The sequence below is a fragment of the Acipenser ruthenus genome, chromosome 25, assembly GCF_902713425.1.
Source record: "Acipenser ruthenus chromosome 25, fAciRut3.2 maternal haplotype, whole genome shotgun sequence".
Taxonomy (NCBI): Eukaryota; Metazoa; Chordata; class Actinopteri; order Acipenseriformes; family Acipenseridae; genus Acipenser; species Acipenser ruthenus.
Window position 1 is genome coordinate 24,008,819 of NC_081213.1, and position 58,544 is coordinate 24,067,362.

Below are 58,544 nucleotides of genomic sequence, written 5' to 3' on the forward strand. Positions count from 1 at the left end.
CTATGTATGTTAATCTAAAATGTACTTTAAATAAAATGTTTTTTTTAAAAAAAAGAATGTAGCGTACTCCTTTAACGTAAGTAAAGTTAAAGAACCCAGGGCGGCCCATAGTCTCCAATCACAAACAGACACAGGTGAGTCTGCTGTTGCTAGGTAAACTAGGAAGTAGACACGTTAACATGGCGGTGTTTTTGCGTCTTTTCTTGACCTGCTGTCAGTTTTTTGTTTATTAACATTATTCATCAGCGCCGGAGGTAATATACAAATAAACAATGTGCATAAGACTGAACACTCAGGAGAAGAGGTTTTTGCGTAGTGTGGGAGACGTGATTTCCGACGAAGAAAAACCCTCGAAAGCTGATGCACAGGTGAATGCCACCTGATCACATACCGGATATAGCACACAGTAATACAGGTGCACCACTTATAACTGACTCAAAGGGACAATGGAAATCCGTACTTTATAAACGAAGTGAACACAATTCGAAATGCTGTAAGTTATGTAGCTGCGAACATAAGTACTAAATATAAGCAATACAAGAAAGCTCAACTGCCAAAGAACGGGAGTTTGTTATTTGTACTAAACACGCTGCTGTGTCCCGTATATAATAAGTAGTACCATTTTACGAACTTATATTTTCGCTAAATTGTAATTAAAATTGTACAACGCATGTACAACATAGAATAATGGTGAACCGCACCTGTTTGTCCTGTCTGACGTCACATGCCACCGTGACTCATTTACTGCCCCACTTATTTGCGCAACATATCTACCTGTGGAACAGGAAAGCTGTACGTTATAAACGACTCCGTTTTAACCAGAGTAATTCCCCGTTAAAGCCCCATGTTGTTTGGCAGGGGCCATGCCTCAATACTGTACGTTGTAAATGGAACTCCGTTCTAACGGGATCCGTCATAAGTGGAGTGCATCTGTACATGTGTTGTATTGGACTAACTCTGCAAAACCTGATTAATTAATTCCGGTTTTAGAAAGTTAGCATAAAGTGCTGTGAGCAGCCTTACAGTATGTACAGTAGACAGTGTAGAATGCAGCATGCCATATAGTTAAGATTTTAAGATATGTTGATAATATCAGCTATCCGCATGTGACCATGTGAGAAGGTTGCATAACCCAAGATACACATTTACAGTTACCATACAAAACCAACAACCATTGTTACTTAAGGTTCATGACAATATTCATTTTTCCAGTATAGCTTAGTCAAAATAAATAAAATGTGACTTGGAGAAGCTAAGCTTTTATAGTTAATTAACTGTTCACAATTAGTTTACTAACAGTATGACCTCATGTTGTTCAGAACCAAGGCACATGTTGGTCACCATGACCCTTATTTTGATAACCTTGAGAACTGACCTTACCAAGTTTCCTCATAGCTACATGTACCAATCTAAAAATAAAAAGCTACAATTGTAAGAGAAACAAAAGCAGACACCTGAATTATATCCCTGTAGCTAGAGATACGAATCCTCTAGGAGGAAAATGTCTTTTTGAGAGAGGTCTCACAGGCACTATTCAGCATCCACTTGGAAAATACTTAGAGCCTGCTTTTGTGACCTCAGGTAAAGCTGCACAGGTGTGGTATCCATTGCCTGGTCAAATATATTACAGCAGTATTTAACAGATCTACAGTATCTTGTTATGTAATGGTCTGATAAAGTAATCCCAATGTAAATACATTGTACAGTTCATTCCACACCTGTCAACACATCCTGAACATCAGATGAGCTTTTACTGATGGCTACTTGGTTTCAAAATTCCATCAAGTTCAAGTTTATTATCACTGTATTTCTTTCAGGGCCGGCTGCACCCGGGACTCATTGTTGCTGTGGTGATTGTTGCCTTCATTGCAGTCTTAGCCGCTGCTTTTATTATTAGAAAATATTGCTTTCCTCAGAGGTAAGAAATCCAAATGCTTCCCAGCTGTGTCCTTTATGTCCATCTGGTAAAGTATATTAATTTATTTTGTTTTTTTAGAATTAGATGTTTTTTGGCGGGTTTCACAGACCTCAATTAGCATTAATCTTTCAAAACTGTGCCTTAGGTAAGTTAGACCAGGATTAGTGCTAATCAGGGTCTGTGAAATCAACCAATAATGTTGCATTTTTCAAGTTTTGTTACTTTGATTTGCTCTTGGAAACTTTACAGGTCTGTACTGTTTTTGTGTCCCTTTAAAAGGATTATGCAGGGGCGGGGGTGATGAGTCACTTCTGCTTATCACCAGTGGGATTTACATCATTAATCTTGTATCTGGAGTTTAGGCTCATTTGTTTTCACCTGCAGAGGTTAAATCCAATTTGAGCTGTCTGATTTGACCAGCAAATGCTGCGCTTTGTTCTGTGTCTTTAGCAATGTAACATACAGATACTTGGTCCTCAGGAGAAATGAGGAGTGGAGTATTGCAGATGAATTAGACAACAACACTGCAAGCAGGAGGCTTTATAATGATGACTCTGATGAGGTGAGACATGATCTGCTTCACTCATTAATTCATTTAGCCAAAGTCACTTAAAATGGAAATTTCTCAAGTGCATCACAATTAGTCATTTGCTGCCATATTGAGTTTCCGGCATAGCACAGAATTAGAAAGGTCTCTGTTTGGCAATTAAATTGTAAATTTAGAACAGCTGCTGCAAGATCTGAGTATTTTATACCAAACAGATGCAAAACAAATGTTTTACTCCATTGCTTCAGCTCCCGTTACATGGGCATTTCTTATTGTATAAGGTAATCTTCGGCAGTTTGGTTGAGATAACTGCAAAGTGAAGCTTATAGGCCCTGCGGCTCAAACTCTGTGAAATAACGTATCGTATACAACAAGCATGTGAGCAGCATTCTTCCCCAGCATAGCTGTACAGAATTAGAGCTTATCAGCAACATGAAAAAGTAGATCATCATGGCCTACATCCACTGAATACACAAGCGTTTGACATGCACGTATATGGACAGATGCCTCCATATACCCCTGTATTCTTATATTATCAGTAACATGTACTATATCATTTCCTTACCGAGTTTCATGACAATTGTATTAGCAGTTCATTACAGCAGATGGTCGGACAGACCGATAGACTTCACAGAATGGGATACCCTCAATATAAGAAGGTCTGTCCCATGTGTAATCACAATTGGACAAGCCATTCTCTAGATCTATCCAAAACTCTGAAGCGTAACAGACGTAGAGAAATTGTCTATGGGGATGCGCATCTTAGATTGAAACCTTTCAGTGCATTAACTAACCTATTCAACTCTGAAGACAATAAACAATTGAATTCATGTTCAAATAAACCACACTTTCTCATTCGTAACGTAGCACAGAACTGAGGATTATTTCACTCATTCAACACCTAACATTTGACTTCTTGATCGTTTTCTTTCAGGGTATGTTGGAATGAAATGTCTCATTCTCTAAACACCACAGCAACACCAAAGAGAAACACCCCATTTCTTGTACAATTCTATTGTCAGTGAGCAAGGCTGTTATTTATTATTCTCTCCTGTTACCTGCTCTTTATAAACTTTATCTCCAATTATATTTGTTTATGTACAAAGGGGATTATGCTGGATAAATCTGCAAGTGCACATACGGCACAAGGATGAAGGTTAGCTACTGCAAAAGCTGATGCCCTGATAACTGCTGTTCTGCTATGAAAATTAGTTTTTTCTGCTTAATATTCAGCGCTGTGAGCATTCTGCATGTACAGTAAACAATCTAAATACAGCATTGTATTCATCTCAGCAAAACATTTAAAGATGCCCGATGCTTACAAAATCAGCCTATTAAATTCATTATGTAAAATGTGCTAGTTAAATGAGATACCACATGGACTAACTGGTGTCTGTTTACTGCATTCTTCCATTTAGACAGGGCAGGCAGGTTTGGAAACATTAAGCAGAAAAAACTCAGCAGCACACAGAAGTAATATGCTGTATGCTCATTTGAATACTCAAGTATACTCAACATTTGAGTAAAAAAAATGTTGAGTAAAAAAAAATGGATTTGATTATTATTATGAATATTTATTTGATTATCTTATAAATACACAAATTAGGTCTACAATGTGTAGTACCATACTAAATGTCTTTGTACATGCACTTATCCAAAATGCAGAAGTCGTGTGTGTGTGTGTGTGTGTGTGTGTGTATATCTAATAATGTGTGTGTGTGTGTATATCTAATAATGTGTGTGTGTGTGTGTATCTATCTGTATCTAATATTGTTCTTAGTTCAGTTGTTTTTTGTATGTGTTGCATACATGGTATGTATTTTTTTCTCAGTAATACAATAAAGTGTTTGTTTTTACCTCTGTCCTCTTATTTATGAAACACAATCCTATTACTTTGTTTTGAATTGGTATGATCCAAGCTGGCATTTTAAATAAATTCCTTTGAAATACCATTCTGAGCTGTGAGCATTATTTCTTGCTTTTACTTTGTGCCATGTTTATATAGGCTACAGCCAGCTGCATCGAATACCCTGCTGGGTGTGATCAATGGGCCACCTTGCTGCGGCATTGACATTCATGTATTGTAATCAGAAGAATCAATACAATCTTATTATTCCCATTTTTGTTTCCTGACTGAAAAGGTAATACAATATTTGTGAACTTTTTTTGTTACGTTAAATTGGTTTACAGACAATGCCCACATAGCCCATTACCTTGTAAGACGTAAATGTTTTTTTGTTTTTAAATAATAAATCACCGTATGGTGCACAACATACTAGTCAATTGATGATTTCCATTACATGAGAGTAGATGTTAAAACTTCATGCTGATTTTAGACTCGGCTCTCGCCAAGATAACCACCAACTAAGACGTAGCTTTACAGTAAACTAATGTGATCCATCAGCGTTTCCATCCATTTACGTTTCCTTCCATATGATGATGTAGATATCCTTCTGTCTGGTGTTTATGGCTAAAGTGTAATGCTGGCTCCAGGAATCAGCTTATTTTGCCTCCCCAGCGCATCAGCACACACAACGGCTGCGATGCTGGTTCCAGGGATCAGCCACAGTGTGGTCTCCCCAGCGCCTCAGCATGACAACCGTCTGGATTGAGCCGAGTAGGGTACATCTCTGGGGTCTTCAAGTGGGCAGGTATACAACCACACAAGTAGAGTAGTTGTTACTGAAATGTACTATTGCAAAGCTATCTCAAATTCATTATTCTAGTACTGTACCAATTTCCAAAACAGCTGTGTCATGCTTCAAAAGAAAGGGTTGCATCTGTTTTCATAGCAGTGGCTTTTAAATGACAGGTTTTATATGTCAATGCAATTAACACATCATCTCATGTTATATAATTAAACTAGAACAAATATTTGGTGAACAGTAAACACAATGATGCAAACGGATTCTGACATATAAAAACACTTGTTGGCGTTTACTCACCAAATGTTTAATCAGTTACTCATCCCTTAAAAAGTTCCATGCTAAAGCACAACCACGTAAGGTTTATGCAGATTTCTGACATGCTGTAAGATTGAAAACTGCAAGAATACAGTGCACATTTAAAACAGATGTGTTACTACGATGCAAGACGTTTGTGGTTCCAGCATAATACAGCGAGATTGTTCTACATATTGAAAATAGGGTGTCTGTAAAAGGTTTTGATGCAAGACTTATCAGCTTCACAATTTAGCCCAAATGTTTGTCTCAATGAGAAATAAGCAGAAGTTTTGCTTTGTTCCATATTATGTATAATATGCATTATACTTGGTAGAGCGAAAGGCTTACACTACATTTTGCAGATGATTTGTAACCTCTGAAATGTACAGTACCTAATTGTACAGTTACTGATAAATACTACAGAAAGAGTCAACACTGCAGGTCATGTTAAATGTTCAGGTTGACATTCGCGGCTGTCTATAATAGGGCCTGCTGAACATTTTAAATACATTTTGCGTCATTTAATTGTCAACAGTTTCACTAGCTTCTGCTCCAGGAGTATATTGCACCACAAAACTTACAGGACACACCTTAAGGAAGGCCATACATTTTGCTCTGAGAATTTCAGCAGTTTCATATCAAATTATGAAGTGCCAGTTTTATATTGACTAACAGGGTGTAACCTAATCCTCTTGCATTCCGGACCATTTACACCGCCTTGTCAAACAGGTAATTCCGGCTGGTTAGTACATCAACAGTACCATTTATCTTCACCTGCAAAAACGACACCCATCTCTCTGCTTGTCAGGTAAATCGAATGAAATACTTTAAAATGAACTTTACAGTGGCTATTTGTATTAAGAACATTAAATTAACTATCACTTTAATATTCAGTCATTATATTTGTAGGATTTCAGCTTAACGTAAAGATTAGTAATATTACAGTATGTGATTTCCTTATGGGGGATATGTACAGTGCCTTGCGAAAGTATTCGGCCCCCTTGAACTTTGCGACCTTTTGCCACATTTCAGGCTTCAAACATAAAGATATGAAACTGTAATTTTTTGTGAAGAATCAACAACAAGTGGGACACAATCATGAAGTGGAACGAAATTTATTGGATAATAAACTCTGTCCATAGGACAACAATCAGTCGTATACTGCACAAATCTGGCCTTTATGGAAGAGTGGCAAGAAGAAAGCCATTTCTTAAAGATATCCATAAAAAGTGTCATTTACAGTTTGCCACAAGCCACCTGGGAGACACACCAAACATGTGGAAGAAGGTGCTCTGGTCAGATGAAACCAAAATCAAACTTTTTGGCAACAATGCAAAACGTTATGTTTGGCGTAAAAGCAACACAGCTCATCACCCTGAACACACCATCCCCACTGTCAAACATGGTGGTGGCAGCATCATGGTTTGGGCCTGCTTTTCTTCAGCAGGGACAGGTAAGATGGTTAAAATTGATGGGAAGATGGATGGAGCCAAATACAGGACCATTCTGGAAGAAAACCTGATGGAGTCTGCAAAAGACCTGAGACTGGGACGGAGATTTGTCTTCCAACAAGACAATGATCCAAAACATAAAGCAAAATCTACAATGGAATGGTTCACAAATAAACATATCCAGGTGTTAGAATGGCCAAGTCAAAGTCCAGACCTGAATCCAATCGAGAATCTGTGGAAAGAACTGAAAACTGCTGTTCACAAATGCTCTCCATCCAACCTCACTGAGCTCGAGCTGTTTTGCAAGGAGGAATGGGCAAAAATTTCAGTCTCTCGATGTGCAAAACTGATAGAGACATACCCCAAGCGACTTACAGCTGTAATCGCAGCAAAAGGTGGCGCTACAAAGTATTAACTTAAGGGGGCTGAATAATTTTGCACGCCCAATTTTTCAGTTTTTTATTTGTTAAAAAAGTTTGAAATATCCAATAAATTTCGTTCCACTTCATGATTGTGTCCCACTTGTTGTTGATTCTTCACAAAACATTACAGTTTCATATCTTTATGTTTGAAGCCTGAAATGTGGCAAAAGGTCGCAAAGTTCAAGGGGGCCGAATACTTTCGCAAGGCACTGTATGTATGTCACAAGGCTGGCTGAGTGGTGACACGTCAGACCCGGAAGAAACACAGACAGACATTAGTTATGAGTGAAACTGAGACGCAACTGGTACCGTTCAGAAGGTGTATTGCAAAATAAAAAGGTTTTAAACACAAAACAGGACACGGCACTTGAGCCAAAATAAACAGACAAACAAAACGGCGGTGGACTAACAGACAAACGAACAAACACGGTGAGTGAAAACATATATTTACTTTTTCCTTGGTTTACTTTCTATTTTCTCCTTCTCCACACCTGTTCTCCACTCCCTGAACACACAACCCCCTGTGAGTGAAAACATGCTGCTTTTATGCAGTTGTACCGAGACTCAATTGCTAGTCAATCATTCAATTGGAATCTCGGTACAACTGCACGTGAATTAATTAAAGTGCACTTTCCCGTGTTCACATACTAATACTTTAAATGCACGTGATGTGATGTGCCATCCTCGTGCCTAAATACAAATATACAATTTTAAATCACTCGTGTTACACAGACCCATTTATATCCTGTGTACCAATGACTATACACCAACATTTACACACAACACGTAACATATAACAGACACGGGGGCGGGCACACTGCCACAATGTATCTAACGTGTTTTAACTGTAATCTAATTCCATTGAACCGAGTGCTGTAAAAACATCTCTGCCAGGGATACTTGTACCTTTCTTTGTGTTTTATTTATTTTTTGGTAAAAGGCATTTGCTTCCCTGCCTACAGCTCATTTAATGCACTTACAACATCAGTCACTTGATGTCTCATTGTACCAATGCTATGCTAATCTACTGTATACTGTATCCTGGTGTTTGCTAAATTTCCTGGTTGAACTGCAATAATGTATTACACATGGTTGTTTTTTGTGTTACACAGCAGCCATATTATTCAAGGAGGGTGAAAACACTCCAGCTTAATGTGTTGAGCATCCTACAAAAATCAAGAAGGGACAGGGAAGAAGCTCCCTCAAGAGTGGAATGAGCTCACAATAGGGTTGAGAATCTTCTGAACCACTGTGCTGAAAATAGTACCCTTCAATTTTCCAACACCCTGTGAATCCAGACCCACTGTTACTCCACATCGCTGCAATGAGGGCATTAGGTAACAGGAGCTACTTGTCTTTTACGTGTTTCCTATGCTTTGTTTCTTCATTTGCTTACATTCCTAAATTAAGTTTCTGTGGTTCAATAAAGAAGTTTGGTTGATTTGGTGCCTTTTGCATAGCATTTTTACTGTTTTTCTAATTCATTTTCTAGTTCATTGCAATTGACCAAATGGGAAGTCCCTGCGTTAATAAACAAACACAAAATAACCCAAAAAGGTTTTTCATATTGTTAATACATGCCATGTGTTTAATTCTCAGAGGTGGCTCGTGTTGCTCTTATACTAGGCACACTCGTTCTGGTTTGTCTAACGGCAAATATGGCTTTAAAACCTGGACGGAGAGATGTTGTTGGTAGGTGTTTTAGAAAAAAATAATGATAGTAATGGTTGTTAGTGTACAGCAGCGATCTCCAACCCTGGTCCTGAAAAGCCCCAATCCTGCAGGTTCTATAGGTATCATTACGTCATCAGTGGCTAAAGATCTAGAACTCATGTTAATCTTGACTAATTAAGCCAATAATTGGTTCAATTAAGTAACTGAGAGCTCGGTTGAAATGAAAAACCAGAAGACCCTGTAGCGCTCCAGGACGGGGGTGGGAGACCCCTGCTGTACAGAATACATGGAGTGGAACCGTTCTACATTCTATGGATGCATTCAATCTAAATGGACCAGGAGTAAAGGTTAATCTTATTTCATTTTGTGTTCTTTATTTCTTATAGGACGAAATTCAAATGCACTCCTTGGTAAGATTCCATATCAAACATGAATAACATATCTGCACATTTTGAATTGATAACTCTTATCTGTCACATTGAAGTATTCCATGACAAACTTTACCCTTTGGACCAAGACCGTCTAGATTAAATAATTAATGAATAATTTGCCAACATAACTGGATTTTAATAAAGCTGAAGGGCATACTGAAATGTTCTAACACAACAGGTGTTTTCAAATTAAAATCCCTTTCTCAATTACTTTAAAAGAGGTTACTATATCACACATTACACTACAGCATCATCACAGTTTAAAAAGAATAATCAGTGTATTATGGATTAAATAAATCTGTTTGAGAACCAACAGCCGTCTAGAAGTTTTATGCATATAGAACATTATTTGATTCATAAAAATACTTTTTAAAACAAGTTTATGATTAGTGCCTGATTTTTTTTCCCTTGTTTTTATATACAATGTTAATGATGTTGTAATGTTGTCTTATACAACCCGCAGGGAAGTTCATTGATCATCATGAGGTACTCTAGTGCTTCTAGTGCTGTTGTGCATTCTGTCAGAGTTAGATAGATTTAATATTGAATACTGGATTCAGAGTCATTGCACCTTGAGTGTACTTTTATCTACCAGTAATTAGTTTACAGAAAGCTTAGAAAAGAAAACAGATGGTGCATCCAGAGAAGGCAGCAAAGCATAAATGAGTGCCACAGACCACAGGAGAGGCCGATTACTGGAACACTAGTTGTCATATGTTGTTTTGTCCTTGTGGATGTGATTTAAAAAAATATGCAACTTCCCATGCTTCCCAGGAGACAGAACTTATAAATGTGGACTGTCAAAAGCATGTCCTCAAGGACACTTTGTTTTTAAAATTCAGACGGGATCAGCCAATATTATTGGACCAACCATTTGTTTTGAAGACAAAGTGTAAGTACTAAAAACACACTTATTTTGGCTATACTTATGTTCTGTTTTAGCACTGTTATGAAAATCTATTTATCTCCTCCTAACATAGCACCCACTGTAAAAAGAAACTTGCTGCTCTAAAATGAGGTGTTGATGAGGTATCAGTGAATTGCGTGTTACAGTTCAAAGTAGAAATCTCTGAAACTTGAATCTCTGATAAGAAAACTCTATTAGCAAGCACTACCTCATAGTATATGTTCATTTGGACTGAATGTGTAGTGCAGGCTCCACTCAGCATGGTCTATCACTTAACATGTCAATTACTGTTTAACCAGGGATGGAAATAATACTCCCATTGCACAGCAGTTTATCCCATTCCTGGTTTTACTACAATTTTGATTAGCCACGGTGTATAGGTAACAAGCTCAGGTGTGTCTTCTTAAACTCCTAGTGAAAACCAGGAATGCATCAAACTGCTGTGCAATGGGAGTCTTATTTCCATCTCTGGTTTAACACAAATATAGCGCTTACCTATCCTAGCAGTACACGGTGGATGTACAGCGCTGTTTCTTAGTATGCTACAGAAAGGTGAAAAAATGAAACATCACTGAAGAGAACAAACCTTCAATGTCTTAAAACAGTTCTGCACAAACCCTTGCATGCATTTTTAATAGGTTTGTTTTATCAGCTTTCCACAAGAAAAATCCTAAATAAATCAGTACAATCATCTAAGGCATGTACTGTAACAAACCAAACACACTACAGGGTGACTGAAGCTTGAGACCAGGGAGCAAAAGACTTTATTTAAACAACCGTGTTTATAGTTTAACACCACTAGGTGGCAGTGTGACCTTAACTATAGCAATATCAAAGCATTGTTATTTTTTAAACCTGCTACTTTTTACCCCAGACACTGTAGTGAAGTGGTTACAGTGTGTACAGCAGTTCACAATATTTAAAAAATAGGCCAGCAAAGTCTGAATGTTGTGCCATTTTAGGTTATTCATTGGTAGTAAACAAATAACTCTAATTTCTTGCATATTACAATAAATGTGCCTATTTGTGAAGAGGGGAAACCATTGAATAAGAGGTATTTAGTGGGTTTTTGATGAGGTAAAATGGTCACCTTAGTCATGCTGCAAGCTAGCACAGGGTTTACATTGTTTGGTATACCATGCTCTATTATATTATTTACCGTATTTTTATATATATATATATTTTTCACAGCCTATTGAGAAGTACATTGAATAATGTTGCAGTTGGACTGAACATTGCACTGGTAGATGGTGAGAACACCCCATGTTCACAATGTCTTTTTTATTTTTCATTATTATATCTGTTACTATTATATGCTTGCTTTGTAAGAATGGTCATGCCATGAGAATCGGGTACCAAAAACAAATCTCCTCAGACAGACACAACCCAGAGGACTGGTAGCTGGCAGGTCACAGACTTCCATTGAAAGTATTCAGACTTTCTTGGGCCCATTTACATTTACGAATATTAGTAAAGCTAATGCAAAATACGATACAGTGTATGGGTGGGCACAAAGTCATTTTAAAAGGTCTCCCACTTAATATAAACATCTCAAAACAGCCCCGTTATTTTTTGTTCCAATAAGAACTTTAATAGTAAAGGATCACTAAAAAGTGCTAATATTGTTTAGTAATTTACTGTTTTGTGATTCTCAATATATAGGAGGCTGTGTGGTCCAGTGGTTAAAGAAAAGGGCTTGTAACCAGGAGGTCCCCGGTTCAAATCCCACCTCAGCCACTGACTCATTGTGTGACCCTGAGCAAGTCACTTAACCTCCTTGTGCTCCGTCTTTCGGGTGAGACGTAATTGAAAGTGACTCTGCAGCTGATGCATAGTTCATAGTCTCTGTAGTTTACCACTAAATTTTTTTTCTGATAGGTAAGACTGGGAAATTGATCAAGACTGGTGCCTTTGAAACTCACAGTAAGGATGATAGCTATAATACAATTGTGATTGCTTAAATGCTGTGTACTTTCACTAGAAAGAACTGGAAATGCATCTTATTAACTGAGATCAACTATGCATCCCCATGCAGTATTCAGACATGTAATTAAGGGGAAGTAAAATGTGACATTTAGTAAACTAACCAATATTAAACATTTTGATTTCCCCCAGATATCAACAATGCATTGAAGTTCTTACAAGACATCGATGAAAGGACGCTTGTTTTAGTGGCTTCGTTTGATAACATGGGAACAGTGTATGTAAATATGTTTTCCCAGTAATAGGTTTGTACAGAATTGGTGTCTAGAAGGATATTTGATTCATTAAGCATAGCTGGGTGCTGGAACCAGAGGGATCCAAGTACATTCTTTGAGGGGGTTAGTGAACAGACATGGTATGTTAGCACTGCATAACGATCACTGGGAAAACTGACATTGTTTCTTATTCTATTACAGAATGAATGATGAACTTAAACAACTGTTTACCAAGTTGGGAAGCAGCTATGTGAATTCCATAGGTTATCGGGATAACTGGATTTTTATTGGATCAAAAGGGATCAATGGAAAAAGTCAGTTTGAAGAGGTAAAATAGATTATGTCAATAGTGATTTTCTATTATTATTATAACTTAATCAATTTCTAAAAGTAATGTATAAGGCATGTTATCTTTCAGGGTGTTTCAGATAAAGCCAGACTCCCCATAGACATGTGAATTATAAAATGTTATTGCAACAAAAATGAATCAGCTTTATTACTTTCCACACATTCCTCTGCTCTCTTTCGCAGTACATGAAAAATGTTAAGGAAACAAACTTGTACGAAGACTGGCCCAAGACTTTGCTATTGAATGGCTGCATACCTGCAAATTCTACTTCTGCCACAGCTTCTGGTTTCTGAGATGCGGAGTCCCAGACTGCACTGGGGCACTGTTGTACTTTTCATCACCGGAGTCTCCCACCCACTAGATTCAGTTTGTCCACGCAGTCTATACCCTATAGACTTCAAAATAATGAATTGCAAATGACTACTCCGCGGCTCAAGATCCTATTTGTAATTGGTTTCAATTTCTTTCAATTTGTCTTGTGATTTATCTTTAATTCTTTATTGTTCAGGTTTTCCAGCATTGGTACTGGAAGCCTTTTAATAAACATTCTTTGTATTGTTATATCCTATACCTGCCTCCTTGGTTTTCATTTATTTGAGAAGGGCTTGAGTGGGGCACCTTACTTTATCTCTTTGGGGGATCTAACTTTCTGCATTGAACGTAATTAACAGTGCAGTTTCCACTTTGAAATTGGTACTTCGGGGCACCTCTTGCTCCTGGCGTAGTCAAGCTTTTGGTTTCCTTACTAAATAACAACAAGCCTCCACCACATTTAGTTGCAAATAGTGTTGAAACATTGACTGACTGCTCTAAAGACTTATTTCTGTTCTGGAGGGTGAATTTTGCTCATTAGCCAATTGTGTTCCATAGGAATTTTTACTGTATATCATCAATCACAAACTTTAGTTAGTTAATCAATGTCCTAACCAGGGTGATATTTATAGGTACACATGGCTTCAAAGTAAAAAAAAAAAAAAAAAAGAAAAAGCTCTAAAAGCTCTAATATATTTAATTGGCTTCCAGCTAAGAGAAACACACTTTATTAAATATTCCTATTACCGGTATATTCCCTTGCTACTACAGATCTTTCCACAGAAGCCTTGGGTCAACCCATCATGATTACAGTAGAAATTGGAATAGTGTCCATTGAAAAGTCTAGCAGAGTTAAGATAACTTGTAATCCCTTTCATCTCTGCGCATACTGAATATCTGCAGTAACAGAGGTACCAACTGTCCTTTTACTATAAAATCTGAGCTTGCACAACATGTAATGTAGAAATGGATTCATACATTCCATGGATTTCTGAACTGTTTTCTCTGCTGGAGTGTGTGAATGTTTTGCAGGGGACAAATGGTGTTGCATATCTGCTGTGGGTGGGTCTGAATAAAGAATGCAGTCTTATAAGGAGTCAGCTAAATGTGTAGTTAAGAGAGAATGAGTGCATTCTATTGAAACAAGACCATCAGAAAAATATGAGTAATGATTGGACACAAATATCCAAAGCCTCCCTTGCCTAGTTTTGTTAATCTAGACATGCATAGTCACTGCAATGTCGGATGCAATAGTATATGCCAGAGGTAAGAAGGGCAATGCAATTTATCCATACAGTCCCCATCATGCCATGTAGTATAGAATAACCTCTAACACAGTGATGCTGCCCAGATGAACCTGAAATTGCAGTGTTTGAGTGCGGTCATTCCATATCACAGAATAGGATGGGGTCACCAAAAAACTGTGCCAAAATCATTTCAATTCGTTAAAACCACAGCACACAGTAAATGAGAAGTGTGTACCGTGTGTAAGGCACAGCAATGCATGCCCTGTGTGCCTGCACTAAGACACTGACTGCGGTTCTGTCATGTTAGCAGTAAACTTTAACTAACTGTAAAAGGTAATAGAGCTGGGTATAAAACATGTTCTTCTCTTGAATCAGATTCTACTGTCGTCTTTCTCCCCCCAGAATATGACAGTCGGCTCCACCTTAAGTTCTGGAAGAGGCCTCAGCCATCTTAACAAAGCTCATGTGATAGAGAGTAACAAAACACAGTTCCATTGTGTGAGGGAACAGTCAGAGCGTTCTGCTTGTGGGCAGTAAAGAGGCTTCAGCTAAAATTCAAGCTCTGCCTGGCTGTGATGTCATAAGCTGGTGCTCAGGCCACATGCTCCTTGTCCAGCAGCTGCTACTAACACAGAGCTGTCAGGAAGGGGAGAGACCAGAGAGATGAATCCCTCAGTAACTTCTAGAAGGAAGATCCTTAGAAGGGAATAATAAAACAGATATGAAGGATAACACCACCCAGCTAAATCGCTGTGTGTTCAATCTATAACAGGCTTCCTGTGGTGTCTCGGTTTCTTGTAAAACTGACCGTGTGTGCGCTCTAATATTGTGCTTTGTCAATGGCAATTAACATAATCTTCACTTCTGCACTTAAGCCTTTAAGGGTAGGGAGTCAGCCATGAACAGGATTTTCAAAGCTGATCTTGCGCTCTCGCTTGTCATACTGTAGGTATGGTGTCCTCACCACCTTGCATTGTCACTCAGCCGAACAGGCTCAGGGTTTGTTTAGGAAACTTGTGCTGATGGTGTTTTCTTCAAGATTTAGCTGATTTAGCCTGCCTGTTTCTGTAGAATAACCTAGAGCTGTCAGGGTGCCAGGGACTGCGCGTTTCTTTTTTTTTTTTGTTCACATTCCCTGCTTGCCTGCTGCAGCCTGTGCCTGTCTACAGATTGTGTGGACAGTACCACTCACATAGCAATACTGAGGCACTCCAAAGTGCCAACAATCATACCACGGATACAGCTGACAGAGAGTGAAAGAAGATATCGAGGAAGCTTCTCAAGGGACTGGACAACATGGGAGCAGCTCATGGAAAAAAGGTAGAGACTTGCTGGTTTTCTTTCACATTTGTTTTGGTGGTTGATTCCAGGGGTAAGACTGTACAGCATTTAAACTGGTGACACGTCCCACCTGAATGCGGCTTTGAGTTAACCCTTTGGGTGCTGCAGGCCTGAATCCATCAACAATGGATTAGCAACTGAGATAGTACAGCTACAGAACCACAGTGTCACTTCAGTGATATACTATAGTGCCTTCCTTACTGTGACTTGATAGGCCAAAGGTTTACCGGCACGATGTGTAATACAGAATAAACAGCACTCTGACAGAAATGGCAAAATGATGGCTAAAACTGGCAAGTATTTAGTGTATACAAGAAGCTGAAACCATATCCCATGACTTTGGGGTGTGACAGTCTTCTGGCAAAAAAAGTTAGTGTGGCCCAGCTACCAAAGATTAGTCAAATGCCCGGTGTCTCAGACTCAGAGCCTGAATTTTGATAGAAACGTCATATTTAGAGTATCTGAAAAAATGCTAAAACTGTAACTACTAAGTTTAGATTAAGGGATGATTGAATTAAATTAAAATAAGAACCACTCCGAATGACTATAAGCATCATAAAAAAGTATGTTAAAAGAAAACAAAATGTGTCCCATTAGTGGATGAAGAAATGCATTAGAAAATGAGTTCTAGACCGCCCCTCTACTAATCTTGTTACCATTTATCTCCAAGATCTACAAAGCTTAAGTGAACATTGCCATGCTTCCTTCCACTTAGCCAAAACAAGAATCTGTGTACAACTGTTAAAGGGTATGGGGTTATTGAACATGCACCAGTGGATTGCAACGCTGGTTCTCAAGTAATCCCAACGGGATGTTTGTTCGTTATATAAACCATTTTTGTTTGTTTGTTTATTGTAGTCTGGTGATGCACTAAGACTCTTGAGCAGCTCTTATTTAAAGTGACAGAGCCGTCTGTACGTTCAGTTATACAACAGGTGCATGGAAACCAATGCATATTTACAGTAAAACAAATATTTAGAAAGAAAACTGCACTGTGGGGTATACTTCCATACTTCAATCTTTATATCACAGTTCCAAATTCCTGAGCATTGAATCTGTGGTCACCGACACCTGGACCAATCCCAACATACTGAGTGAGTAATAAGCTCCATAGAATATGCAAATCTTGTAACTTTTAATGTTTAAATTTTGGAGATGCATATAAAATCCATAAGGTACTTTATTATTATTAGGTCACTTTAACTGTCCTTACAGACCCCTGAGAAAGGTTTTGCCAGTGTTTTATACAGGGCAGCTACTTTAGTTTGTGATCAATATTGTTCACAGATCATTCAATGAATCCCTAAATTTGCCCCTGCTGAATGACTACCTTGATTGTTTAGTAAGCAATGGAATGCACATGCGTTTCCAGTAATCCACAACCATACTCAATTACACTACCAAATTCCAGTATGCTAGAAATGCCAGTCTGAGTTAGGGTTGAAATTTCATCCCTGCTGCCAGTATCGGGACTCCTTTGACACAATCTGAATACCCCTGAGGAGTCATGTTTGGTTGGCACTAGCAAATACAATGAGGCACTTTCTTGAAAACCTACAGAACAACTTGTGGTTTACAGCATACATTACTAAGCAAGTTAAACTTATTTTCATTTCCTTTATCTTTTAGTATATGGTATTTTCTGTGATGGACCTTTAAACTGTATCATCAGACCCTTGCACTAGTACAAGTATATGCTTAAGTGTAATTTCATGTAACCGGATGCTTTTTGCTTACCCAAAACATTGCCTCCAAAGAAAAATGTGTTGTTCACATAGCCACTTCAAAGAAAACCCCTGACAGGAGATTGGTACAATAGTGCTGTCTTCTTGCAGTCTTCTAGCTAGGATTGGATCATACCGTTTTCAATAACAACACATTGGAACTTTGGTTAAACAAAAGCAAGCAGATCAGGGGTGTCCAATCCCGGTCCTGGAGGGCAATTCCACTCCAGGTTTAACAGGTAACACTATATATAATGACTTACTTCAGGGTCTGGATGTAGGTTGAATTGGTTTAATTGAACAATTGTGTAACAAAGACCAGGAGTGGAAGGGCCAGATTTGGCCATTGCTGGTTTAGATTCATTTGCTGTATGTTGCATCGGCTAAAAATAGCTCTGCTCTACCCTGCTACCAGACAGAATACGAATACAAATCCCTGCGCTGTCAATCTGGTTAGATATCGATCGTGCACTGCAGGTCTTTTTATGAGGAGTGTCTGGAGACGGGGTGGAGAAGGCGGAAGTTCAAAAGAGAAAGATGTCAATTCCGTCGAATAATTGTTCTTACTCATTGCTTGTTCCATAATGCTTCTGCACAGAAGTAGGATTGCGTCAGTGTCATCCTGTATTCACAATTGTTTTGGATCAGCAGATTAGGAGACAGGCACAGGAAGAAAGAGCTGGAATAGATTTGTCTAATATGACAGATTTTTGGCATAAAGAAACACTTCCTTTGCCAGAGAAGATGTGATTGACTCAGTGTGGGTTTGCGTGGCACAAGAGGGGATGCTGGGTACAGGATGAATTCTGAAGGAGCCGAGATGATGCAATGTGGTAATGTTAGATACAGGAGGACAAAGCGTGATACAGGATATACAGCAGCCAATACATGCGGTAAGGGTGGGAGACAGTATAGGATTGACACTTCTGACAATGAACAGCAACACAAACAGACCCGGCACAGGATGTCATAACCCTGTTGGAATGCTAATTTATTTTTTGTTCTATTCTACGGGCAGCGAGAAAGTACTGTAAATCAAATTAGGCTTAAATACCACCCCAGAGACACATGATGTTTATAATCTAGACACTCTGTGTTCTGCATTTCAGGATTTCAAAAGGTCATACAAACCTGCTGTGTGGCTGAGCTAGCGCACAGCGCTCTACGTTTGTTTGTATTTGTAGCCAAATCAATTATGTGAAGGCCAGCAGTAACAAAAGGACACTGAACGAAACAGCAGCCTTAACCCACGCAAAACTGATACTCAACTGGTATCCTAGTCATAAAAACCTTGTAAACATGCGTGTCAAAACAGGTGTTGTACATACAAGATAAGGGTATGTACTCATAAAGCAATAACATACCAGGAAATGCAAAGGACCCCAAGATCTAAAAACAGGTCGTAAACCATAAATGAGGTTGCGTGTCTCTCTGTTATCGATTTCATAACATATTACAATTCTCCAGGCATTCAGATATGAAACAGCAATCATGAGAACTGTGGGCCCTGGAGTTCTGGATCATGAGAGTAATAATCTATTTTGCCAAGTTGTAGATTGGAAAACTGTAGGCCCAGGTTTTAGCCCCAAGCACAAATGTGAGAAATCTGAACCTCTTCTGGCAGCATGAATGGACTAATCTAGTGTAGGCCTTAGTGGATTTGTTCAGAGCTCTTAAAATATTGATTGAAAAGCAGAGCCGAGCAGGGCTGGTTCCTTGGTAAAAGATTTGTCCGGGCTGTTTGTCGACAGTTGTCTCGCCTTACAGACCCCTTACACTTGTAATTAGAGATGTCCTGCATTGACTGGAATCACTGGGAAATCACACTGTAATTACTTTCCTCTAACAGACCTGTTAGTGTTACTTTTCAGGTGCGGGTTACAGTTACACTCCATTAGATTTTCGTTCCGCTCTTCAGAAAGAAGTGTGTTTTGTACAGAGAGGTTGTTTGGAGTCTTTCAGTGGTCTTATTAAGGCGTCTTTTGAAACTGTAGACTACAAGACAGGTAACTTTAGATAAAAGTTCAGCTTGGTCAGCTTGGACCTACTTTTTGTCCTGGGTCCTTGATATCATGGATCAGAAGTAAATAGTTACTGTATTGTAATTGCAATGTTAATTAAGAAATGGTCAAATCTGTTTTTATTTATTAAATCCGTTATTTAAAAAACTTTGATTTTACTATTATGGGGCTTACTTCCTTTAATACCCATAGTTGCCTCCGTATTTTGTTTTAATAAGTATCTCTCGCTCTGATTCCAGTAAAATAGATAAAACTATATTTCGACTGTGGCCTGTACCGATGCAGTCACTGGAACCTACAGCATGTCTCCCCATATTCCCCATCTGTCTGACATAACATACTAATTCCCCATCTGTCTGCAGTTGAACTAGACAGATTTATCCCGATTATGGGAAATGGACAGGATTTTGTAGATGCAGAGAGCTTCCCAAATGTAGTTTTTAATTAGACAGTAATGCATTAAAAGGTGACTCGTTTAACATTCCAAGCCCGACGCAATACTTCACAGAACTGCACAGTCCATCTTCCCTTTTGGCTAAGGAGTCTGCTGTTCAGTGTTTGTTTAATGTACCAAAAGCTCAATTCGAGTCCTTTGGAAATAAAAAGCCTTTCAAAAGGTGTCTTAGTATTTCACTGTGCCAGTACAGTGACTACAATTTGTTTCTGACCGTGCCAACTAGTGGAACCGTCAAGACTAATGATTCTACATTTAGCATGGTGACCATGGGGTCATACAATTGATAGCATACGGCTTGTTTCTGTATTTAATAACACTTGATCCAGAGGCACTGCAATCATTCTCAGTTGGGCTATATGAAATGAAGAGAGTGAATGAAGCCTTCATTCATAAACAGGAGGTAATTGGGACAGGTAAAAGGAGACTTGACTTGTGTTTAAAAGTGACCAGCTAAGGATTGGGAGGTCAATGCAAACGTCAATATTTGTTTCAAGATTCAGTCAAATAATAACCCAGAACTGTTTGGACTGCACTTGTTATTCAGACTTGAAAAGATAAACAGATCAAAATTATCAGTGACAGGTCAGTTGTAATATGGCATATATCCAGGTTCAAACAAAAAGCTCATTCATTCAGCTTTGAGGGTAACAAAATAGAATGGCAGTGTGCAATCTGCTTTTTTTTTTGTAGATAAACAATGTATTCTTTGTCTAAACAACTTGCAAAAATATGTTCATAAAGTACTGTGCTGGTATCAGCGATGTCTAATTAAGTTAGGTTTTTAATAGCCTTAAAAAATATATTAAAAAAAAAAGTATACCATTGTAGATCCCAAAAACATATTAACTGTACATGTCTCTGCATATGCACTACATGTTAAGGAGTGCACAGTATGTTCTTTAAAGACCACAATGTCTTTGATTGTCAATGTGAGTAATTTTTACATCCTACTCTTAATGAGCTGACTGTGTAAGTCAGTACTGTGTAAGTGTTGTATCTGACACTTAGCCATCATGCAGGTTCTTGTTGTTCTGTAAACTACATATACATGGTCTAATACAGTACCTCACACCTCCCCAATGGAGCAGCCCATAGGCCACTGTTACATTAAAACAGATGGTGTTTGTGTACGTGCATCCCACAATGTGCTAATTAACATTCCAGTGCAGGCATTGTGCGCTTACAAAATAAATCTCCCGCCAAGGGATTTATTTCACTTTTAAACTTAGGAAGGACATGGATCCAGCTTAGAATTTTTCCTTCAGTGACCACAAACGCAAGCAATAATTCACTAGACTGGAAACAAGAAAAATTGAAAGGTTTCAACAGAAAAATGCGTAGTCATCATAAGTTATCCATTGATGCATTAGAGTCTATAACTGCTGTGTTCATTGTATAGCACTATAAAATACAATTATAAAGCATTTTAATGCACATTTTATATTCAGCCAAATTAATTTAAATGATAATAATAATACTAATAAATGGACAACGTAACACAATAGGGGTTTAAAGGGGGCTGCATATATGGATTGTAGTATGTTCCTGCAGCTTTGTTTTTTTTATTTCAATTCCATGGCTGTGGAAGGCAGTTGGTGACAGTGCTTCCTGTTAACACTGGAATAGGACAGTCACTGAGACAGGCTCCATACACAATCTGAAAGCCCACTGGGAGAAAGAACTTGGCCTGTCAAAGTAGACCCAGCAGGATTGTCACAGTGAAATGGGCACTTTAAAAAAAATCATTAAAAAAAAAAAAGAAGAAAGACTGGCATGAAACATTGTGAGCCTGCTGAGAAACTAGAGTCATGTGAGCATGTGGATTCATTAACAGAAGTATGAACCTTGAAGAAATCGCAAAAAAAAATGCTCCAATACATAAGGTAACAGCATGGAGCCAAGAAAATAATCTTCAGTGTAGAAGCTTGGAACTCCGGAACTTTTCGGTTTTTATTTTCCAAAGCTCTACCTCCCTTTAAATGTTAAATCAGTCGTTGTTAAGCTCTCTGCATACTAATAAAGAGAAAACTACTAATTTAAAGACTGGGTTTAAGATTTTTTTTTTTTTTAATTTCTTACAAATCAAGGAGATTTTAAGTGATGGACTTCTTATCAGTGTACACTACGTACCGGGTATTTTATGCTGAAAAGATAATCTGTCAGGACAACGCGTTAAACGAGTGAAAATAACAAAAGCACAGCGATAAACAAGGCGACTGCGAGAATGAAATGCAATCAGTGATGAGTAAGTAACGCAATTTGAAATAAAAATGAAGCAAAACAGAAAATCAAGCTCAGTCAAGATATGAAGGTAAAAACAAGCGACATTGTTTTCTAATTAACAGCTTTTTCTGTGATTAATTAGGAAGCATCATCGGCTCAAAATAAGACTAAAAGGGACGTCATGTGATCAGAAATAAAACCTGAAAACGTCAAGCCCTATATATGTAAATGAAGCATGTGGACGAACCACTGTCGAGATCTGAGACATCAGTGTATGCATGTTTAAGGGTTATTAGAATGGTGTCAATTGAAACACACAGTAGCAAAAAGAAGGGAGCCCACTAGGTGGCAGAGTTTGTCTGGATGGAAGCAACAGCACATTATTAGTGACACACAGTGCAGTCCCTGAATATAGCACCACTTCATATTGCTTAGCCATAATCAACAAAACCGAGATGTAAATGTTTATTGCAATACTATTCAATCCATTTTTCTCATGCTATACATTAAACATAAAGGCAACCTCAGTATAAATAACACCTTTCAATTAAACCAATATGCTCTAAACTACCGCCCAAGTCTGAATACTTGGATACACCATGATGCAACTCATTTGTCCATTTGATTTAGAATTTAAAAAAAAGAACTGTTTGAATATAAGAAAACCAGAATAAATGACATCTAGAATGTTTAAAAAGTGTTCAAAAAATAAAACTGGCTAAATTAACAACTTTTTAAAGTAACGAAAATACTTTGATATTAATTTGTTAGAAGACATTCCATGTGCGAAGGCCAAGCCCTATTGAGGCCACAATGTGCTGTAAATGTTGTCATCATTTGGCACTTCTTAAAGGCTGCTATAAAGAAGCCAGTGTCTGTGAATTTATCAGGGTTTATCTGCTGCTCGGTGTACTATAGAAGCTCACAGGGACAATTGTTACATAATAATTAGTTCCTTATTACATCATAAGGTTATAAGAAGAAAAAGGTACAAGCATTGTGTTTGCAGCATCTATTATAAATGAAGAGCAAACCTTGATTCATGCATCTCTGTTGTTACAGTCAGAGCTGTATTATTTATGAAAAAAATGGATACAAAGCTGCCATTCGCCGTGCTTGTAATGCTGTATGTTTATAATTAGTGCCCTGGCTCTGCTCTCTTGGGCTCTGCTAGCTCTCTGTGTACTGTTGGTAACGTGATAAGAACACTGTAAAATGATCTCAAAACCTGGCTCAAAATCTACAAAAACTTTCTTAAGGGTGCAATGTGAAAGTCACCCTGTGGGCTGGAAAAAATGATTTCCCAGTAGTTTTAATAAGACATTAACAGGCGTGGCGTGGCTGGAATCTAGTTAAGGTTTTCTTAAGAGGTTCAATAGAAATTGTACACCTGCAGTCAAATGTTTTGTACAGGACCTTGCAATGCAATGTTCAAGATGCCTATAGCTATTACTTTGGAAACATAAGGAGTGTAATTATCTTCCTGTATGCGTTACAGATTTCTACACTTCTCAAAAGTCAAATGATCAAGCATTCATTTTTGACAGAAAGTACAGTACGAGGACCACGGAAATACTATGACTGCTCCAGGGCACTATGAATAGCTCCATTCATGGCTGTGTTTTGTTTCGCGGTACTGAACCGTGCAATGCCTGTTGCATGCTTGACAGCTAAGTGGTTCTGAAAGCGGTTGCCCGATGCGTTAACTCTTGGTAGTGCCCTTTCATGACTTGAAGTCACCAGTCGTTCTGTTTCTCTTGATTTATCAGTTTTCCTTTGAACTTCAAAAACTCCTTTACCCTTTGTCTTGGTATTCAATGTGATTATTCATTCCACACAATTGGATATTTATGCTCAATCTCATTGGCTATCAAATACCGGAAATACCTTAAATTAACCTTATTGCCAACTTTGTGAAAGCAGTTCCATAGTGAGCATGTGAAGGACTGCTACCTGGGGAAAGGAGTCAGCTGGCAAATACAGAGAGTGCCAGGGCGACTGTGTGCATCTACTGTACCTGTTCACAGGGGCATGTTACTGTGAGCTCCTTGGTTAGATGCCACCAGCAGCCAAGCAAGACTCTTCCAGACTGAATGCCACAATACCCACTGGGAGATACAATGGAAATGAAGGGAAAACTATACTTCTGAGACATAGCAATTAAGGAATAACAAGGAAGGCTCCCAACACCTGGTCACACAGGCTTCACAGATAATAGAAAGCCTGTAATAAGCTTATTTTTGCATTACTTAATTACATAAGCCTAAGATGTTTACACACAAGTGCAAAGTGTGTAGTTGAAGATAGACTTTCAGTTATAATCAGATGAGACGCAGCACAATATTCACATCACGCTTCCTCAGTGGATTCAAGAAGAGCTGTACTGCCAACAAAGTTGGGAAAGGTTGAGTCCACAGAAAGGCCTTGTCAAAGTACCCTGCCTGGGTAAGCCTCTCCTAGCAACCATCAACACTGGCACAATGTCCTTTCAGACAACGGTGAAGAAATACAAAAGCCTTTTGGGGTTCATCCTTGAAAAGCTTTATACAGCTCACTGACACAATGTAATATCAAATGCCGCAATGGCCATATAGCACAATTATTTTACAGCTAAGAACTTTGTTAACTGAGTTTATTGATAATTATGCATAAATGCTAAAAGAACACAGTACAAAAAAAAACATTTATATATCATTATGTATTACAGCTTTTTATTCACTTTTTGCATACGGTGCAAATGTTCAGCAAACTTAAATGTGTTATCACTTAAATGAAAAGGGAATGTGAAGCACACAGGAAGCATATTAATAAAAGGTATATTCTAGTTTTATGCATTTATTTATGCTTTTAACATTAGCCCAGCTGTCAAACTGCAGGAGCTTGTGTGCACACTGTCTGCATAACGTGTGTGATTGTGAATATACGGCAGTGCTCCACAGAATCCCAGCAGGCTGTACATTTGTTAGGTTAAGGATATATTTCAAACAGAAGAGATGCCAGGAGGCTCCTGTTCCAAGCCGGTGCATTTCTCACCAGATCAAATTGACAACCTGAGCGTGTTCACATTTAACTTTGCTTAATCTGGAAGCAAAGCATTTATGACCCTTTAGAAACAACAGCCATCAATGGGATGACATAGTCGTGAAAACTGAAAGCCGGCATTCTCCCCGGACAGTGTGCATTAGGCAATTCGTTGTACTGTACATTGTCAACTCTAGACAAAGCTAACACAAGAACAATGACTCTCAGTCACTGCTTACAAGTTCTCTTGCACTTTATCATACAGGCACACATCAAGCAATTAAGTGCAGAGGGAGAACAAGTGATTCAAATGAACAGGGCACAGATAATGGGCTTATATAATAATAATTAAACAAATGCACAACATACTTAGATGAACAATTAACATTTTTTAAATAATTTAATATAAAGTCAAACCATAATCGCAGCTATTATAGATAGATACACAAAATCAAATATATGGGAAAATTCAGATAAGAACAAAACAAAAGGAATATACAGTGTAGCACATGCGATTCAAAACTTAAAACACTGCCTGCTGCCGACGTTGTGCTCATTTGGCAAGATAATTCCAAAGGGGCTCATATCTAAACTCTTTTCATATTGTTTGCAAACTCTTCACCTGGGGAGAATTGCTGGAAAATGTCCTCTACAAGGTTGTCTGAAAGTTGCCTTGTCTTCCCTGGTACTTAAGCATTTGGTCAATAATAAAATGTAATTTACCTTTCAAAGGTCAATGAGATTCTCAAACAAAACTTAAGATAGGGGATCACATAAGATTTATAGCACATATTGGAAAAAACTAAATCACTGGAATGCCTGTCTCTTATTAACAAACAGAAAAGCATACATCTAAACTGAAGATGGTGGACCTTAATTAAAAATGGTTTAAATAAAATGAGAACAGCATAGAACGAGAACAGCTTCTAATAGATTGCTGTTATTACACAGCATGCACAGCAGTTTTGAGAGCACTTGTTGAGTAAACACTGCTTTGGGGGTGTAAGTGTGGTATTGGAAGTATAAATGGAAGCCGTGGTTAGTTCTGAGGGAACTTTAATGAGGCATTATTTGCATTCAAACACATAAAACCTCTCACATGAATAATCCTTCCAGACTATGAGCGTCAATAACAGAAGCCTAGGAGACAGGAAGTCTTGATGGCTCTTCTTGGCAGGGAGGCAAGTTTATGGTTTACATTGAGTAAAACGAATTGAGGACATGTCATATACAAGACTCCTAAGTCAGGATGATTGGTCATTATTGATGGAAGGTTGTTTCGTGGCTTTGTTTTGTCAAAAGAGGTTTTAAAAGTTTTCTAAAAAGAGGATTTTTTGATACATTTATTTAAATGATCAGTCATTGATATATGGCCTGTCATGTTAAGTATAACTAAATATTAAAATACAATAATACTAATCACCATCAAAATGTATTTTTCTATGTGTTTCGACAGAAAGAATACTCTCTTCAACACCAGCCATGTACAGAAAATGGGAAGCACATCATGAATGGCTCTGGTAAGTATTTATCGCTTGACAGGTCCTGTTAAAAAGAAAAGAGCTCTCAGTCCAAGGTCTATAAACATATACACATACTAGCTTTCAAAACGACTGCAAGGACTTATTGTTGATAATATTTGTATCACGAGCCAGCCGTTTAGCCACTCCAGTAATCCATCTTTGCAAACTCTGCTCTCTCCTGACTGGCTTCTGCCAGGGGAGGATGTGGCTCTGTACAGGGAGGGGAGGGCTATGGAGTGGCTTGGTCACGTGACTGTTTATTCTAGTTCTCACTCAAAAGATCTTATAGAAGTAAGGGAGTAAAGCAGTCTGCTGCTAAAAGTAATGTAGGCTCTCATACCAGCGTCCTTTGAGAAATCACAGGCACAGAAACGAGGGAAGGAAAGCTGTGCTCAATGTCTCAGAAAGTGAGTCAGGGGTGGATCCCAGTGGGGGCAGCTGAAAGGCCCAGGGGGATTTTGGTCAGATCAGGTAAGAGACAGGTGCTGGATTTGCTTATTGTGCTGTCTGTGTTACTGACACCCAGAGGACATAAATAAGTCTTTGACAAGTTTTTCTTCATGTCTGTAGTTTCAGGTTTTATTTCTCAAAACAGGAGGTTGACAACTTTTAACTTTATACTGTAATACCAAATGTATTGCTTTTTAAAGGTATTCAAATCTATGGAAATGCAACTGTAAAATATGCAATTGGAATGCTTAAGTAAACAACATACATGGCCCCAGTTAAAAAGACCTGACCTATGCTAATAGGATACAGTTTACATTTCATTCAAGTACAAAGCTAAGGTGTTTGCAACCCTTTTTTCAGTCAATTGCCTGATAAAGATAAAAACACAGCATGAAAATAAAAGCGGTGTAGATCTATACCACATCTGCAACCATGTTTCAATTCATGCAGCCATGTAAAGTCAACATTTACACTTCAGATGTGCAGGAAGATGAGAATTTGATAACGTGGCAAACTAGAGCCCTTCAACTGGAGCAGCTAAAGTCTGGTGCAAAACAAGTTGCCTCAACTGAAATAGGACATATTTTCAATGGAGAATGACAATACACCCACTACCCAGTGTTAACATGCTAAGAGGGGTGTGGGCAGTTCTATCACAAACTTGCTTCTCCCTGTGCTTGGGAAATTGAAGTATGTGGTTAATATGTAAAGATGGCTGGCAAGGTCGTCTTCTGTTTTGAGCCCTGTGTGCCTGTATTAAGAATGCTTTAGTAACCAGCGGAGGTATTATAGGAGTGCCAATTTAAAATGGTTTCCATTATTTATCTTTATTGGTGGTATTGTCACAAATAAAAATAATAATTTAAATTGTAATACACTCCTAGATTTAAAAAAATAATAATTTTTAATACATGTTAATAAAGCCAACATACTGTACTATTGTTTTCTGCTTATCTAAAAGTATGGTAATGTTTCTTCACAGCTCAAAATAGCTGGGGCAGTTTTTCTTGCATTGTGGCACTTTGTTGTGCAATTCTATTATTGAACATGGAGCCAGTTTTTAAAAGGGTGTGTGATAATGGACTTCTGTAATGACCTAATAGACCATTTATATTTAGGACCTAGGCACAGATCCAGCTATTAAGGTAGAACGAGAGATTCTGTGTATGTGGTGCACTTACAATATTAAACAAAGACCACTTGATTTATAAAGTGCCTCAGCCTGAGACAGAACCTGGTTTCTTTGATGATGTACCAGGAATATGAATTGATACAGCAGACAATATATTCATAGTGTGGCTATAATAATACAGTACACATATCAGTGGTCATATACCTCATGTCCTCAATGTGCTGGACAGGGCAGCTCAAAGTTTAGATTGCTCTCCACCCTTTAAATATTACAGACCCTGCATCCATCATTCTTAGCAGTGGTTAATATAAATTATATTGCTGTTTAAATCATTTAAATAGGTCCTTCCTTTTTCTCTTTGTTGTTATTAAGACTTCTTACTATTCCACCAGGTCAGTGCATTTCCTTTTCCTTCTCAGTACATAATCAACCAGCAAGGGCCACCAGGCCATAAACAAGGTCTGTTACTGTAAAGAGTTACAGAACACTGTCCGGCAAGTGGATCCAGAGCCATAAAATCTTCCCTAACCCCTTTTACCTTAAGCTCCAGTCTTCCGCGATAAAGCCGTCTTTTCAAATAAGTTTCAGAAATAATTTCACGGTGAGAAGAACGTTTATTCATATCTAATATGGGAAAGAGCTGCCTCGAGTTTCCCCAAGGGATTTTGGCAGGCCTCAGGATTGAGTACTAAAGCTTGAGTTGCCATGGAGATCTGCAGTGTGTGTTGTCAGAGTATACACTGCAGTGCTGCAATCACTTGAGATCAATCATATTAGACTAAGAATATTAAACAAGTAATTAACTGTATGGTTTTTCCTAAAGCTGTTGTCAGTAGTTATTAAACACACACACACATTTTACTCTTTTTTTTCACTCTGAACAAATGTTGGCTGAAGAACATGCCCTTCTATCACTAACCTGCTGGTTAAACAATAACTCAGGATTACACAAAGCCAGGTTTACATTAGCATGTCTGCATTAGACTATGTTTGTTTTGTGATTTACATTTGTTCACATTTCATGGATTCCAATACGGTATACACAAAATCTACCAATGTATCTTTGTTGGTTTTTACATGTGAATAACAGTTTTTTTTTCAGTAAAACATTTAAGATATCATGGTTCGTCACTGTGGCTTTTTTTTTTTTTTTTTGGTATGGTCAACAGTTACTAAATTTAAGATCAAGCATGACAAACACAGACTGAAATCGGGGAGGACACCAATGGGTATAATAAACCATTAAAGACTTTCTAGAAACATCTATGAAATATTTAGTGGGAGGTCTGCTGAATGTTTGATGGTTCAGGGATCTTACAAACCTGTTTATTGAATCAGTTAAGAGGTCAATTCTCTCATCCCATTTGAAATGTTTACTCATGTACTGAAATCAGATGACACAGTTCAAAATGAGCAGACTTCAGCTTTTCAGCACGAGAGGCTGAAATCCTCACTTGCTGTGACAGAAATGTATCTACTGTACACAATCCAAACTTAAGTACTGCAAGTTAATCTAAATCCTGTACTACAGGTACTTTAGATGATTTACACATGATTTGTCATGCCGGTTTATCCTAGGGACATAGGACATATATTGGTTACAGTAAGGCAGCATGTACATATGCCTTTCAAGGTTTTACAGAATCCATTATAATAACCAGTATTATTACTATAGTTAGTGGCACTTGTTAATCTCTGATATACGATGGGAGAGGGTGTTATGGTCACCCCATGTAGCCAAGGAAGTTACAAATCTCGATTATCCTCATATCAAATCCAAGTTAGTAATTCTAGATAATGGGTCCTAGTCTCAAAGCTGTTTTAAAGGAATGTTTTCTTAAGTACAACACCTCTGATGGGATCACTCAACGTCCTACTCCAATCCGCCCCATCCATACACAAACTGTAAAAACAATGAGCAACAGCAAATTATTAACACCACAAACTTCTATTAGTATCTGCCACTAACATTTTCTATTTTACCGTAAAACGCAGCGACAAATCAATTCTTTTAAAATGGGCTATCCCGTTACATTACAGAATCATTTCTGGATAAGGAAGTGTTAAGATACAATAGATTGAATACAGATTTTGAAATATTAAGCAGCAGAGGTGGGTCTTGTTGCACATGAGAAACTATATATTGTTCAGACCAAGGTTTCATAATTTGTTAAACGTGATACCTTGAATCACTCAAGCATCAGGTACCCTTTCTGCTGATACTACAGAGCAAGGCCCTCTTGACGAAGTTCACTACCTGGGCAGAAAGAGGCTTGGATCAACAAGTAAAACAATGCTGTAAAAATCCATTCACGTTTTCTGGTTAGTTTTCCCACATACTGTACACAGTTTGCTTTAAATTGTAGACTGAATGTCTATTTTTATATACAACTCTGTTTTAAAACTCTGGTTTCAATTGTGCTGTTCTCACACTGTGAAGGCATCGAAAGCGGGTGTAATGTTTACTGAGTACGTGTGTGTACATTAAGCATGTCGTTGGCAGAGCTCAGTCATATAAAATCGCACCCGTCCGCCCTGCAAGAGAAGGCAAACTCTTGTTGCAATGTGGACAGTGTGTTGACTTGGAGACCAGGGTTCAATCCTCACTTGATACTTCTACAGTATATAAATCAAATGCTGTTACGTACCTTTCCAGCAATTCCTTACAATAATGCAAAAAAAGCCACAGAGACTACATCTCAATGGAAATCAAACATAAAACATAAAAAAACTAATGTTCTTTAATTAACCCACGCATTTACTCACAGACAAGACCAACTTACGTTTGGCTACTTAGTGACTGAATCACATATACTTGTATAGTGTGCCTAAAACCTACAAACACCTTTTCTATTAAATATATTTGACATGCTAATAACTTCTGCCCTGCAGCCCCCATGTATTCAGACATGCAGAGGGAGCAGCATGGAATCGGCAGCATCATGGCTCAGCCGGATTATCAAGACAGGAACGATGATCTTATCAAACCTAAAAAGCTACTAAATCCAGTGAAAGCCTCCAAAAGCCACCAGGAACTCCACAGGGAGCTGCTGATGAACCAGAAAAGGTAAGATGGCTTTTGCGGGGCTGTCATTCTCCTACAATATATACACAGCTTACTTTCCCCAATGCTCATCAATCCCTCCCTTCAGAGTGAACTGTGAGTTAATTAAGAGACCCCCTGAGGTGCTAGCACAGCTCTATCCAAGTACTGTCCCTACTAGATATTCAGATTAATGCAGTGCTGAGAGATGCAACAGGATTGTTTGAAACATTCTGAATTATTTAAAAAGCGTGTGCTTCCGACACACTCCTGATCCATAACAAAGTCCTGCACAAAGAAGCTGAAAGCCAAAAGTTTTCCTAGAAAGTTTGTGTGCGGCAGCTTAGCAGTTAGTGCAAGGAACTGCATTGCAGAGTGTTTAGTGTTCTCAAGAGATCCACTGAACTACATTAAAAATCAGAAAGACACAGGTGGTGCCTTTCATTATGAAAGTATCTAGTGTTTCCTGGTGCTGGAAAATTAATTACCAATAGCGGGCGAAGGTGGAACACAGGTAAACAAATCTCTGTACTTGAACAACCACCCTCCCTATACCATCCAGGACATAATAAATTATACAAGGCGTTTTTTCTAATCTACCTTATTCAGTGTGGTTACTGGGGAAGTAGGACCAATGTGAAAGCTAAGAATGTCTTGGCACAGTTTAAGGCAACTTTTATGAATGCATATTATTTAATAGTGGAGCCTGGACTAAAATCAGGAGAGTTTTAAAATTGTACACATAATCACACTTGCAGTAAAGTGTCCAATTGATTGGGCTCACCCTAACAGATTTAAGACAAGAGGCACTTGATGCCGCATGCCAGCCAAGTTTTGGATTAAAATGCTTGTGATCCACTGTCAGCTCACTGATTTCAACAAGCCTGTTTATGTCACAGAGATGACTGTGTTTCCAGAAAAAGGGAAAATAAAGCAGTGCCTTTGCAGACACATAGAACCCTTCTCTATGAAACAGCAGCGTCTGAATCCCCACTCTGTCAGCGTGGATAAGGCCTGCACTGCAGATGTATGGAGTGCCTAGGTCTCAAGTGTACTTGGCTTGTGGCTTGTTTTCTAAATGGTTGTCAATTGTAATAGAGCATCACCTGGCAACTGCACATCGGGCTGCCAATCAGAAGCAGACACAGGAAAACACAGATTACTGTGGAGCAAAACAAATCTGAGACAGGTTAAAAGATTTCCAGGCCCAACTAAGAAAAACAAAGACAAAAACCAAAAAAAAAAAAGAGTGCTTATACCGTCTTCACTTATTGAAAAATAACCCTTTTTCCCTTGTGTGGAGCAATTAATAAAACCCAATCTACTGTGAAAAAAACCCCACTGACTTTAAATAACACACAAGTTAGTTTCTTTGTAAACAGGGCCCATTGTCTGTAAACAAAAAATAAAAAGTCCTTGCGGCTCCTGTTTGAATCCACCACATCCTGGTTAAGGCAAGTGCTGTTAATAATTACACTTAGTTTAAAAAAAAACACGTTTCTAAGTCTATTTACTGACTATTGCAAGCATTTGTAATTGGAACCCAGCCACCTATGCAATTAGCTAAGTATCTGGTGCAACATCTGGCATTGAATGGACTGCTGTCTAATTGTACCGTGTGCAGCACTGCACATGCAGCCATTAGATTGGTCGTTCTAATCCCTTCCTTCATATCATGGTACCATAATATCGAGTTTTACAAAATCAAAACCATATATTTGACCCCCCACCCCCACCCCTTCTATAGTACTGATCATATCTTGGTTACTTTTTTTAATGTTAATTCAGGATATGCAAATATTTCAAATACAACACTATAGCTGCTGCATCCTGGGATCTTTGATTGCAGCTTAACCACTGAGGTGATTTTGGACTAAAACACATGAGGATTATAAGTTTCATCTATAGTCTTTAAATAACAGTATTTTGGACAACATATTTCAGTATCTGTGTGATGTCCACAGTTACAAGACTGCCCTCTGCTGGGGAGAAGTTGGAACCATAAAGTGATGTCGTCACCGACATCAGTGGTTCCAATCCCTGGTCCTGGGGGCCCCCTGGGTCTTCAGCTTTTCATTCCAACTGAGCTCTCAATTGCTTAATTAAACCCTTAATTGAACTAATAATTTGCTTAAGTTTACCTTTTTAATTGTTTTCAGTTCCTAAAAAGTTGCAGATTTCAAGTTACTTCTAAAAAGGTTACAGTTAACTTGAAACTGTTCAAGAGGTGAAAACAATTAAAAATGTCTAATTAGAAAAATGATTAGTTCAGATAAGGGTTCATTTCAGTAACCGACAGCCCAGTTGGAACAAAGACCAGAAAACTGTGTTCGGGAAGCCTCTCTCCTCCACCCCCTGCAGAACTCAAGCCAGTTCAAAATGTTTTCTTCACAGGGGCACGGGTATTGAAAACAAACCAGAGCTGCAGAGAGTGCTGGAACACAGGAAGAGAGATCAGCACATTCGAAAGAAAAAAGAGGAAGAGGAGGCCCTGAGGTTGAAATCTCCCTTCGAACAGGAGCTTCTGAAAAGACAACAGAAGTTAGACCAGGTATGGAGATCTCCACGGCCAGCACTGTATCAAGCAGCAGACAGGGGTACAATGGGCTTGTGCAAGTGGTAAAGGGATAGAAATTAAAGATGGTGATGGTATTTTATTTTTTAAATCTATTGTATTTATTAGCCTTCACTAGTAAGACTTGTTGAAATATAAATCTCTTTTATATGGGTAAATACCTAGACAAACACTTGCCTAAATGGATCACCCAGAGAATATTAATTTGTCTACAGTCCAAAATGAATTTGGATCTTTGTACTCTGAAAAGGTACGAATGTATTAAGTGTCCAGCAGGTGACGTTGGTAGACAATACACAAAATATTACAATTCTCCCACTACCCAAGACACTTCTCTGGATAACAACCCAGGACTCCAGCACCATGTTAATAATGTCTGTAACGTGTCTGTGTTGCAGCTTGAAAAGGAACAAGACGAACAGGATGAGAGACCAGGAAATGCACCGGAATTTCTCAAAGTCAAAGAAAATTTAAGAAGGACGTCAGTTTTAACCTCGGAAGAGAAGGAAGTGTAAAAACAACAGTGGCCACAACAGGCAGCCCGGCTGGTTTGTTCACGTTCACGGACACGGTTTGTCTGCAGAGGGTTCGCTTTCCTGCTAAATTCAGGCAGCTTACAGAGGGCTAGTCTCTCACTGTGTCTTGCCTTTAATAATGCAATGATATCTTAAAAGATTTTCATTCTAATAAAGCTGTGTTACTAGGCTGGAGAGAGATACAGTGCCAGGGTGACATGCTAATAGTCTACCTGGAATTGTCTATAACTCAGAAAGCAGCCGTTAACAACTGTAGCGTGTGCAAGGCGATAGGACAATAGGACTATAGCCACTAGTTACCCTGTCCTGTCTTTCCATGAAAGGAGAGTTCCACGTTGTAATGCACATCCAATATGAAAACAAACAACGTTGTTGAATTGAAAAGGTGCTGTCTCTGACACTGCTTTCAGCTTGTACAGTACAGCATTTTCAATTGGTTTTTACATCCTTTTAGTTGAGTGTTTCATTGGGCTCAATTGAGGCTGTTTTCCTGCAACATGATGGGACACATTGGCCTCAGGTAAAACACGCTTTGAGTATACTGTATTGCATGCCATAGTGTTTAACAGCAGCTTCCCCAAGCGTCTGTAACCACTGAAGCATGTTCAGAACTCCTACATGTGTGGAGACTGAAGCGATTAATCAGTAAAAGATTAAAGTATTCAATACCACATACTCGCTTATTGGAGAACTACTGAACCATCAAAAAACTGCAGTACTTTGGATCAAACGTAAAGTGACCTTTTAGTTGTGCTATATATATATATATATATATATATATATATATATATATATATATATATATATATATATATATATATATATATATATAACATGTAGAAATACATATCTGTTTCACTGCAAGTACCTTAACCTAGTTCTGCTCTGTATGGGGAGAATGAAAACACAGTATTAAAACAAAAGAAAAAAAACATTCAGTTGTCTGCATGAACAAAATGACAGCAACCGTAATACAGTATAGCTCCATAGTCTCCATCTGCTCTTATCAGCAAGTTGCCTTCAAAACTAATAAATGTTGACTTTTTTCCTAACTGCCTCTCTGTGTGTCTTTTTCCTATCGATTTCTATACATGATATAACGCTTGTTTGTGTGGCGATGCCATACACTGACTGCATTATTCAATCTGACCCCCCCCCCCACCAGATACAGTAAGATAACCCCCTCCAGCTACAGTAAGATAACCCCCTCCAGATACAGTAAGATAACCCCCCTCCAGATACAATAAGATAACCTCCTCCAGATACAGTAAGATAACCCCCTCCAGATACAGTAAGATAACCCCCCTCCAGATACAGTAAGATAACCCCCCTCCAGATACAATAAGATAACCCCCTCCAGATACAGTAAGATAACCCCCCTCCAGATACAATAAGATAACCCCCTCCAGATACAGTAAGATAACCCCTCCAGATACAATAAGGTAACCCCCTCCAGATACAGTAAGATAACCCCCTCCAGATACAGTAAAATAACCCCTCCAGATACAATAAGGTAACCCCCTCCAGATACAGTAAGATAACCCCCTCCAGATACAGTAAGATAACCCCCTCCAGCTACAGTAAGATAACCCCCTCCAGATACAGTAAGATAACCCCTGGTACTTACTCTTAAGAAGCACTTAACATACTGTAACACAGCAGGGAGGGGGTTAATCCTCCCTGCATAGAAGAAAACATGTGCGAATGCACATTGTGTTAATTGTTTTATTGTTAATGATCCCCTGCACCTGGTAGTGATTGTAAATTAGGAACAGGTGCAGGGTATATAAGAGGTGCAGTCAGTCTGCTCAGGGCTGCGGTATAGAAGGAGGCAGGAAGGTGTGCTCTGCTCCCAAGCAGTCGTCAAGGGTGGAAATACTGTGGGTTTTGTGTTGTGGGGAAACGGCTTAGCCGTCCCACTTTATAGTAAAGGTGTTCCTGAGTTTTAGTTAGCGCTCCGAAGGAGCTAGGTGTTTGTTTTTGTTTTTGTATTTTTGTTTGTATTATTAAAAGTGTGCGGAAGCGCTGAACCCCCAATTTCTGTGTGTTGGGTCTATTTTTAAAGGGGCAACGAACCCGAGTGGGGGCAATTCATCACAATACTAAGAAAATGTTGATTCATCATGATAATCCTACACACAAGAAAACACACATCACAGCATAAATTCACTCATCCTATATTCCCACCAGCAATACAAGAAATATATCTGCACCCAATCATGGCAACAAAGAAGCAGATAATTGGAACGTACAGGAAATTGTATTTCTCATCTGCGACACATACAACCAATACAGTGTGCTTCAATCACTGCATTACTTTAACAACAGCATTAACCATGTGCAGAATTACAAACTCTATCTAACAGAACATACAAATCTGTAACAACATTGTACACTAGGATATGCCTAGTGATATCTTTCAATAGGATCAGCTGAATATATGTATCTATGCAGTCTTGTAAGATATTGTGTTATTACATATACATATTGAGCCAACACTATTAGAAGGTATCATCAAAACCAAACCTCTGTTGTACTAAATGTAACTGTAGACAGTTATGTTTTTTTTACCTGTGTTCATCTATATGTCATCACCAAGCAAGTTACACTGTCCCCAGTATAACTTCATATCCCAAGTGTGTCTTCAAACTTTACAAGAATACAATCGTTTTGTCTAAGGAAAGTGTGTTGTTCTTTTAATAGTTTTATATGGAAACCATTACCTATTGTAAAGCTACACTAGTATTGTGAATGACCAACTCAGAACTTTGTGTTGCATGTTTAAGGTACTCACACACACACATTATATATACCGTATAGCCTTTATGACTACTTAATGCTGAAAAAAGAAACCATGTTATCTACCTATAACACCCCTTTTATTTCTCAATTTCTTGTAAATATACTGCTTTACATATTTGCATTACAGAATAACAAACGTACCATGCAACTGTACTTACTTGAAAGTGATTTTTCAAAGAGTGTATGTTCTTAATAAAGTAATTAGACAAGTAACAAAGGAAAGATATGTGTCATTAACAGGATTATATAAACATACATATTGTACATATTTCTATGTTTTTTTGTTTTGATTTTAATCATCTTCATACTACAGTAAAAACTGGTTGGCCTTAAAATGAGATAGCTATGCAATTCAAGTTTTAATCAAATGCTTTACTGAGTGTTCGGTGCCACCTGGTGGACAACTAATGCAATTGCTATCTAGCATTGATAGTGTTTGCAACCAGGCTCTGTAGATGGCACAGCATCCTCAATAGAGAATCCCAGGAAGGAGATAATAATTGTTTAGCACACCTTTTACTACACAGGGTTTTATCTTTCCTCCACAGCAACGCCACTGACTATGACTATGCAACAACAAATTAACTGCTGTGCAGTCGAATAACATCCGTCAGAAAAACCTTCATCTTTGTGCTCAAGGAGACTGGTTTCATTTTGTGGGGCTTTGGTTTAGTATTTCATACCATTCAAATCTACGGAGATAAACATTACACAGACTCGGAGCTCTCTTGCTGTTTATTTGTAACCATGCACATTTTTGCTTGTAACTGAATGCTCACAATCACAAAGTCCTTTATTTGGATATATTTTTTAGATATATTAATATATGTCCATCTTCATACATCAAATAAATACCAACTGCCAAATAAATAATTGTTTAAATAATACACACCTAGAACCAAAGAACACAAACCTTCATTCCATTCAAATAATAGATTGATTTACTTTGTTTAAAACGTACACAAGTTGTGAGATTGTGTCACCAAACCACATGGAAAAGAAAGAAATTCAGTACTCTTCATGTTACAGCTGCATCACTGAAGGTCAACAACATCTGTAGATTACTTAAAGCAAGGAGGCAAATACAGGTAACAAAAAAAATTGAAATCTTACAGCCAAGCTGATGTGCACTAATAACTAATGCTGTTTGTAAGCTGCCAACCCCAGTAAAGGCAGAAAAATACAGTTCTAAAAGCCACGAATAATTATGGCGATATTCCACTGGGGAGGAGCTTAGCACACCTGGAAGGTTCTCACCACCTAGAGGCGTGGCCTGCGCGCAGATACTGTAAAAAGTCTGCAGGTTTTGGAGACATTTCTATGAATCGTAGAAGAAGAGATGACACTCAGCGCCTTAAAGATGGAATTGCCTTTGCTGGTAATGTTGCTCACAGTCTACATCACCAGTGAAGCAGGTAAGATACCAGCTTTTACATCTTGAGTTTACAACTCACTGAAATTTATAGCAGATCAAGTTTCAGTTGAAGGATAATATAGAAATCTGAACTTAAAACTTACATAACTGTATCACCGATTTCAAACTGCATGCAATAAGTAAGTCTGATGCCAGAGTAAGGGAACACCTCCACTACAGAACTGCTTTCTCCAGTTCTCTCAGGGACTTATCCTGTGCTAATAAAGGCACAATGCTGTCATTTCTATGTACCAATGCATGCAAGCTATCTTGTTTAAATGGATACCGGCTTCTTTCTCAGATTACACCTCACTTGTATGATATTTCTGCCACATTTTAGTTGAACAAACAGTAAACTTTGGATTCGAAAAACGAAAAACATTATTGGGTTAAAACACAATAATGTAGCATAGCAAAATGTGCAGGCTTCTTCCTCCACACATTGTGCTCACTAAAGATGTCCATCCTCTTCTGACAATTGTAAATGTATCCTGCCAAAATCAGGGTTTATACACAATAGCTGTTCGTCACCTTCTTTGAAAAATCTCATGACTTTATTTAAATCTCTAAATAAAATAAAGCCTACAATAGGGTACACATGCTTGTATAAAATACATTACCCATCAGTGTCAACAATCACATCCCTACTGACGCACTGCTGTAACGTGTGTTAAGCTGTGATGAAAAAGTCCACTGCTGCTGAATTCCTGTCCAAGGGGAGAGAGAAACGCTCGTCTGAATGTTACGAAGCAGGGTGCAGCAATGAAGAAAATGAGTCCGAGGAGCTCCTGGAATCAGAGTCTGTCAATGTGAGTACAATACAGAATCACAGTCTGTCAATGTGTGTACAATACAGAATCACAGTGTGTCAATGTGAGCACTATACAGAATCACAGTGTGTCAATGTGAGCACTATACAGAATCACAGTGTGTCAATGTGAGCACTATACAGAATCACAGTCTGTCAACGTCAGTACAATGTAGCAATCCAGAGGAAAGGCAACAGAACAACACACTGGAATATGAAACACGAGCAAACTAAAGTGTGAAACTGAAATTAAATTGCAATAAATACTATATGCATGCAACTACAGACATGTACCAAGGTATCTGTTGGTTTGCATCCTCAGGTTTTAATAAGAAACTGGTCTATGTTATTTTAGAAACTTTAGTAATTTGCAAAGAATCGATCTGCGGGAGCTATGCAAGACAAGATTGCGTGAAACGAAATTGCTGTTACTTGATTCAATATGAACAGCCCAGTCATATACACTACAGACTACTGTATATACTTAGTAATTGTTGCATGTCTACTGTTATTTAAATAGCATTTACCTATACCTGTATCTTCTAATAAAAAGGGAAAACAATTGCAAAAAGACTTGTGTTATTTTTCTTATTTACTCCACAGGAAGAAACCCAACATTCAAAAACTGATGGGGGTCCGAAGCCTGGACAGCAGCAGGTACAGTAAGCCATTAGCTCCACCTTACCTGATGGCTTTTACCTTTGCACTGCATGTGCAGCTCTGTTCATCCAGAGAGTAACTAGAAACCAGTTAGGAGAGATTGCAGAAAACCTACTTTGTTATGTGTAGCTCACATGCATTCACTACACAAGAATGACTCGGGAAGATGACCCTTTTAACCCAACGGTATACAGTGTGTTTAAACGTACTGTGTGCATCAGGTGCTACTCAAAAGGCTTGAAAGGAACCAAGACGCAAACAGACCATTCTGAAGGAACACATCAAGCTTCAAGTCCAAACCCAAAAATGCAAGGCCGGTATTGTGTTCAACATTGAGAGTGTGAGAAGCGCAGAGACTGAGAGACACAATCACTGCAGCAGGGTCCACCTTTTGATTGAGGAGTTTAGTGTCATTTTATTTCTTAAGTTTATTATTATTATTATTATTATTTATTTCTTAGCAGACGCCCTTATCCAGGGCGACTTACAATGGTTACAAGATATCACATTATTTTTACATACAATTACCCATTTATACAGTTGGGTTTTTTTACTGGAGCAATCTAGGTAAAAGTACCTTGCTCAAGGGTACAGCAGCAGTGTCCCCACCGGGGATTGAACCCACGACCCTCCGGTCAAGAGTCCAGAGCCCTAACCACTACTCCACACTGCTGCCCCTTTATAGCTATCTTTGCACCTACAGACATTGAAAAACAGACATTTGTCAAGTTAGTAGTTTAGTTTTGCTCAGTTTTATGACTGAGTATTAGTTATGGATATCTACAGTACTGTGTGTTTGCGGACTACGTGATTTCTGATTGAGAGGACAAAAGGAGCGGTCTAAAAATAAAACATAGGACATTCACTTCCACCCCGGGCCTTACGAAACACCAAACATGTAGCACTCCCTGGGTCTGATTTTGAAATAGCTGTAATGTAAACTCTCTTTTCTCTTCAATGGAGGGTTTTTTTTGTTTGTTTGTTTGTTTGTTTTATTCCTGTGAGAATCTTTAAACTCAAACTTTAATGCTTTTTTTTTTTTTTTTTAGAAACCTGAAGGCGTCACAGACGAAGGCTCTGGAATGTAATGCAGTGGTGTGGAACTACCTTTGAACAAGATGTTGACAAGACATCAATAGAAAAAAATAGAGAGAAAAATCAGTAGACTAATGATGGGGGACACTAGGTTATACTGCTTGGAACAAACCCCAGATAACAAAATGTACTTCATTATTGATGGGAGAGTCTTTTTCAGAAAGAAAAAAAAAACTGTATTAACTGTTTAAAATGTCAACTGATGTTTCTGCACTGCAACACCTTAGTAATATATATATACAAAATATATATTTTTCCACATATATTTTCTTTGAGCGTTTTATTAAAGGGAAATACAATTTTTGGTTGTATGTGGCATATATACCTATATTTAGTATTAACTGTAGTTACCTCACAATCTAAGTGGTGCTGTGCAACAGTGGTGCTGTTTTAATAATTTAGTGAAGTAAATCTCAAAGGGTATCTAATGCCAAATTAGCAATCACAATACACATTTCACCAGTATAATGATAAATACAGGTGAAATGTTTGGAAATAGATACTCTAAGTGAACCGGTGCTTTTTCACTAAAGTGGTGTTAAAATAAAAACATGTAGCATCTTTAACTGTTGTTTTTTTGTGCATTCAATTTGTTTATACATACTGCTATCTGAAAAAAGTTTAAACTACTAATAAAAAAGAGAGGAATTTATATGTGGAATATGGATATAGATGCTTGGCTTTGGATGGTTATTTTCAGAATAATACTAACCTGCATAGCCCACTAAATCATGATATTTGTTCTTACTATATGTGTTATTCATTTAATATTTGTGTAACTATTAGGATTACATACCGGTTTTAACCCATTGCTGGTTCTCTCATCCCTACTAGGGAAATGTTGAATATATTGACATTTTCTAATCAATACTGACACTATTTAATAAAGCATACTTGCACATTAAAATTTCTGCTTTTTTTGTTTCTTTTTAAATACACATTGAAAAAATAAAGGTAATATTACTTCAACCTCTTGTTTGAAAAGCTGGGCCATTTTAAAAGCATAGAAAAACGACCCATACGCAAATTTGACAGTTATACAAGGTTTGTGTGTCAGACTGAAAAGAGGTTAAATTATTTCAGACAGAGCAAGCTCTACAAACAAAGCTTGATTAGATTTGTAACTGATGGGAATGACCATAAATATACAGTTCTTAAATAAACCAGCATGTCCGTGACTAAAGTGAAAAACTGAGTCACCATAACCTGCAGCACACCTACAGTATGCGCATGTACAAATAGAAGTTTGACATACAGACAGACGAGTAGGCGCCTCCATTCAATATACACAGTTTCTGATATGCTTAATAGGTAAAGAATGTCCTGAGCAAATTTCATCATTATTAGACAAGGGGTTCACTACATTGTACATGTAGAAATGTAAGTGTGGCATACTGTACAGAAAGACTCAAACATCAAATGATTTTGTTTTCCAAATATGTGTTTGGGACTTGCTTGTGAATATCCTGTAAAACTACTGAATATATCGACATTAGTAGAAAAAAACTGAAATGCCCAAATCTCCCTCCGGATATGGTTTAATGACATTAAAGTAAAACGTAAGGTTACTTACACGCAAATCCTGACTTCATACGCGTCCTGTGTAAAACGTGCACACTTTCTTGCAGAGCTCTTCTATAAGGTAACAGCTAGTAAATAGTTTGAATTATTAATTTTAAAAATGACCGAGCTTAAGAACAACGTGTATGTACTCCGGCATCTCTTACCACCTGTGGACAATTAGGACTCCTTGTTTCTCAAGTTCCACGACACGTTGGGGGTACATCGTTATGTATTTATTTGTTTATTTATTTTTAAAAGATTAACAGTATTATTATTTTGTAAATACACGGTGTTTGTATTTTATTGTGGTGAAATAAATGTATTTTCCTTGACGCTCTATAATATGGCAAGTTGTACACTATTATGAGGATTTCTCTGTGTTGTATAGTCACACAGATAATTATTTCCGTATTTAATGTTTTGCAGTAAACCTGTTTCCATGGCCATAGTGGAAATTCTTATAAAACCAATATTGTTGAGTTGTCAGTTGTTGAATATAGTTTATCTTCCTCTATTTTTTAATAAAATCCATGCTTGCTTGCTTGCTCACATGGATGAGTGAATATGCCTCCAGCACCTCTACCTCCAAGTTCAGTCATTTAATATATCAGTTATCATGTATGATAATTACAATTCCAACTTGTATATTTGTATGTATTAATTTACAATATACATAATTCTGGTCAGCATTAAGTTTACATGGTAACGTCATTGTAAAGTGTAGTAAAGGATGATTAAAAAAAAAAAAAAAAACATAACCATAAAGCACAGGCAAGCATTTTTAAAGTATACCTGTTGTAAACGTGGTAATGCGGGGGAAACAGAGTTAACTACAAAATGACTGTGTAAACTTTTGTAAGGGTCATTCAAGTGGACCAGTCGGAGCCCGGTAAAGAAACGTGATATCGTGATATCGTGCTGCGGTGGAATTCTCTGGAGTCCCTGGTCTGCTGTTGCTAGGTAACACGAGGCCCCAGCGTTGGGTAGTTTGATAGTTATACCGTGGGAGACTGGACGGTTCGGCAGCTTGGATGGGATTCAGTATATGGGGGGAGATTGGGGAGGTCAATAGGAAGGAAAGCAAAAGTAATACTAAAACAAGTAACGCTGAAGAAAACAACATGCGAAACAAGAGACGTGAAATGAAGTACTGGGCTAGTATAAAGGAAACTGAATCGAAAGATAACCAATAGCCATGCACAGTAACAGAATTTGGAGAAAGTTAATGAAGTACAACATCCAAAGGGAAACATAGTAACAAGGATGAGGGAAGTAGATACGTGAGATCAAGAGGTGAACAAAGGGTCAGCAAGAAGCGGCGAGGCAAACAGCAGGTGTGTGATTAGGGTAAACGAGGACAACCACACCCACTCTGCCGGCCAGACAGATGTTTTTAGGAAAATTGTTTCGGTTTTTTTTTTGCTATATGTTTCTGTTTAAAAAAAATAGTAACATTGTAGCTGCATTGACCCAATAAAACCATTGGATTAGTCAGTCAACCTTTATCCACCTTCTTGCTTACAAGGATCCTTCATAACACTCAAGAAGGCACTAGACCAATTTAATCGATTTCGCTTCCCTCTTAGTTTTACCTTCAGTGCTATGTCACTAAGTTGGAAGGGGCAGTTGTTCTAAATCGTTCAGTCAGACCAGCGTGACCCCTGTCAGCACTCTCCTGACTCCCTGACCTTTCCTCTTACATCACTTTTTCAACATTCAAGCCAGTAGTTTTCCAGTAGAAGGCTGAAGTCCATGCTATATTTGTATAATATATGTCTGAATAAGACAGTGTTATATGAGAATTCGGGCATGCTCAAACCTGTTATTGTATTATTAGCGTTTAATCTGCAATGCAGTTGTTATCAGAATTTATAAAAACTTATTACCTGTGTAAATCAACAGAAGGTATATGTATTATAGTTTTCCTGCCAACCGCACAGGTTTACATGATAGCCTGTGAGATTAGAAATTTACATCACTGTTGATCATGAAACACAAACATTGCAAGCTTGTTTTTCTTGATATTTACAGAACAGTTGCATATGGATTTGTGAAACAAGTTGGTCCACAGCTAATTACTCTGTGTTTGTTGATGCCCTCCCCTTATCTGTACTATTTTGATACTTCTTAAGACTGATCATTTAACTTGCATTATCTGAGTCATACAGAGTAAGTATTTGAAATCGCCATCAACATAGCAGGTTTGGGGTCAATTCCTGTTTTTCAATTCCAATTTCATTTCCAATTTCTTTTTAAAATCAATTCCCAATTCCAATGCCAAAGCTAGAGAACCTCATTTCCAATTGTGATGAAATGTTCGAATAACTTTCCTTATTTTCTTATTGCTTGCAATTCAATGCCAGCTGTGACTGGCACAGGCTTCACCAGTACAAAAACAGAATCATGGAATATAACAGTAAACTAATAGACCAGTTTAAACATATTTACACAAACCAGGCAGCAACCTTTAACCAGACAGTAATCTTTGAGGATGGTGAGTTTTTGTATCCTTGTTGTGCCTCAGTCATCTCCCTTATCCTTTATCTGTTTGCCATCTTAATGAGATGTTTTCACACTCTAAAAAGAGGTACCCAATTACCAGTGTCACTGAAAAAACATAAACAGATAGTGACAGCCACTGTATGGCACTGTTCACAAGTTTGCCAGTAAAAGGGTCGCTCTTTCCTGGAATATAAACTGTGCTGGGAGCTGCATGTCTCTGTGTGTTGACAATGGAATACAAGGTCAGTCACCTCCCCTGCCAATACTAGTCTGTGATGAGAAAGTCACTATACGAATAATACTGTGCAAAGTTGGCCCTTGGTTTTAAAACGTCACCACTTCCTTTTGAATAGCTGGGAAGGGGACTGTAGTTGTTCTAAATCATTCTGTCAGACCTGTGTGACCCCTGTCGGCACGCTCCTGACCCCTGACCTTTCCTGTCACCCTCAACAGTGCTGTACTTTACCAGTCTTAATGATACCCCACTGTTCGCCTACTGAGACCAGTCTGAAAAGAGACTTGTCATACTGGCAGCTAATTTTCAGTGGATTTACAATGAAAAGTGGCTTTCCCCTCCGGGTTGAAAACCTGCTGTATCATACTATTTGTTTACTTTAAGAAAATTAATACCACATCAAGAACCAATTAATAATATTTTACTGAACAGGTAAATGTCAGAAATGTATATTAAAAAAAAACACCAAGCTTTTTCAATAGTATTTTTTTTTTGTTTTTGTTTTTTGCTGTATGGTTTTGTAAACAACAATAAATAACTTCAGGGTAACATTGTAATGTTTCCGTTGCAAATAAAAAGGTGCTTGAATTGTAAGGGCAAGTTTTCACCAGATGAGGGCAGCTATGTTCTAAAACTCAACCACAAAGCCAGAGTGCTGTATAACAGTACGATTGTACGGATTTTAGAAACTTGTCTTCTGTCTCTAAAACAGATTACTGTAGTTAGGTGAAGCAGACTTATAATACTATGGTAGCACAAAATACATTTCCGGGAAAAGGCGTCTTTTTTTGTCAACTGTATGTAAGTCTAAAGGGACATTTTTAAGGGGAATGTATTTTGATTGCTATGACTATGAGGACATTAGCGATAATAACAAAACAGGAAGCTCCATTGAAGTTATAGACAAACAAGTTTCCTAATTTTGTTTTGTGTTTACCACACAATATGGTAAATTGCAGCACATCACAGCTCAGCTTTATGCTGGGGGGCTGATAGATGGTGAATGCCCACGTTATCCACAGCGAGAAAAAAAGTGACATTGTATTTCTAAGGTAAGTACCATATCCTGCAGGCTACCAACACCCTGAAATATTCTATAACTTCTAACAATAAGCTTAATTCCAAGAGTCCTCGCCACTGCCCCACTGTTGTTAGTTAATATTCCCACTGCCTGATCAAAGTGCTTCAGATTCCACTTGTACAGCACTCTGAGCTCTGCATGCTGGAAATGAATAGACATCAAACAGAGAAACACGTTTAGTTTGGGAGTCAGGAATCTGCTGCTTATTTAGCGTTCTGGGGCAAAATAATACATTATGCACTGAGGCTATTTGTGGTGGCTGAATACAAGTGAGGGTAATGCTTAAGCTTAAGAACAAAGCTTCATTCAAACTAACAATAAAAATCCGGGGCAGTGTAGAGGCACTACAATAGCAATGATCTGGTTCTGTAAAGGGGGCAGCAATGTTATTCGCCGTTCTGACATACCAACGCTGAACCAATACACAGTGGTAATTCATTGCCGTGTCATAGTACCAGTTCATTACCGCCATAACAGGACGACTACAACATTCCATCGAAATCGATTTTGTTGCCAATACACTGATATGATATAACAATATTCCCATGGCGTATTTCCAGACGGGTCTGTAAGGTACTAGGGTTTGCAGGGACTTCATGGCGATGGCTATATCTACCCAAGAAATGCAATATAGGGGGTCTTTGCAAATGTCATTTTCATATAGGGGGTCTTTGCAAATGTCATTTTCATATAGCTGGTAGCTTGAATAGAATCCAAACCATAAAAGGCACTAGGCGCTCCTGCATCCTCCCCAGTTGCTCTGCTGGTGGCAATCGCCATTTAAATGTGATAACAGCAACATGTGTGTGAATCAGCTATGAATGAACCTCAACAGCATGTACAGATCTGTGTATATTGTAGCTGATTAATATGTACAACGGGTATTTCTCAGACATAGAGTCCAATGTAGGTATTTTATTGTAAGTGTTTAACCAAAAGATGTCCTAGAAGTATTTGGAGGCATGTCTTACTATAATTGGGACGTATTATTTTAGGTCAAATTCACTTTTTAAAAACTCAAAATGAGCTTAGCAAATAAACTAGACAAACAACTGTGGTTTTTATCTGTGTCTCATATCCTCTCCACAGCCAGGTTAATCAGTAACGCGTTGCTTTATATTTATTAACAGAAACTGTTTGACTTGGACAGTTGACAGATTTGAATTTATATAAAGAAGGAAGTGTAGCAAGTAATGAAGTATTATACTGTTAGACAAAACCACAGCACAAACTACGGTACCTACGTTGGTTTTTTATACAGAGCCAATTGTTATTATTGATTTTCTAATTATCGTTTTTCAACTGCTGGAGGTAATGATGGATCGCGAAAAGAATAGCGGGACACGAGCCCCATTGCAATCCCTGAGACTGCGAGAGAACCAGGCACTGTCTATACGGGATCCGAATAGTCGTTCGCACAACAATAAAGCGAACTTAGACAGGAGCATTTACTGTGAAACGTCACTAGATTTCAGCCAACACACAGACTCACAAGCAGCTGACGATGGGCAGCTTCATACTGACACACCTGAAGTAAATGAGATGGATGCAGATGAGACAATAGATCTACCCATCCTTAAAGCACCTCCTGTGTCAGAACACAACACTAATGAACAAGAAACTACTAAAAATGGGATTAAAGTCACTTTCAACCCGAGAGCTGCTGAGTTTCAGACTCGTAGGAGGATGTCAGTACCAGAGCAAGCGCTCTTGGTTCCTAAATCGATTTTAAAGAAAAGGAGCTCCGTTTGCTTTGGCATTGAACCAGTTAACCGGCGAGTTGGGTTCAACCCCGGCTCACCTACAAAAGGCGAAGATTCTGAGGAAACGGGGACTGTGCGGGCTTCTATTTTCAACAGCACAGATGTGAATTACCAGCAGGCTGGCTGGTCCTGCAGAGGTACAAGAAGAAAAAGCGAATTATGCTTGCCGAGTAGTGACGAGTTCGCCAGGGCTCTGTTCGAAATGAAAAATGACATTATTTCAGACCCGTGCCAATAGTCAGTCAATACAAAATCTGTTTGTACAAAAGCAAAACACTGACTAAGCAAGTACCGTTTGTCATGAATAACGACATCAAATGTCCTGGACTGTATTTGTGTTAAAAAAAAAAAAAAAAGAAAAAAAAAGAAAAAAAAAATCAAATCAAATCAAATCAACCAGGGTTTTGCACATGGTGTTTGAATTCGGGCAACACCAATGATGTGCTGGTTCACACACAGCCTTGTGTGACATTTTATGTGGACAACACAAAATTATATGGACTTGATATATTTACCTCTGTACTGGTATGCAGACGCAGTTATTTATGCGATTCGTTTCCCGAATGGTGTTATAGCCAGCAGTATCCCTTTTGTGAATTCCCTGCAGTATAGTGTGTACACTGCTGCTGTAAATGTTTACGATGTGCAATTACTGTAGTTTTAGAAAAAATAATATTTTTCAAAAGACAATCCAAATCTCTTGTATTAAGTCTGTTTCTTTGCATGGAGCCTACTTTAGTGTCGAAAGGTGTATTACTTTTTGAGTGATGTAGTTCTGTATAGCCTGCATGTGTGTTTTGCTTCTTCTTGTTTGTGGACATTAGCGTGCAATACTGTAAATAAAGCCAAATAACCTCATTTCATATCCGACCAGTTCGGTCTTTCCCTTGTTTTGTTTTTTTTTTAAACCGGGTGCAATTGTTGAATATTCTATTTAGTGACTGCTTCAAAATTCACGTGTCACCTACTTTTTTGTAAGCGTATCCTTCTTAGTACTGTAATTGTATGCTGCAGGTGTCATAAACTTGAAAACGTTTGGTCACTGTGCCCGACAGTGTAATAACGATTTTGAAAATACAGTATACAGTAGAATTAACTGGCCCAACCATAAGAACTTGCATTAAGGAATTGCCACACCAATGTCACAATTGAATGAACGGTTCTCAGGATATATCTAAAAATGTAAAGTGTGATACATAACGGACTCAATGTAGTGGCAAAATACATGCAAGCCTACTTGCACGTTATACAGTACTTCGTTTGGAAAAATGTAACAAGGCAATGGTACTGAATGGTGCATAATGCTTTAAGTTACAAAAAAAGTAATTAAATTCAGCCTGCTACAGTTTTCCTGTACTTGCACACAACGCACAGTAAGAATATCCATACCCGTATGTAGTCCACATTTCAACGTAAGGATGTAATACGAACAATAAATATATTGAATCTAATATATACTGCGCACTGTAACCAAGACCTCGCCATACACTCTTAAGGTATATCACCATTACACCGCACATTACTTGTCTTTATTAATCCATTGTAAAATATACATTAGCCAGTTTACCCAATTATTTACTGCAACAGCATATACAATATTTGCCCAGTAATCTAACCTGCAGTTGCTCTGTTTGGTTTTAGTCTAAATGTAGCCTTCTGCAGAGTACACTCTGTTTGATCAGAAAACAGAGCAAGTGCTCAGTGTGGTTTAGTGTTTATTTATTTACACGGGCTTATATATCGCTGCTGAAAGAAGAAAAACATCCCTAAAGTGAATGCAGTTTGTATTTGAGGGATGTCCTGAAATCGTTTTACCGTGTATTTTTTTCCAGTCTGATGGAGGACCCAATCTTCCTGTATTCACATGATTGCAGCTCTAAGAACGAGCCTGGCGGGCTGTTGAGGAGGGCGATCCCAGTGTGAGATGAAACAAATTCTGAAAAATGATCCTTTGCGCGATATGTTTGGAAGAGTGACGGAATATTTAAACAATTCAGCGCCGCAGTGAAAGACCACACGATCTCCTCTTACCAAATTGGTAAATGTAGGCAGATGGAGGTCTGTGAAAAAGGGTGGACACCGGTTTACAGGACAACATCTTTACAGTAGTATCACTTTATATAGCTTATGTTGTAGCTGACCAACTCATTGAATGACTTCTACGTATTGTCTTTTGTTCTTACCATTTTGGTTTTCTGAGTCTCACGTTTTGTAGGCTATATCCTACAAAGTCTTACATAGTGTAGACACACTGATTTGGGAGACAGAAGTCGCATTTTCTCACATTGCCAAAGTTTCTCAGGTTTACAGCTGGGATTGTTTTCTTCAACATGGGTCCTTTTTTTGCATTGATATCACTGAGCTGTTTGGGTATGCTGTTGGGGTGCCAACTTCCCCAAGACTGGAGACCCCAGACCGAGTCCTGCAGGGCTGAGCTAGCGGAGATCATTGTTTTTGCTAAAGTGCTGGCTCTCCACAAGGATTCTTACAGCGTTTACAACTACCTGCCCTGGCAGTATGACACGGACCTGTTTTACTCGGCGGAGATTGAGATGCTGTGCGACCAGGCGTGGGGCAGCATGTTGGAAGTGCCAGCCGGGTCCCGTTTCAATGTCACTGGGCTTGGGTACTTTCCATGCTACTCGTACAGCGTTGTGGAGAACAATGCATATTACTTCTTCTTAAGGTAGGAAAATCAAAATACGGTGTGTGTGTGCGTATGTCATTAATATGGTATGTATTTCACTTATACTGTATTCGACCAAGAATGTATCTTGTTATATGTTTAGTTTCACGGGTTGATATTAATCTTATTAATCCTGGGTATCTGTTTACATACTTTTGCAATAGTCTAATCTAATGAAACATCAGATTTTCTGCGCTGTCCAGTTTGTTTATAGTAGCTGTAACAGTGGTAGAGGTCGTTTCAGCTGCAGATACACTGTGCAACTGTACCTACAGTACGTCCTGCTGAGTACAGAGACTCAAGATGCCTCCTGCATGGCATCCTTCTTGACATGTACCTGTATTAAAAGGCAATGCGCAATTAATCAACGAAAGGCGTGTTTTGACTGAAATCGCAGTCAACAGCACATTCAGATAAGCATAGTGCAGTCCAGCTGAGGCATGCTGTATTATGTAGCGTATTATACAGACTTAACACTGTAAAACTATTATGATGATGATCATTATTATTATTATTATTATTATTATTATTATTATTATTATTATTATATAAGTAAAAACATTCCCCTACATTTAAAACACGTTCATTTTCATGCTCACACATAGTGGAATTTGGCAAGCAGATTGTGTTATTTTTTTTTCTGTTGCTAGTAATTGTGTAGGTCATATCCCACAGACATTATCTGAAGAATAAACACTGATTATGTGATGAGGAAGACCCCCACAATCCTCTTGGTGACAAACTGGGAATAAGAGAAATCTAAAGCAGCTGTTATCGAGGCTGGATATGTCATCAGGCACAGGGATGCACTGCACTCTTCTGCCATATATATATATAATTTAAAACCCATTTCCAAAATGCTCATTTCTTTGCAAGAAAGCCAATCATCCTAGTTTTCCAGGACTGGCCATAATAAATACATAGGAACTATCCCTTGGATTTGGAAGAGAAGCTGACCTACTGTAGGATATAGCAGAGTTCATGGTGAATGTGAGTGGGTGCTTGATCAAGAGTGACATATTCTCAATTATTTATTTCTTTAAATCAAATTGCTCATGTCTTTTTAAAAACAACTATGATTGAAACAATAACGCTGTTAAGAACTGGAAGAGGCTGCAGACAGTAGTGCATCGTCTACTGTTTAGCTTAATAAAACATTTACTGAGGTATACCACGTACAGTACAGTATTAGTGCTTTCTGCACACTTTTATTAATTACAAAAACACAAACAAAATAAACAAAACAAAAACTCTACCAAGGAGCGCTAACTAAACTATAAACTAGAACATTTCACAAGTTACAATATCTTCTGCCCGCACAGCCTCTACACTGGCTTCACACAGAGGCCGACAGACACTCTACAAACATTTAACCCTGCTTTTATACCTCCCTGCTTAACCACAGACAGGCGTCCCTCATTCCATTAGAACCAGGTGTTTCCCATCCTGGTTCTAATTCTAACCCCAAAGCATTCTGGGACATGTAGTCCTCAATCCTCCAGGACTACATTTTCATTGTTTCCTCCACGTACTCTGCCACAATATACAGGGTGATTAGAAAGTAAATCAATGGTATGGTGCATTGATGTGGTAAACCTACTTTCTAATCACCCTGTATATTTGTTCCTTCAAAGACTCAAAGGAAAAGCAATCTGTTTCATTCAAGCTAATGTAATTGCAGTTAACTGCAGCTCAAGGCCAATGAAGACACAGGGGTGGAAGCTGTTGCTATCGTGCTTCCCTTTAAGATCAATATACAGCCTGCTTCTGTTTTACAGCATCACGTATTTCAACTGGCTTATGAGTCTCCTATCATGCAGTTATGCATATGTAACTATCTGTCTTAAAATTAATAGGAGTGGCAAGAATGCAGTATAACTGACCCCTGCAGAGCACAGAAAAACAAACTGGGGAATTCTGCTTGGTGGTTGTTGAGGCTTTTTGTTCATGGTGATAATATGAAATAATTGTCACCTATTCTGTACCCTCATCCTGTAGTTATTCCATTCCAAGACAACTGTGTTTGTGGCTAGCATGAGGTGTATACTTGCAATTTCTGCTGCATCATCTACACTAGTCTGTCTCTCATGGTCACCAGTGAAAACAAGGTAAGCAATCCAATGTGTTCTAAACCACTCGACACTAAGTACCTTGTCAAAGAAGTGCGAATGAAATAGTCATAAAATGGTATAGAGGGGCACACCTGAGATTAACCTGAGTTAAACCAATTTCACATGAACACATGAAGCACTTAATCCCACTCTCATTGTGAGTGTGATATGGCTGACTCCATCTTGCCCATTGCAGTCATCCCCCTGAATCACTCACTCACTCAGCCAGGAAGAGATTCCCCTGTTGATACATGAGTGGATGAGATGGTACTCAACTCACCAACATGCCAACATCCATGTGTTCACATGTCACAGTTCATATTTGTCAAGCTTGGACTCTTGTGTAAACCGAGCAAACCTGGCAGCTGGTTCCAGTTAGGGAGGAGGAGTATATTATTCTTTTTCTTTTCTTTTAAATTCTCCTTATTGTGTGAAAGGGATATGTGAAATGGAAACACCAGCCTTACAGTGCAGCAATTTTAAGTAAAGCAATATGTCCTTATATAAACAGAGCCCCAAGCAGAAATAATCCTCCCGTGAAGGAGTCAGATGTTGATTTGAGCAAACCCCTTCCATCTTAAGAGCAGCTTCCGATTACCAAAAGCTAGAAACACAACATCTAATTGGTCTACGTCTATACTGTTGGTCCACAAACAGTTCCCTGCTACTCAGCTGTAAATAGATGTTACTTCTAAGGGAGATCGGGTTTGTTGGGTTTGTTGGGGGATAGACTTTGAGGGAGCTTGTTTGTTAAATTCATTCCATTTTAATGTGGGAGAAGTCTTGTGACATCCCTGCCCAGCTTTCATACTGACAGGGAAGAACTAAGAGATTTCCTGGTCTAAACATTCCTGTGCGCTCACTGTATATCTTAATAAAAACTCCACTTTGCTGTTCTTCTGATCCTCCCACAATAGAGGTGGTTGTACGAGGTGTAGATTTATTTTGATATAAGCACCCAAAACGTGAAGGGAGATCTTCTAATTTATGAAACTATTCAGCTGATAGATGACGCAGGGTCTCTTTCATATATCCAGGAGTATGTTGCTCAAGAATGTCCAACTGGAAGAGTAGTGTGTGTGTAGTTTCAATCTCTCTCCATCTCTCTCTCTCTCTCACACACACACACACCCAGAGGGCAATTTTGTCTAACGTTTATTGGCAACCGAATACAAAACCAATCAAACAATAGTACTGTATGTTGCACAAATGAAGAAATCATGTGTGTTTTATTAAGAGTTCTTGCAGTATTTGTTTAATGGTGCTCATGGGTGCACAGGGTTCTTGGGAACCCCTTTCTAATGCCCTATTGAACTGTTCATGGCACCACTTTAAAAGACTCCAGTGAAGGCTTCTTATCCAAAAATAACTCACTATTCCCCTTGTTCTGGAGTCTGGGGTAGGCAGCTGTAATTCTTAATAGAATTGTCCTGTTGAAAAGAGATTTGCTTGGCATCATACCGAAATACAATTGTTTTCTGGCTTGTGCAGGTTTTGTTTTTTGATGCATTGCGAGAGGCTGACTTTTTTGTTGTTTTATTGCTTGAAATAATAATTCATCATTTTTTATGCTATTAATTACTCCAATTGGCAAGTAAAAACAATAAAAGTTTAATTTAAATGTAAAATATATACAGTATAGTGTTCTCTTATTATAAGGCGACCCTTTATACTGCAGATCTGTTTATAGGACAGTATGGGCATGGCTGCAATGTGCCCCATAATTCCACTAACATTCTCATTATACAGTAATACGGAGCACCAAGACAGAGGCACAGTCAGTCTCTAACTATGGCTACAGAGTTCTAAAGGGGGAGCAGTATACTGTAGGTCATACATTTTCCTTATGTGGAAGCAGGCCAAATGATACAAATGTTTAGCTTAATTTAAAATTGACAGTTTGCTGCAGACAGATGTGGGGATGCAAAAATAAACAACTACAGAAAGAAATACTTAGCAATATAAGACCTCAGACTTAAATTTTTATATTATATTATTATTATTATTATTATTATTATTATTATTATTATTATTATTATTATTATTATTATTAATTTCTTAGCAGACGCCCTTATCCAGGGCGACTTACAATTGTTACAAGATATCACATTATACATTATTTCACATTATACAGATATCACATTATTTATATATAACCATCTGTACATATTCTTTATACACCTGTAAAACTGAAATACTCAAAACAGTACACTTGAAGAGCTTATAACACAAACCACAAAAGCAGACAACAAGATGGCATGAACAATATTGTAAAGAACAGGGAGATTTTTGATGGCATTCCAGATGGAATAACCAGGTTCAATTCAATTCTGTAGTAAACACTTGTTCAGTACATAAATGCGTCATACATGGTCAGGCCTTTAAAGCTCTACAAGGAAATTAATTCCAGATTTGAATACTCCATTCTCCAAGCCTTCATCTGTTAATGAACAATCAGTTCCATAAGACTTCATCTGCTCAGAAGAAATGACTCAGATTTGAAACTTGAGAACCACTGAATACATCATAAAGTGACAGGCAGACAAGTACCATACAGTATACTGTAATATTGACTGATATACTTTGTTAAAATAAATAAATAAAATAAACTGTTCCAACAATAATGGAATGCTGCTAAGTATTTGTCATCCATAACATAAAAACCCAATAATAAGATTGTAAGAATACTAAAAATAAACTAGTAAAATTCTATGACAAATGTTTCAAGTCCTTAGCAATATAAGATCAAGTTTATAGAAAACACATTGAAATTCCTCCTCCCCGCAACCCAGGTTTTGTATGACAATCCTAATTGCATGGCTCACTTTCGGATACAGTTTTATTATGGGAGGAAAAAAAGAGAAAATCTGCACAGGGTACTTTGGGCTGCCTGCCAGAGCACGCAAATGAATGAAAGAGCTGGGTCTGTAACAAGAGGCAGACCAAATAAGCTTTCTGTTTTTCTTGTTTTTTCATTTTTCACTAACCAAATGTATTGCATTAAAAACTCTCCCACCTGAAGCTATTGTTGACTGCTGTGGTCTGAGAGGCAGATCAGTAATTCTGGACTGCAGAGCTGGTCAAGATAGATGGTGGTCAGGAAGTAAAATATGCAATACAGCCTTTCACCTCTGGATTGCGAGTTCAATTCCCATATGATGTCCGTTTGCATGGCGAGTTTTTTGTATGGGAAAATCAACACGTCAGATAAGCGGTCAAGCACATTTTAGGCTTCTTGCTAGCGTAATCAATTTAAAACGCTAGGGTTTGTTCCACTGAACAGGTTCCAAAATTCACAGGCTTTAAGTTTTCCAAAATAATTCTGTTTGATGGTTCGCTATGATGCCCAGGTTATATATAAACAATTTATTCATTCTTTAGCGTTCCAGTAATTTCATTTAAACTCTAAGGAGGCTATTTTAATATACCTGATATGCCCCATATTTTCCCTCAAGGACTCTGAGACATTTTGAAATATCTGTACAAAGTGCAGTCGGTGTAAAAGTAAAACAAAAAAATATATATTCATTAGATACAGTATATTATAATTCTTTACATACTATATTCTACAAAAATTACAATCTTAGTTCACGAATAAGAACCAACACAGACTGCTATTAAGTAATGTCCCAGGCCACACATGAAAGTATAAATTATACCATATTATTTCATAGAGCTATGCCAATGTTTTGGGGAGTGTTATGATTTATCATGATAGTTACACTGGCATTCACTTTGTTGTGTCTTAACTCTACCCTGTGTTGAAAAGGGCTCCAAGAAGAAATGTCTCTGTGATAGAACAAAACAAGCAACCAAACAAAAAACAGATGTCTGTTGTCACATAGCATCAAACAACCATGAGAGAAATGTCTGCATTGCCAACAGCACGTCGTATGAGAGTTTAAAGAGTTCATGGGGTTCAAAGAGGTCTTTGCAAATTAATCTCAAGCATAATAAAAGTGTCGTTCTTCTCTTTAGGATGGATGAGAATTACAACATCATCCCCCATGGAGTTAACTTCCAGGATCCCATTTTCACAGATACAGCAGAGAACCGACGCATGTTTGCCAGCCTCTTCCAGTTCGCAAACTGCTCCAGTGGAACCCAGATCGAAACCTACACCCCGGACTGGGAGTTCCAGGAGGACAGCAGGGTAAGCCATGCACAACCAAACCAAGTCACCCAGCGGCAAGCACCAGTGCTGTAGGGTTATAGTTATAGTCCAATCCCTAGCTACCATTACTGTCAAATTCTGTGTACAAGTTGCATTTCCAGGCAAGTTGAAAGGTCTTTGAAATAGGCTTAAATACTGGCAGCTTATACACCATAATTTTTAGGGTTTTGAGTCAGAAGTTTTTTTGTTTTTTTTTATCCTCAAGTGTAATCTTTAAATGTCCTATTTTGGTATATTTTAAAACTCAAAAGGGGGGCAGGGCATGCCTGTCATTGGTTGCCAGGCTTTACTTATAAACAGCACTTATAAACAGGTAAGGCAGATGTCCAGAAGAAGCTAAATATACCTTTGACAGGAACACATATCCTGTCCCAAAGCTTCACCAGCTGCATAAACACAAAGACAAGATTTTTGATATTACAATAATATATATATATATATACACACACACACACACACACACACACACAGTTGGGGGAGGGGGGCTTCTGTTGAATATATTTTTAACAATCTTTTTTAAAGAAGTTATCCCCAGTATAGAGCTATCCCAGGGAGCTGCTGTTTACATTCAATTTGTCTTTTCAAGTAGGACCCCCTACTGCTGACGAGTATCAATCGTGCGTGGCGGGGCCTTCACGAACATGTTTTACTGTCTGATACAGTTCCACTCAAGGGGCTGAGATGACCCCACACCTCCAGCTTTCAACAGTAACTCAGGGCCGAGAGCTGGTGGTGGTCCTGCTTGTGTTCATTAGAACAGCTGCTGAGTCAGCATGAGGGGGAATAATATCCTTAGTGATCTCACAGTCTCTGTCTGTTCAATAAAAAATAAAAAAAATGCAAGCTTGTCCAACAATATGTAGGGTGAATCGTATTTACCTTTGAAGTGAATGCTACCACTCAGTTTAGCTGTTGATGTACATACAACTTAACGTAGTCACAAACTTGGAGTCCTTAAAATAACCTTCCTAATTGAATTCTGCTAGTTTTGCACCATTACCACCATTATTTTCCTTTCAAATTCAGTAGAACATGACTTAAAATTGCAATAGGTGGGCGACTTCAATGGGATTTATTCTTTATGATCCTATTATTCCTGCTGAAGAGCTGAGAGCTGGTTAACTCATACATATAATCGACAGCCAGCCCTCATCAAATGCTATATCAAATGCTCTGTCTGGTTTTAAAGCAGTGCCATATGATTCT

The 58,544-nt window shown here is 38.2% G+C and overlaps 3 protein-coding genes across 7 annotated transcripts in view; all 3 read left to right on the forward strand.

Moving 5' to 3' along the window:
* The first annotated feature begins 6,157 nt into the window (after window positions 1-6,157).
* Window positions 6,158-13,407, forward strand: LOC117413763 (protein FAM3C-like). Of its 4 annotated transcripts, none has more exons than XM_034023073.2 (10): window positions 6,158-6,215; window positions 8,393-8,617; window positions 8,880-8,972; window positions 9,341-9,364; window positions 10,160-10,277; window positions 11,484-11,542; window positions 12,171-12,215; window positions 12,408-12,492; window positions 12,692-12,818; window positions 13,022-13,407. In XM_034023073.2, the coding sequence occupies exons 2-10, from the start codon at window positions 8,605-8,607 to the stop codon at window positions 13,130-13,132; spliced, it is 675 nt and encodes a 224-aa protein (XP_033878964.1). In that variant the 5' UTR covers window positions 6,158-6,215; window positions 8,393-8,604; the 3' UTR covers window positions 13,133-13,407. The 4 variants fall into 4 exon arrangements, with proteins under 4 accessions (XP_033878964.1, XP_058856281.1, XP_058856282.1 ...); XM_059000298.1 differs by lacking the exon at window positions 6,158-6,215 and adding an exon at window positions 7,490-7,709; XM_059000299.1 differs by lacking the exons at window positions 6,158-6,215; window positions 12,171-12,215 and adding an exon at window positions 7,490-7,709.
* A 1,537-nt stretch (window positions 13,408-14,944) lies between these two features.
* LOC117413593 (actin-associated protein FAM107A-like) lies at window positions 14,945-35,496 on the forward strand. Of its 2 annotated transcripts, XM_034022783.3 has the most exons (5): window positions 14,945-15,718; window positions 26,642-26,705; window positions 31,183-31,357; window positions 33,728-33,884; window positions 34,307-35,496. In XM_034022783.3, the coding sequence occupies exons 1-5, from the start codon at window positions 15,695-15,697 to the stop codon at window positions 34,421-34,423; spliced, it is 537 nt and encodes a 178-aa protein (XP_033878674.2). In that variant the 5' UTR covers window positions 14,945-15,694; the 3' UTR covers window positions 34,424-35,496. The 2 variants fall into 2 exon arrangements, with proteins under 2 accessions (XP_033878674.2, XP_033878675.2); XM_034022784.3 differs by lacking the exons at window positions 14,945-15,718; window positions 26,642-26,705 and adding an exon at window positions 26,850-27,179.
* A 14,532-nt stretch (window positions 35,497-50,028) lies between these two features.
* Window positions 50,029-58,544, forward strand: part of LOC117413932 (coiled-coil domain-containing protein 3-like) — an 11,050-nt gene continuing 2,534 nt past the window's right edge. The window contains exons 1-2 of the mRNA XM_034906280.2: window positions 50,029-51,053; window positions 57,143-57,317. Of these exons, the coding sequence (XP_034762171.1) occupies window positions 50,698-51,053; window positions 57,143-57,317 (531 nt within the window). The 5' untranslated portion in view covers window positions 50,029-50,697. The remainder of the gene's footprint in view (window positions 51,054-57,142; window positions 57,318-58,544) is intronic.

What these genes read in the sequence shown, in the direction of transcription:
- LOC117413763 (XM_034023073.2), top strand. An exon ending in TGGACGGAGAGATGTTGTTG is followed by an intron (nt 8,973 to 9,340) that starts GTAGGTGTTTTA and finishes TATTTCTTATAG; the next exon opens with GACGAAATTCAAATGCACTC. An exon ending in TGGTGCCTTTGAAACTCACA is followed by an intron (nt 12,216 to 12,407) that starts GTAAGGATGATA and finishes GATTTCCCCCAG; the next exon opens with ATATCAACAATGCATTGAAG.
- LOC117413593 (XM_034022783.3), top strand. Translation starts at nt 15,695, where the DNA reads ATGGGAGCAGCTCATGGAAAAAAG. An exon ending in GCACATCATGAATGGCTCTG is followed by an intron (nt 26,706 to 31,182) that starts GTAAGTATTTAT and finishes TCTGCCCTGCAG; the next exon opens with CCCCCATGTATTCAGACATG. An exon ending in GACAACAGAAGTTAGACCAG is followed by an intron (nt 33,885 to 34,306) that starts GTATGGAGATCT and finishes TCTGTGTTGCAG; the next exon opens with CTTGAAAAGGAACAAGACGA.